A 72,089-nucleotide genomic window follows, 5' to 3' on the forward strand; every position below is an offset into this window, starting at 1 on the left:
ATAATGCAGATCAAGCCAGTGGACAAGTATAACTGCATCCCCCTCCACAAAATAGCCCATGTACATGAAGAGAAAGAGGATGATTGGGCGTGGTACCTACATAAGGAGATGGAGCAGTATCTCAAATCCCATCAGTCAAAGGTTTTCAACCCTTACCTCGTCACAAAGATTCTCAGCCACCCATGCAGGTGCCATTCTGATACCACAGGTGTCGCAAGAAAAAATTGTTAACCCACGAGCCCAGCAGGAGGAGGTGCCGGGACAAGCATAGCTGCAAGCTGAACTGCAAGAAGGGAAAGCGGTCCTAAAATACACCAAGGAGTTGATGAAGGGAGTGGCAAAAGGCGCATAGCAAGGGAAGAAAGACGACACATAGAAACATATGAGAGGTAGCATAAAACAGTTGGAAGTGGAAGCCATGCGCCTGGAGGAAGAAGGGGCAAAAGACATTGCATCATACCAAGCCACCCTAAAGGAACAAGAAACAATTAGATTATCAAAGTAGCTACCCTCCGAAACAGGGGCCCCAACATCTATAATCCAAACACCCCCTTCCAGCCTAGCAGCCTTGGTGTTCAAAAACCTATCACCCTTTAGTTAAAATGGGGGAGCAACAACAACAGGAGGAGTAGACACAACCAAAGGATGGTGAGGGTAAGGAAAGCGAAGACGCAACTTCAACACATCAAAAGCCGCATCAAGAAGAATAAGAGAAGGAAGCTGACAAGCGCAAAAAGGCAAAAAGAAAGTCCCAACCCCAGCAAGCGAAGGAGACTAGAGTTCGAAAGCATCTAGGGAGAAGGGTCATTCTTAGAACATTTAAACATGCCCAAGGATACAGGAACATTTCTCGAAGAGAGCATGGAAGGCATGGACCAACTACAATTTTAGGAAACAAACAGCACAGCACAGCTTCTACCAGCACAGATATATGGTCACAAGAACAACGAGTGTGGTGCTACCACCTCATGACCATGCATTTGCTAGATGACCAACATGCAGAATTGTGGAAGTAGGTCAAAGATAGAACAAACCAAGTGCAAGCTCTAAAAGCTCAGTTAGTTGTAGCGGAAGCCACCCACAAAGAAGTCATTATTACAAGTTTAAAGACTAATGAGGACCAAGAAGCAAGGCTAACAACATTGGAGGAGCATAACACGTTGCTAAGCAAGACAATAGTCAGAAAAACCAAGGAGAATGAGGATCTCAACACTCAAGTAGAATAAGCTAAGGAACAACTTTAGAAGGAGGTGGCGCACAACAAAGAGAAAGAAGAGCAACACACATGACAGCTAAGGGATGCACATGCCACATTCCAAGCCAAAGAAGAGGGGCACACCAATAAAATCAATGAGCTTAAAGAAGAAAAAGCTAGCTCTGAATAGAAGGTGGCTAGCCTCCAAACAGAACGTGAACAACTCAACAAAGCACACGTAAAAAAGTTAAGAAACCTCAATGAGGCTATCAGTGCTGCCTAGACAAAGGAAATGGGGCAGATGTTGGTAAGCCACCAACGAGTTCTCAAGCATGTTAACCAACAACTCAACAATAGCCAAACATTGACAAAGCACACACAGAAAAGCTAAGAAACCTAAATGAGGCTATCAATGCCCAGAGAAAGGAAATGGGGCAGATGTTGGTAAGCCACCAACAAGTTCTTGAGCATGTCAACCACCAGCAACCCAACATCAGCCAAACATTGGCACAGGATCCCCTACAGCAATTCGAGGAGACTCAAGCGCAAGCGACCACCCATAGGATTGCCAAAGAAGAAGCCGAAAGAAGATACATAGAACTAGCAGAGCTGCTTGGGAAATACGCGAAGCGACGACAATTTCCACATTACTCAACGAATAAAGATACTAGAATCCAGGAACTTGAGCAACAGCTAGCCCTCCAAGTACGCCCTCAAAGGAGTGAACAAACCAACGAGATACGTTAGCTAGCCCTCCAAGCACACCCTCAAAGGAGTGAACAAACCGACGAGATACGTCAACTCATCGAGCGATAGAGATAGGTTATTTGCCAGTGACTCCTCGGGCCCCTCCTCAAACACTTACCTTGTTTTTATCTACACTAACACTCTCTCTTCTTCAATATGAAATTAATCTAACAGAAGACCTCAGTTTAGGAGATTTAACCCTCATACATCAAAATACGGAGAGGGACGCTGATCCTACATTAGTAATGGGAATATTAAGGAGTGATGTAATTCTTACTAACCCAGCTGACATCTTCTTTTTCTAATTACACCCCATAGTAATGCGTAACTTTTAACAATTTAATACTTCAATGGACAATTAATGGATAGTAGCGTGATGCCTTAAGTAATCTTTCAAGTGGTCGCGTGATAGTGCGTAAAATTTCAAAATGTCCATTCTTAAAAAAGTACCAATTTACCCAATGCTTATCACATATATGCTTAATATATATTCTTTTCTATCTTTATCTTTGACATAAGAAAATTTTAAAAATTAAAAAAAGAAAAAAGAGCAAGAGAAATAAGGATTAAAAAATTTACCAACTCAACTATAATTGAGGTTTCTAACATAGAACCAAAGAAGCTATCAAATGATGAGGCATAACTCAATGTCAACTTCAAATTTCTTGAGCTAAGTGTGATAATCTAATTAGGTGGTAGTGATATTGCTAATGAAGCATTACTAAATAATCTTCATGATTTAATAACAAAAGAATATCTTGCTGGTAATTGCGTATTGGAAAGAGGAGGTACAGTTTTTTATCTTTCCTATCAAATGGTAATTAGAATTTAGGCAAAATCAATTATTGTAGTCAATAAACTCATCAAATGGTAATTAGAATTCAGGCAAAATCAATTATTGTAGTCAATAAGCTCATCAAATGGTAATTAGAATTCAAGCAAAATCAATTATTATAGTCAATAAACTCAAGTATCTTGGATGGAATAAGAAGAATCTTATTAGTCGAATTGTAATGTGTAGAGATTAGGCAAAAAAAAATACACATATTTCATGGTATGATAGGTTATTGTATGAAAGATCTAGATAAGCTTCATTATAAAAATGTGTCACATAATATTAGTGCAGAATATATTTCTAATTTACATATAATATGATGTGGATGATCTCAAGAACAAAGTTTGTCTCACTCCAACAAACATTTTTGATAGAGTATTGATGTTTTGGAAGTTCTATTTAAAGCATCCTTTAGACAATAATTTTTGCATAACCATTTATAAAATGATCAAGACATGAAAGTACTACCCATCTTCTAATTGGATAACACCATATCAAGGAAGAGAAATGAAGCTCCAAAAAGTTAACGCTCTATGGAGGACTAGTATATCTATCTAACACAATGATGAAAGATATCTCTGATATTTTTATTAACAAACAAAATTTCGATACTTCTCATCCAAGATAAGACTGGTTCATGAACAAATGAAAAAGTAATGAGAATGAAGTTGATGATTTGAGGTATGTCTTTAATATAGATGAAACAATAAAGAATGTATACAAGTCAAATAAGCAAATAATTAAAATAATGAAGAAAGAGCAAACACATGCCTGGTAAAGAGAGAGTGAAAGATAACAACATTACTATAGATAGTGAAGGTGATGATAGTGACAATGAAGAGTACATCCACAAGCTAGAATATATTTCTTTGTGCAAAAAAAAAACGCCTACTGGTATTGTAGTCATATGAAAGTGCAATAAATGACACTTCTAATATGTTTCTATGAATTTTGAATCCATGAAAATTTTTGTCAACACAAATTAAAAATATGTATGGTTTATTTTTTGTCTTCCTCTTTCTAAATTGAAAGAGATTCTTTTTTTTCAAAAAGGAGTCATTTAGGCTTTAATATAGGCAGAGCTAGGATCGTATGAAAATAAAATGCTCTCTATTAGGCTTAATATATAAGCACAGCTAGAATCATATGAGAATAAAGTGCTTGGACTCCATTGCAAGAATCGGCCATGTTGCAAGATGGCTGTTGCTTTGTGCCTTCTGCTTGCTAATCGCCTCCAACATAATTCCCAATCAATGGTTGAGAACAGCTACATAATCACTCACTGTCAAGTCATAGGAATCACAAGCATAATATTTATCCTTGTTGTAGGGCTATAGCGAGCTAGATGGAGGTTGACGCATAGCCCCTGTGTCTAAGGTGATCCACTCTTTTCAACAATTTCATTGGAATTTGCAGCATCACAGTTTTTCTCCTCTGGCATATTGTAGTCCACAACCATACATTATTCACTAATCATTCTTTCAATACAATTGCCACCAAGAGGCTTATCACCTGGTGGCCTACATCCAGAGGCAGCCTCATAGCCTTGCCTTCCTGCGCACAAGCCGGCTCACCTCCCCACATGTCTTTCTTTTGAGAATTCTTCACAAAAATCCTTAACCCATTGCAATGAGTAGAATTTTGAATCAAGACAATGTACAAGGAGGCCGTGATGGAGAGCGCGCATGTGCATCACATACCGATGACATCTCACCATCATCTACACATAAAACAGGAATTCATAGCTTGTACCTAGCTTTCACAATTGATTTCAGTTTAACAAAAAACTGCTAAAAACTCCCACCTACACACAAGTTCTTGTACATCACCTCCCCCCATGTCTTTCTTTTGAGAGTATTCATGTTCACAAAAAAACTTGGCCCATTGCAATGAGTAAAATTTTGAGTCGAGACAATGTTCAAGGAGACCATGATGGAGAGTGTGCATATACCAATGACATCTCACCATCATCTACACATAAAACAGGAATTCATAACTTGCACCTAGCTTTCACAATTAATTTCAGTTTACAAAATAGATGTTAAAAACTCCAACCTACACATGAAGTTCTTGTAGTTGAATATTTTGTCACAAAAACAGAGGGTGTTGTTTGCAAGTTACATGTACTCATAAGACTAATACATCTTCATGGAAGGCAAAGTTAGTTGTGCTTAAACTCTAGATGTGACATGAAAGAATAGACTCTTGTATCATTGTAGCGCTACCCTTTCCTTCACCTTTGTATCCACTTTTAGTATGGAAACTCTGAGTAAGCCGCAGATAATAGACATAATAGACACCTCAAATCTAAGCATTGCTCAACAGCAAAAAGGGTTTCAGGGAAAAATGTCTTAATAGGTGCATGAGGCTTTAGATTTGAGGGCTACTCTAGAATACACCAAGGCTTTAGGCTTAACCGTGTACATACTTCAAACATATACTCCCATGGAAATCGTTACTAAGAATCTTTTCTTTCATTTTATTTGAAAAAGAGCCCATATTCTGTCGTGTGGTAATGCAAGTCATTATAAGAACAATTTGCAACTTTGGATCAACTACAACATGCACACGCACTGTCACACGTGCTCAAACCTACCCAAGCACATGCTCACACACACGATCGGATGTATCCCAGTGCTATAAAATAATGCCTAGTCACATGTTTCCTAGGATGCAAACTTGTAATACCCACATACCCACCTTGGACCAAAGCAGCTCAGTTTGCAAAATTTGACTTCACAGCAGAAAATGAATGGAATCTTGCATTGGATGGTGATGTTTTACAAATGTTCCACATCCATGGAAGAACACGTTCCTGGATCTAAACCCGGGCCGAAAAGCTAACTCAGTTTTGATTGTTAGCTTATTCTTTCAAAAGACATACCTCCAATGGCAAGACTGCAGCACTGTATTCCAAAAAAGGCTTGATGATTTCCACAAACACATCTGGCATAAAAAATATGCTACATTTCACTCCAGTAAAATTCAGTGTTTCTACCCTTGTTTCTACCAGATTTGGAGGCACTTGTTGACGCACGTGTACCTCTGCGAGAGTAAGTGTCTCGCTGTGCCGCATCTGGCCCACTCTGCCAACGCTGATACTGAGAAGTGTACCCATTCCAGGGATCTCCATGATCACGCTGCCGCCGACCAGTTTTCTCACGTGGAGAGCATTGATCCTCTGTGGTGGCATTCTTTGCCCTTGACTTGTGGTGCTCCTCTACATCATAATTAAGCCGCTGGGGGAAGTTCAACAAACCACATTTTGAAATGTCACCACACAGACGAGCTAACATCAAAGCAGAAAACAACGGCCTTGAGCGCAGCCTTCCAAGACTTTTAGACATTTGATTCAATCAGATAAAACACTAACCTTGGTTGGATCTGACAGAATCCCATATGCTTCGCCTATCAATTTAAACAACCTTTCAGCATCCCTACGAACCTCATCACCAACTTCCTTCCATAAGCTTCCATCATCTCCATTCTCACCCCGCACTAAGAATTGACCCGCCTGGACAACAACTCAATGTAAGGCCACATAAAGAGAGAGAGAGAGAGAGAGTTATGAACATCTAGAAGACCACACCAAGGTCTGAGACAATGGTAGTCCATCATCATACATCCATCATGCACACTGGCATATAAACACCACGAGGGGGAAAGGAAAGGAAGGCATGCCTTGTCAGGGTGGTGCTTGAGAGCTGCCTTGCGATATGCCTTTTTGATATCATTGGCAGAGCATGAAACATCCAACCCCCTGCAAGACAACCAACAAAACCCAAGTCAAATTTAATATATATACTGCATTCTTAATCCTAACTTGGAAAAAAAACATTTTGGCATGGAGAAAGTAGTACAGCCATCATACATTAGCATGTAAACGGAATCCCAGATCTTATGCTCCTTATCACCGTCCATGTTGCTTTTGATATCAGCAAATGGGTAGTCTGATTACTAAGTTGACTTCAAATCCTGCTTATAATGCTACATGGGCCAATGGTAGGACTAGAGCCATAAATAAATATGAAAGAGGTCCTTTTGTGTGCTAAATGATGCTATCCTACACGAAAAAAGTAATAATTCAAATGGAGACCCTATTTTCCGAGCTGCCCAAACTGTTCCTTTGGCCTTGAACCAGAACCCAAGCAAAGCCAAGCCCACAGAAAGGATTTCTAGTTAGGGATAGGGTTTAACAAAAGAATCAGTTCACGTTGTGAGCCCTAGATCACAACATGGCAAAGAGGCTATGACAGTATGGCAGGATGACCAGAAAGGGCGACATCAAGAGCACAACCTTCTAGGACTGCGAAGGCGGAAACGAAAAGGCAAGGTTATGGAAGAACGTTACAATCTTTATCACAACTTGTATTCTCATCCTACATTAGCTAATTCATGAATGCAAAACCACATAATTTTCACCAAGTCACCTAAGAAAAAAAATGCAGTTTACATACTACCAATTTTACCCATTTGAGCACCTATGGTTATCCGAAACTTATGGAGCTCTCCAGATACTTCCATTGAGACACATTCCTTCAACACCACACCCCTCTCCCCAAAACACACACACACACACACACACATACACAAAAACACGTTCTCGTAGACCACGTTTATCCTAATGACAAAGTTGACGAGAGCTTACAAAATTAGATAATGATCCACCATATGGCCCTTCTTCACCTCAATGTTTGCTTGTTCTAGTCTATCGCGAGCTTGCCTTAGGTCTTGTACATTTCTAGATCCAACCCTTGTTGATTGAGGGTTTTTTGAATGTGATTCTTGACCTTCTAAAAGTGTAATGAGCCTTCTCAAATCATTGCCCGTTTGTCCATAGTCTCGAACCAATTCATGTAATGTGGCTCTCCGAGATATCGCCTGCATATTATGCAGATGAGCCTCTCTCTCTCTCTCTCTCTCTCTCATACACACACACACACACACATCGGGATTGAGGATAGCCACTTGAAACGCTCATGGCTTTGCAAAGACTTCCACATGGAAAGACATCATCTTCTACACAGAGATGCAAGAAAATACGACTTACACATTCACACAAACAACAAGATCTTCCACAAGACAAAGAATTTAATGCAAAACAATACTGAATTAATATTGCAAACTGAATTACAAACTGATGGCTTATGCCCACCTTTGCGCTCTGGCAAGGAGCTTTGATGGCGATCTAGGTAGACTTTGAAACAAAGGACGTCATGCACTAGCAAGGGCGCACAACGCAATGAAGATAGATCTGAACTAATGATCTCAATATGTGACATAGGAGGCTCCCAATCATTTCTACATATAATATATAGCACCTTGGGTTGGTCATATCTTAGGTCGGCGACCCTACGACCAGCTAGATGGACTGAACCAACCACATCACCTAAATCGAATAATATAAGACTAAACATATAACCATAGGTCTCGCTGCAGTTTCCAGGCCCATCCAAGGTTGTCTAAGTGCCTATTCAGACCCCACAGCCTGAGAACTAGGTGTCCCCCAGAAGATCTCCTTCTACCCTTGGATGCGCACTTAAATGCATCCTACTTGACATGGTGCCAAGTCTACGTAAGTTGTCTCCTAACCATCTGGCCATCTATGGCTAACCTTAGTGTCTAACCTAGGCATTGTCGGGCATCCGAGCATACTCAAAACACAACAGCTACTCCTCATAAAAAGGAGGGCTTACAAGATAGAGCAACCCGTTACCTGCATAGTAAAAATGACAGAGGATGGAGCATTGATTCCCCCCCCCCCCAAAAAAAAAAAAACTGTCCACTCGTAGGTAAACTACTTCATATCCGCACAATTCTCCATTGTTGAAGAATGGACCAGCTCAACCTCTCCATCCATGACCAGCTTGAGCACAAAGTGATAAATGTGCTAGTGCAAGCATGGAACACAGAGCAATTGCCATGATACTTTGGTTGGCACACAATAACTCTCTTGGCTGCTCATGTGCAACTTGTCAGAATGCGCAGCGGAAAAAAAACACACGTAGGAGATGCAACACCATCGAGCACCACGAACATCCCCAACGGGCATTGCAGCATCCCTCCACCGGGCTCCCATCTCCCGGTGAGCTACCTCCCAAAACACCGGTTGGAGGAGATGACTATGACAAGGTGCCACTCAAGCCTATATATGGCTCTTCAGCTTCATATGCTTCCACTTATGGGATAATCCAAGGCACCTTCTAGTCATAGATCACACTCTTGAAATCGCCAACCTTCCAACACCCTCCCTCGATTTGAGCTCCGCAAGCCACCGAGGCGCGAGGGGGTCGCCCAGGACCACACACGCCCGGGCTCTGATACCATGTCAGAATGCGCAACGGAAGACTAACGCATGTAGGAGACGCATCACCATCAAGCACCACGAACACCCCCAACGGGCACTGCAGCATCCCTCCACCGGGCTCCCATCTCCCGGTGAGCTACCTCCCAAAACACCGGCTGGAGAAGATGACTACGACAAGGTGCCACTCTAGCCTGTAAATGGCTCTTCAACTTCCCATGCTTCCACTTATGGGATAATCCAAGGCACCTTCTAGCCATAGATCACACGCTCAAAATCGCCAACCTTCCAACACCTAAATGTGCTAGTGTAAGCATGGAACACAGAGTTTTACACAATTGCCATGATACTTTGGTTGGCACACAATAACTCTCTTGACTGCTCATGTGCAACTTCCATGACCCCAAAATTCTCCTCAACCAAACAGCTTCACATGAAGCAAAGCAAGCTGCCTTGTATGTTAACTGTCATGTGCATCCGTTCATCCCAATGCTCATAGGCATGTATATTCTCATTAGCAAATATATGGGCACATTCAAGGGCAGATTTAGAGCAGATTTTGCAGCCCTACAGGCTCCCGGAAGTGCCCAAGACATAGCCCAATGGTTGGGACACCTTTTGGACATAGTTTGGACACAATATGACTTTTTGGACGATGTTAACAAAGCAAGAGCAATGGAGAGCTTGAATAGAAGTGGGAAGAGCAACACAGTTAACACACAGAGAGTCGGGTTGGCGGAAGGGCTTGTGAGAGAATAATACTAAACGAACTAAAAGAGCCCCTAATACAAAGGACTAATGGGGCCTAACAACCAAGTACCAAGTGTTCCTATAAACTATTTAAATGTGTGTGCTAATAAAACGTCTAATATCCTAGCACAATAACCCCTAACACCTACATACAATTCCACTACTAATGTGAATATCTCCTACAAATCCTCCCGGCGGAAACATATGTGTAGAGAGTAGATCAATCCCCAAAAGGAATCAAGCCCAAAGCTTTGCGACAAGCTTCGAACTTCACACAAGGAAGCGCTTTAGTAAAAAGATCTTCCAGGTTGTCCTATGATGGACAATACCTAATATCACCTGCATGAAGTTTCTCCTACACATAATGATAGTGTACCTCTTATATGCTTGGTCTCTGCGTGGAAATTTGGATTCCACGTAATAGCCATAGCGCTTTGACTAGCTGTAAGTAGGGGAGTAGCACCCTCCTGATGACATGCATACAGGTCATCAAGTAACCTCCTTAGCCATATAAACTCACTCATGGCTGTGAACACTGAAGACTCCTCTGTACTTAGCTTCACATGAAGAAGTGGCCGCTATAGGTGGCTTTTTGCTAAGCCATGTGATGGAAGAATTCCCCACAAAAAGCAAAAACCATTGGTCGATTGTCGCGTATCATAGTTGCTAGCCAAGTCTAAATCACTATAAGCACACAGCTAAAAATCAACCCCCCCCCCTCCCCCCCTAAGAACAATCCATAAGTCTATGTGCCTTGGAGGTATCTAAAAATACACTTGACAGCTTGCCAATGTTTTTCATGGGCTATGCATAAATTTGCTCAACAGGGAAACACCATAAGGTATATCTGTCGTGTTGAACACAAATATATAAGGCATCCCACAGCCTGGCTATACGTAGAACATCAAAAGGCTCATCTGCATCAAAGCTACTGATCTTTACACCTATCTCAACCAGTGTGGCAATAGGCTTGCAATCCTTGATGCAAAACCTTTTCAAAAGCCCCCGAACATACTTTGATTGAGACATAACAATGCCACCATCTTTCTGCATAAATTGTATGCCCAAATAGAAATGTAAACAACCAAAATCACACATCTCAAATGCCTTTTGCAATTCAGTTTTGAAAGCTGAAATTTTAAGTTCATAATATAATCTACATTGAGTTGTGCAATATCATCTCTCTAGAGCATTATTACATACTCTCTCTCTCTCTCGCCAGCCTGTGCTAACCCGAGGCCTGACACCTTCAGTTGGCATCAGAGTCTCAGCTGGTCATCTGCTGTTCCATGTGCTAGTGGTCTGCCCAGGACGATGTCAACTGCCCGCCTGTCAGCAACCAGCCGTCAACTGTTGTGCGATGCAAGCTGCAGCACCCAGCCGCTTTATGCACTTCTTCGAACCTCTGCGCCTCTGCTCCTGTTCGTGCTTCTGTGCGAACACCTGTACCTACATTTGCAATGCTCACGAACTGCCACTCATCATCGCCTTGTTTTGAAGCCCGCCAATGTGGCCTTATTAAGGCTTGAAGGCTTAAGCCTTTGATTTTAAGCCTTATTATTAAGGCTTATGTAATTCATCGCTGCCAGCCTTATTTTTGCGTCACCTGTTAAATCTCTGCCACCCTCTGCCTCTGTGCTACCATGCTCCGTCTGACACCTTCTGCACCCAACTCCACATCATCAGCCCACCTTCAACCCGAGCAATGACTGTACCTGCAATTTGAGGGTTTTCCTTTCAAATCAAGAAAAATCGTCAAATTGGAGTTCATGCAATCACAAAAATTGGGGGTTCTTCAAAAATCAGGTAAAATTCATTTAATTAAAGATCCTGCATAACCAAAAAATTGAGACTTTTCCAATTTTAAAGTAAAATCAGCCTTCAACATCGACATTCAAGGACCTGGTATGCCTAATTTTTGGGCCTTTTCAGAAATCGGCAAAATTAAAGCCTCTACAGTTGCAAACATTTGGGGCTTTCTTGTACTATGGGGAAAATCATCAAATTAAAGCCCATGAAGTCTCTAAAATTTGGGGCTTTTTCCCAAATTGGTAACCTGGAACAAGTTGGAGCTGTTGCATCGACAAAAGTTTGGGATTTTGTCTCTACTGCTCCCAATTTGTGCACTTGTAGGTCCTCTGCCTTGGCTCCTGAGACCTAAAAAGATAACCCGAGTGTCCATCGCTTGGAAACGCCGCCGAAAGAGGATCTTCACTCTAGTAAGAGGGGAAGTTTGTTGACTCCAAATATTCAATTTTCCCTGTTTTCCTTTGTGTGATTGTCAAGGGTCCTCTGCCCAGGATGTCCCCCAAGAAAGATTTGTAGTAAATGTCTATTAGTGTTCATGAGTTTTGTACCACTTAGTGATATAAAAGGCTCCGTATTTTTTCCACTTTATCCCAGTTAAGAGCCACGGGGTGATTAAGTGCTCGCCTCACTGCCTCGGTTTTACCCTTATAGGAGAGACTACCATGGCACAAGAGGTGGAGACAGGGAGTCTAGCTCTGAGGCAGGGTGGATGGGGTAGGTGGTAGCATCTCCTTTGCGTTAGGGTCTCACCACCTTGCTCTAAAGGGGGGTTTGTTGGGTATTTCGGAGCTCGCATCTGTGTCCATCTTCTATGTGTACCCGCTTGTGTTCGTGTGTGAACTACCCCAAAAGAACTATGTGTATGTGTGTGTGACCTTGTTCATATGTATGTGTATGTGAATACCTGCCTAGGTGTGGACACACCCTTATATCTGGATAAGATAAGTGTGCCATGTGGCATTAATCCATTGTAGCGTGTAATTTGATTAAGTCAAAAGATAAGGCTTGCAACCTATAAAAGCATGTACGTGGTGTACTTCAAATGAATATAATCTACATTGAGTTATGCAATATCATCTCTATAGAGCATTGTTACTCTCTCTCTCTCTCTCTCTCTCTCTCTCTCTCTCTCTCTCATCATCACAGAGAGGCACCCATGACGGGGCACGACCTATGAGACACACCTGAGATTTGCAGTGTGGAACTGCAATGGGGCGATGAGGACAGATGTGGGGATGTTTGAGGAGACTTTCAGAGGCAGAGACATTGTACTTTATACGGACACACCAGGCCTCGGGCACACACTTACCAGAGGTCAGAGGCTACATGTGGGAGTCCACTTGCCGCCCTCGGGCAAGGTCACGTGGAGGTACTAGAGGATCTGGAGGGGTTGCTGTCCTTTACAGGGAGGAGCTACAGCATGTAGTGCAGGTCACGAGGAGAGATGAGGAGGCCAGGTTCATTTGGATCCGCATACATACTGATCGGCCACGTGATATTTATGTTGCCATATGCTACTTCGCGTCCAAAGGCTCCACCTACGCCAACCATGTAGAGGGCGAGTCACCATACCTCCCACTTTATGAGGATGTCATGCACTATTCTAGCATTGGGGATGTACTTTTGGCAGGTGACTTCAACGCGCGTACGAAACAGCATCAGGTGCCCTTTTTTGAGAGTGATGAGCCCATGTACAGAGATCTAGCACCAGAGGAGTTGGGACTTGACAAGACTTCCCAGGACAAGGAGGATTCAGATTATGGAGATCATCTGCTGGAGCTAGGAGGAGCACACAGATTGGCCATACTCAATGGCCTCGTTCGATGGCCAGGTTCAAGAGCCTTAAGCATGCACACAGCAAGCGGCCGAGAGCACGCTCCACAACAGATAGACCCGGTGCGAGTACAATGGACTACTTGCTGGGACCATTATCTCTCATACTGGACATACAATCTTTTATAGTCTCACCTCGCCCCATTGCTGTAGCTGCCGATCATGCATACCTTTCCTTCAGCATTGCATGCCGCTTTGATCCGATGCCACCACCGAGCGGCCCCCATAGACACCCCCGATACCACTTCACCAGAGAGACGGCATCCGGCTACGCCGACCACTTGTACAGTGCTCTGCAGGACATGGACCCACATGTACCGCTGGAGGACTTCATGACACAGTTCACCTCGACACTCCACACGTCAGCTGCCATGTACTTCCCTCACACTCGGCCATTTGTCACACCTCCGAGCAAGAATGTCCCACAGAAAGGCTGGTATGATGATAAGTGCCAGGAAACCCGTGCTTGCCTCATCAGAGAGGAAGCACAAGGGATCTGTACACATCGCCAGGCACGTGTGATCTTTCGCCACCTCGTGCGGAGAAAGAAGCGAGCCTACATGGCGAAGTTGGAGCATGAGTTGTACCATCTTTTCTTGGGACAGGACACCAAGGAGGCGTGGCGAGTTTTCCAGACACCCAGAGCCCAGGCCCTAGACACCTATTACATCACCGGAGACATGGCATGCTTATGCTACCTCGCTCTACCAGATACCCGGACAGCCACCTCTCCCCCGACCACCAGAGAGCCGACTCAACTCCTCCACCTTCTTCTCTGTCGGCATGATCCCCGCGACACCATTAACCGGTTGCAGAATGGCCGAGCCCACCTGTTCAATCGGGCCCTTTGCGAAGCTTTCCCTGCCAGTTGGCCAGCGAATACTATAGTACCGATCCTGAAAGCGGGTGATCCTACGGTTCCGAGTAACTATAGGACCATCATGGTTGGCCACGTGCTAGCCAAGCTCTATGGATCGGTACTAGAGCATGAATTGAGCAAATGGGCAGAGACACATCAACATCGGGCACATGGACAAGCGGGGTTTAGGAGGGGATACTCTACCCTGGATCACATCTTCACGCTTCGGGCCATCATCGAGGAGGGCAGAGCTCATGGGAGGAGAGTATATTGTTGCTTTGTGGATTTCCACAAGGCCTTTGACACAGTACCACGAGGGAGGTCGATGCAGAGGCTACAGGACATGGGGGTGCCCGTTGAGATGAGATGGGGAGTCTTAGCATTGTATGAGTCAGTCAGAGGCCGGGTCTGGGCTCCGGGAGGGATGTCAAAGAAGATCACCAGTACTATTGAGGTGAAGCGGGGTTGCCTGCTATCACCCACACTCTTCGGGCTATACATTGATGAGATCTCCGACTACATTGTATATGAAGCTGCGCTTGGAAGACCATTCCAGTCGCTATTGACTAGAACCTCGTCTTCAGTACCTGAAGCAAACAGAATGACGAAGTCTTACCAGGAGATTTTGGAGTTAGTGAAAGACAAGTTGGCTAAAGCACAGGAGGCCTACACTCGACAAGCCAACAAAGACCGAAGGGATATGAAGTTCTCGGAAGGAGATTCGGTTTATCTTCGGATCATGAAACAAAGATTGAAACAAGTGGACAAGAGATGCCCAAAGCTATCATTCAGGAGCTTCGAACCTTTTCCCATCCAGAGAAAGATGTACGCGCTATGAGTCTCCCTCTAGAATGATGTCACGTGATCTGAGTATCTGGTCTGCGACCACGTGCCGGACATCTGTGTAGGCATGTAGGTTGCATGTAGACAAGGGAACAATTCCTTGGGCTACCTCAGAAAGGGAGTGAAGACTCCTTTTCTCTTGTATGGGGAGGTCTTTAAAGGCCACTCTATAGAGGGCTAGGAGGCCCAAGAATAGGCCAGCCTACTATCGGCCAGCCTCAAGGTGGCCAGGACTAGAGGCCTGGGCTGCCTGTCGGCCTTGGCCAGCCAATCGGCCAGGCCATGGTGGCTGCCTGCAGCAGCCAGAATAGTCCACAGGGGCGGCCAGTTCATTGCACACAGCCTGGACACCATCCAAGGTAATGAGCAGACCTTCATAGTGTGAAACAAGTGTTAAAAGCATATCTATTGCTCGAACAAGTCGTGGACAAGAAAATTTTGCTGGCCGACTCGATGCATTATGGGGTATAAATACCCAAGTCTGGTATCCAGTCATTCATCTGATTCTTCACAAAGGATTTCTGCCTTCAAAGGGCCAGGACAGCCAAGGGAAAGCTCCAGCCAAGGTGAACATTGAAGGTCGAGATTAAGATCTTTATTTTGCGAATTGGCATTATTCTAACAAAGTAAACACACCATTCGTGGTAGGGGCCCTACAGAGGGTATTCGGGACCCAATATTGTGTCCACTTCTCTCTCTCTCTCTCTCTCTCTCTCTCTCTCTCTCTCTCTCTCTCTTATGCACATCTACTTCAGTTTTGTGCGTTATGTTCGTCGTGAAAGATTGCTGAATTCTCAGCATTGAAGTTACCAATTCGACCCCGAAGCTTCCACATGTTACAGAAAGATAAGTAAGTTACGGCGGCCTCGGTTGGGGATGATGGAACGGCTGCCATAGAGTCCTCCTGAGGGTGAAGACCAGAAGCGGTCGAGAATTCTGAATGAAAATTGCCCAAGAATTGAAGACATTGCCAGATGAAGACGGAGAAGACAAAGAAGCCGGAGGAAGACGGGGTAAGCGGAGAGGCTTCGGAGGAGGAATGCGAGAAGGGAGAAAGGGCGGGGGGGGGGGGGGGGGCATTGCGAGGTGTGGGCACACGCGGATCAGGGAGGCACACGCGGGACAAGGGGGGCAACGGGGAAGGGTGCACAGAAGAGGATTGGCAATTGGGAGGGGGGCGCTGGCGAAGACGATGCGGGTAAGGGGGAGGAGGCACAAGCAACGCAAAACGGGGGGGGGGGGGGGGGGGGGGGGGGGGGGGGGGGCGCTCGCGTATCCAAGGCTCGACTCGAGCAACCATTTCCTTCTACAGAGCGTTTCTCTTAGAGCATGGGCTGGCCAGGAGATCTTCAGCAATGCTTGGGTTGTGATTTGATGTCTTCATTTCTCAAACACCTTTTGTGTTGGAGATTCACTTGTAATACTTTCTTGTACATAATACAGATCTGTAACTTAGGACTGGAGTGTGTTGTGCACGTGATTCCACTGCACTCTTCTTTCCATCCCTAAAACCCTAGCACATAGACACAAGTGTGCTACAATTGGTATCATAGCCTAGTGAACCTCAAAAAAAATTTCTTCTCTGCACCCGCATGCGTTGATTGCCTCGATACGGTAGACCTCCATTTTTTTCCACTTTTAATACACGGCCCTTCACTTGGGTAAAAAGCCCACCGACAAGACAAGCTAACTTTCAGAGGAAGGCAAGACATAAGATGTAACATGCGAAAGCTTCGGGGGAGATCGGTAACTTCAATGCTCAGAAAAACAGCACACTTGTTGAGACGAAATTAACGCACAAAACTGAATATAGATGTGCAGAAAAATAGAGAGAGAGGGAGAAGAGGACACAGTATTGGGTCCCGAATACCCTCTATAGGGCCCCCACCACGAATGGTGTATTTGCTTTTATTAGAATGATACAAAACTGAAATAAAAGACTGAACCTGAACCTTCTTGGCTGAGGAGAATCCTCTGCCCTTGACCTTCAACCCTTCACCCCCTTCTGCGTCAGCTTATCCTTGGCTGTCCTTGCCCTTTGATCAGCTTCAGCACTTGGTGAAATATGAGATGAATGGACTAAAACATGCAATGGGTATTTATACCCTTCAGGGATGCTAGTCGGCTAGATTAAAGCCAGTCGACTGTCTGAAAATTACCCCACGACCAGAATAATTAGCATTAAATGCTATAAAATCAGCGCATCACCCAAATGAGCCGCTGGCCATCAAGCGCTTCACATTCTAGCTGCTGGGCAACCTGTGTGGGCTGACCCACACCTGGCCTACAGCCCTCTAGGGCTGTGTACCCTGTCGGCTGCCTGTTCAGGAGCCCTAGGACTGTCCTACAACCCTTCCATGGCCATCCCATGGCTGGTGGGCACAGCCAAGGCCTTCCTGGGCCCTATGGGGGTGGTTCTACACCTCCCCCATGCCCATATTTGTCCTTGGGATAGCCCTATGGGCTGGCCCCCTTTCCTATATGCAAACCCTAACTGTCTACACAGTGATTTGGCATCTAGTATCATACCAGATACACAGAACCACTGACATCATTCCAGAAGGAGACTCACAACGCGAACTGGCACTATTTCATGGCAAGGACAATGCACACCTGACCTTGTGGACGCACGTGCAGGACAATGCACACCTGACCTCGGACGATTGGAATGGAACCCTAGCTGACTCGTCCCGGATCGGGCTCACATGGGACCAGTTTTCCATCCCAGGTCCTACACCTTCTGTACAGATATGTCTACGTGGCATCCAAGTGCGGGATGCACGTGACATAAGGTCTCCAAAATACAAGCTTTGAAAGGTGAAACTTGGCCATAGTAATAAACAAGCTATGGAGAGGTAGCAGTACACAAACCTTGGGATAATGTGAATCCAAAACCATTGCTCGGCTACAATCGGCAATAGCATCTGCAATGTGACCCAATGCTTGTGAAGCAGCAGCACGGTTGCAGAAGCACACTGCATTATAAGGGCGTGATTCTCCATTGCATGCCAAAGCAGCTGTGTAATGCTCAACTGCCTCAGCATGCTTACCAGCCTGAAAAGCTTCATTACCAGCAGCCTACAAAAACCACATGAAGAGCTTGCTTTTAATTAGACAAAGCAGCTTTATATGCATGTAGTGCAAATCATCATTGAAAATAGATTTTTAGAACTTCCGAAATCAGAGGTAAGGAAACAAACCTTGTGTTGCAGCAGATCACGAATACTAGACATAAGTGTTGCCATGGAATCTGTGCTTGCATCCCTGACAAACATCACCAAAGATAACCTGTCAGACAGAAACGATAACTTTGACTACATAAAGCACTAGAACCACAACCATCTAAATGCTACTCTGGTCTTCTCCAACAACTGCCAAGTGCAAACAAACCTTAACCCTCTAAACAACCTCAAGCTGTTGTTGTCGTTTACTGTTGTGAAGCTGAAAGCTCTAACAGCACTGTTCATTATTCTAAAACTTATTGTGCGTCTGCCATGGAAGGAGCACCCCCTTACTTTCTTTGAGCACTTTCCCTCTATGGAGGGTTTTACGTCTGCGGTGGGTTGTAGTCCCCATGGGTGGACATTTGTTTTAACTAATAGAAGGATCTTTTTCTGACAAAAAAAAACACCCTATTGTGGTTTAGCCAAGAGCCTCCTTAGCAGCATGTTCTAGAACATGGCGCAAGCATGTCAGTCAAGTGTACACATCCAACCACAGATCCCTAAAGCTTAGATGCCATCATATGCTGACCCTCGAGCTGTCGAAGTGGCATAACTCGTATCCAGGTCCATAGGTATGCCAAAACAACCAGAATGTCTTTCCACCTAGCTAACTAGGTACCACTAAATGATTTTTAATCAGACTTGCTAATCAAAGGGGATGAGACAAATTGGCAGATGCAAAGAGCAAGGTAGGTGTTTACTTATTAATTGGATTGGCTAAGGTTGCTTCCTCATGTTTCATAAGCAGATTTAGGGAATCTTCCAGCCTGCCCAGGTGAAATAAAGATTTTCCACACATGCGCCAACGCCAAACGTTGAGAATAGTGCTCTCTCTGCACACAGATGGCTCATGATGCTGCTCATTAGCATGATTCTCTTCTGCAGAAGGTAAACTTTGCTGGCACAGTTGCACAACGTCTTCAAATCTTCGAAGCTGCATATTAATTTTTATAACCATCAGTGCTGAAACATAATCAAACAAGTCGGCAGGCCCTTGCCTGCACCATTTTCTTCTGGTAGCACAAGTTCAAAAGAGGGAGAGGAGAGGGAGGGGGTGAGGGGGGGGGGGGGGGGGGGGGGGGGGATGAGGGAGGGGAGAGAGTTGTTTTCAAACAAAACCTTTAACCTTCGGGATATTCCCCGGCCAATTATATGCACGTATAGGAAGCATTAAAGACTTAATAGATGATAGTATCACTTACTAAGAACAAAACTTGTGCTTTCAACTCTAGAAGTGCCTCTGAGTAAGGGCTAATTGCCAATGCCTCATTAAGAAGACGTAAGGGAGCTGTTGAGTCTGAAGAATTTTCTCCCTGAGAAAGCTTTGATGCTCTCTCCAAATAAGTATCCAGTTGCTGCAATACAACAAAAACATGAAAAATTAGCACCAGTAGAAACTAAGAAAGTGACTCAGGTTATCAAATGTCACCTTCACGCATGCCATGAATAAATCAAGCTGTGTGCCAAACTACATCAACAAGACATTGTACCAGAGGCTTGTCAAGAGTCCCATTCAGACCAGGCATCAACCACTGTGTGAAAATGGTATTTATCCAACCCTAAAAAGGAAAATTTTCTAGAGTTTGTTGGCTTTATTTCATGTTTTTTGGCTCTTGTTGCTGGCCGACAACCCTGCTTGGCCGACCAGCAGCCCTGTCACGGATCTAATTTTCTAGGAAGATAGAATTTAAAAGAAACTTGCAAGAATTGATTTAATTCAAATAACTCATCAACTATCTCATGTTCAACACTTTTAAAAATTGAATACCAATTGAATAAAGTAAAGAAAAATTGAATTTGCACCAAGAGTTAGGGATAGAAAATACCACACAACACAAGACTCGGTGCAATCTCCCTCCCCATGCGCGTAGCTCCACTTCCAGGACATGAGTATTGAGAGAATTGTATTCATTAAAATAGTCCAAGGAGCTAATAATAGTTGTGCGTATAAATTGGGCTTGCTTTTTCCACTTTTGGGTATTTGCTTTACATATTGTTAACCATATGAAAGTTCCCAAAATTGTACATGTAAAAGCCTTTGCCCAAATATAAATGCTATTGGGTCTTTACACATGAAATAACTTTGTACATAACTTTGTGTATACTCGCACATATATAATAACCTTGTGCACATTCGCACATTCCATTAAGCCGATTCTTACACACATTAAATCAAGCGATTATTAATTCATCAAAAATATGATAAAATGTATACTTGTAACAGCCCCACATATTATATATAGTTTTGCCTCATCACCACATTATTATGTACCACTTCTTGACCATATCAGGTACCATCTGTTCCTGCTACTGCTGCCGGCGCATTCACCATACCAGCTTTATCATCATCGCTTGTCAGCCTCAACACATCAGCGTTCACTTCTACTGGCCACACCTTGGGACAGCAGCCCACTCTCTGCTCCAGGCCACACCGTGGGACTCTGCTACATTCAGTATTGTAACATGTGGAAGCTTCGGAGAAGATCGGTAACTTCAATGCTCAGAAATCAGCACTCTTTTCGCGACGGAATTAACGCACAAACTGAATGAAGATGTGCAGAAAATAGAGAGAGAGAGAGAGAGAGAGAGAGAGAGAGAGAAAGAAAGATATATTAACGTCTACGAGAGGCCAAAGTCGGCCTATGAGACAAAAAATAATACAACTGTGTTCTTCCGGTCATCGGAAGAAAAGAAACAAAAGAAAAAGTGTGCATGTGTCTGGATACTACTGTGAATCATCATGAATCGGTGGAGCCCATATACAAACAATCTGAGAGAGAGAGAGAGAGAGAGAGAGTGTGTGTGTGTCACCAATTGGCCGACCATTTGGTCCATCTCCAGTTTTTGTGTCTCGTTCACTTGAGGCCAGGCCGGTGTCTCATGTGAAGAGGCCAGTATTTTACTGACATGGACGGGAGCCAGACTGGTGCCACCCGTGTGTTAGCAGGATGGTGTCGTATTGACGGGAGCCAGACTGGTGCCACCCATGTATGACCTGGACTGTGTTCGACCCATGGGATTGTCACGCCATGGAAGAGCCCATATTTGTGCCGTGTCTTACCTATGGGATTGTCACTCCATAGGGAGGCTCGTGCCTGGAACTGTGTCTTACCTATGGGATTGTCACTCCATAGGAAGACCAGGTTTTTATGTTTTACGTCGTGCCATTTTTGTGCCGACAGATATTTTATACTTGTTTCATGAACGGGAGATATGTCCATGATACTATTTGCACATGCACTCATGTTCTGCATGTTTGAAACTGTTTTCGCATGACTTGTATTTTTGTGTTTGCCTGCTTGACGTGTTACTTACTGAGCAGGGATGCCTGCCAGTGAGTCGTGAAGTCTGCTCTGTCTTCTGACGAGTTTTGGTGCATGTGAACAGGTGGTAAGTATATTGCACATGTCAGTTTAATATTTCAAATTTTAACCCTAGGTCATTTGTTCACACTCACTTAAAAGTGGGCACCCCCTTTGGGCACCCACTTAGGGGCCAAGGTGGGGAGCCCCACTTAAGTGTGTGTGTGGGGGTGGGTGCATGGTCACCTACCCACACCCCCTTGGAACTGGCCACCCACATGCAAGCGTGGGGAGCCAGCCAACACTAAGGTTATACTCCACTCCAACCCTTACAAATAAAAGCCACCACTCCTAACGTGTTCTCTTACAAGGCGGCTGTCTACTTTGCACTACAGGCGGCTGTACTTGCAGCAGGCGGCTGCACTTGTTTTTCCCAGCAGGCTGCGTGATTCTCTGCAGGCGGCCAAAACAGGGAGCATCCAGGCGGCTGCTCCTACTCTGCAAGCGGCTGTCAACTAGTGCCACACCTCTGTCCAGCAGGTTGTGCTGATTCTCCAACAGCACGCCTTTTCACCTGTAGGCGACCTTGTAGGTGACTGTGTGCTGCATCTACAGCAAACAGCTGCGCCTACTCCACTTCCTCACCTGCAAGGGACTGTGCCATCTCACAGGCTCCTGCAGCCAGGTGTTACATCTTTCAACAAGGCGGCTGCTCCATCTTTTTTTTTGTAAGAGGTTGTTACACCTCCTATTCATAGACGGCTACCGGTGGTTCTGCACCTTCTCTAGGTGGTTACGCCTCTCACAGCAAGCTACCTTCCTCAACCTCCTCGACACGCTGCTGTGACTCGGTGTCTCACTCAAGTAACTGCACACAAATACCACGGGTATTGGTCCTCCATCTGCCAACCACAAGTAAGTAAATTTTCAGATTTGAGTAAAGTACTTTGTGATAAATCTGATAAGGGATTCCCGACTCCCTTTACGGCCAACACGCGTTTGGTGCCGGGTAGTCCAAGCTATTGGAGAACCTCGGTCCAAAGGTGCTGAGATCAGGAGAGCCAGGCGTTAGTACGGGAGCGCCTGTTTCTGCGTGGTCCTGGAACACCAGTTGAGCTGCCCAGCAGGCGCCTACAGCAGCCAGGCGAGTGTGGTAGCGGGACACCCAAGAGCACGCACGTTTTCTGAACGTGTAGCGAAGACACGGAGTGCAGCGGCGAAGGCTTTGGTCGTCTGCGCTAGGCGTCAATACAACACGTGGACACGTAACTGGCTGAACCAGGCGGACGTCAATATAACACGCGTCGAGCGTGGAGCGAGCGCTAGGCGAAGGCAGGCGGCATACACGTGAACGTTTCCGTGTAAGGTTTGCCACCGACATCACTGGCGCTGGAGGGAGGTTTTCATATTTCTATGCGCGAGCTCCTGCACTGGTGAGGCGGATAGACCTGCGCTGGTAAGGCGGAGGTTCATGCCAGTCTACCCCTTCTGCGACCCCATAGAGGCTCTGCCATCGTCTTAGGGTGACATCGCTGCTAGAATTAGCGAGCCTTCGATCAAGGTTGAGATGACAGCCAGGCTCGCGCAGTGGAAGATCGACAGCTTGGCTCCTTGCTCCTTCAGGCGCTCCGATGCATTCAAAGTGGGGCTTTGGAACTGAGCTCCTCAACTATTGCCCACCTGCACAGAACAGCAGCAGCATCATCAACCCCTTTTTCCTGCAACAACAAAATTCAGCCTGCAAATTGAAGAAAAATCAAAAATTACAAGGTATTTTCCTCAATTTTTTTTTGGGATTTGCAATTGAGCAAGTACAATCAACAATTGAGCAAGTACAGGTGCCAAATTGCTCAATTTTTGAGCAAAATTGGCAAAATTGGGTGACATTGGTCACAATCAGGATCAATTTGCAAGACATTGGTCACAATCAGGATCAATTTGCAGGAAATTATATGTCGAAATTTGGGGCTTTTGATGTAATTGTGCAATTAAGCACTCATACATGCTGTATGATGTGAGAAATCGCACATTTGGGCAAAATTACAGCAAAATTTGCAGCAAATTGCAGTGCAAATCAAGGGGCTTTTGTGCCGATTGGATCGATTTGCATGCAAGCAATCGCATTTGATGCTGTGGATAATGTGTTGATGCCTTACAAGCACTCAATGTGCCTGTAAATCAAGGGGCTTTCATGTATTGGATGTATATGTGGCCAGGGGGAAGCATCACGAAGACTCTGGATGCCTTCATGTGCGTTAATGTACCATGTATGATCAGAAATTGATCTTAAATCAAGGGGCTTTTCAAGATTTTATGCTTGTTGAGCTTGGCAAAGCAGCAGGCAAGATTTTTATGCCTTGAATCCTCAAAAATCAGCTTGCAGTCAAGGGGCTTTTGCCCAATTTCTGTTCGGAACTGTTGTATGCAGTGTTCGGGACTGTAAAAGTCTGATTTTCACTCATTTGGACAGCCAGGATAGCATTTATTGCTACTGTACCTGCTGGTATAGATTTGGTACAGTTTTGTACAAGTTTTGGCATGGTTGTACACTGATTTGAGTGAGGAAAAGGTTCAATTTCAGCTGCTGTACTTGCCGGTACAGGTTTGGTACATCATTGGTGAGCACTTGGTACTGCTGTACAGTACTTTGGAAGGGCAACAGAGCACATTTAAGGTGCTGTCCAAAATCTGCAGCAACCAAATTATGGTGATTTCATCACAAACAGTGGGAGAAAAGTTGCATTCTTGCTTCCGCAGTGGGAGATAACGCTTGGGAGAAAAACTGTGAGCACTTTGTGTGCTTTTGGTGCAGTGTTTGCACATTTTGCAGGGAGTCAGGCATTGACAGGTTGCATATTGCTATGGCAACCACAGGTGAGAGCTCTTCATTGCTTCACATCAAGAAGCTTGAAGGCTCGCATAATTATGATATTTGGCAAACCCGGTGCTATAATGTGTTGCTCCAGAAAAAGCAGCACATGCCTATCAAAGAAAGGGGTGTAATGCCCGCTTCTCTTACTGCTGAAGAGTGGGAAGATATGGATGAGCTGGCAAGATCTACTATCATGTTGTCTGTGTCAGAGACTCATTACTTTTCAGCAATCGTGAAGAGAAGACAGCTTGGGGAATGTGGCAGAGATTGCAGGACTTGTATGCCCAACAAAGTGCCTCAAGCAAAGTGTATTGGTTGAAGAAACTCATAGGCCTTCAGATGAAGGAAGGGGCGTCTACGACAGCCCATCTAAATGAGTTTAATGGTATTGTCAGCCAGGTCATTAATCAAAAGTTGGCAATGGACGATGAGTTCAAAGCCACTTTTCTGTTATGCACTTTGCCAGAGAGTTGGGACACATTCAGGACAGCCACTAGCAATTCGCATGCTATGCTGTCATATGCAGATGTTGAGGGTGCTCTTCTTCAAGAAGAGATGAACAGGAAAAACAACTCTGTTGGAAAGTCCAATGCAATGAATGCACGTGGGAGATCCCAACAAAGGGGAAAAAGCCAAGAACGGGGAAGGAGCAAGTCTCGCTCCAAAAAGGATTTGGAATGCCATTATTGTGGCAAGAAGGGACACATTAAAAAGCAATGCTACAAATGGAAAAATGATCAAAAGGAAAAGGGAAAAGGCAAAGACAAAGAGAAAGATGAAGCCAAAGATGTAAAGCCAAAGGGCAAAAGTGGAGTCAAGATTGAAGAAATCAATGTGTCACATGCAGGTGGCAGTGAGGATGAGGTCCTATTTACGTCTTCACTTGATGCCCATTCACTTCTTACAGGTGGTCATGGTATGCACTCATGGATCATTGATTCAGGTGCCTCCTTTCATGTCACAGGTTGCAGAGACTTGTTTGTCAGGTATACTGCTGGCAATGAAGGAGTGGTTTATTTGGGTGATAACCATGCATGCAAGATTCTTGGCAGAGGTGATGTGAGGCTTGTGTTTTCAGATGGCTCACAACTTATGCTCCATGATGTCAGGCATGTGCCTGAGATCAAGAAGAACCTGCTTTCTACTGGACAGCTTGATGATGCTGATTATGTTACCACATTTGGTCGTGGAAAGTGGAAGATTAGTAAGGGCTCACTGGTTGTTGCCAGAGGCTCTAAGGTGGACACTCTTTACTTTATGCATGCAGGTGTTTGTCACCATGCTAATGTAAATGCAACCGAGCTACCAGAAATCTCTATGTGGCATAGCCGGTTGGGACACATGAGTGTCAAAGGAATGGAGCAATTGTCTCGTTTGGGTTACTTGCCTTCTCTAAAGTTTTCAAGTTTTCAGTTTTGTGGGCATTGTATATATGGTAGGCAACTACAGTGCCCCCACAAGAAAGCTCTTGGACAGAAAGATGCTCAGTTAGAGCTTGTGCATACTGATGTATGTGAGATGCCTCAGCTTTCTTTGGGAGGGGCAAAATACTGTCTTTTATTGATGATGCCACACGCAAGGTGTGGGTTTATCCTCTTCGTTTGAAGAGTGATACATTCTCAGTGTTTCAGAAGTTTGTTGCTCATGTTGAGAATCAAACTGGCAAAACACTGAAGGCTTTGCGTTCCGACAATGGTGGAGAGTATATGTCCAAACAGTTTCAGGACTTTTGTGATGCTAAAGGCATCAAGAGGGAGCTCTCTACTCCTTATGATCCTCCACAAAACGGGACAGCAGAGAGGATGAACAAGACCATTCAGGAGAAGGTCCGTTCTATGTTGTCACATGCTGCATTACCTCATGGTTTTTGGGCTGAAGCTGTTATGACAGCCGTTCACCTTATAAACAGGTCACCTAACACGAGGCTTGGTGGGAAAGTGCCAGAAGAGGTATGGACAGAGAAGCCTCCGTCATACAAGCACTTGAGAGTGTTTGGTTGCGTTGCGTACGTGCACATACGCAGGGAAATGCGCACCAAACTTGATCCTAAGTCTCACAAATGCATATTCCTAGGATATGGTGACAGAGGTGAAATGGGGTATAGACTTTGGGATCCCGTGAATAGAAAGATCATACGCAGCAATGATGTCATTTTTGATGAAACATGCATGTATAAGGAGCCTGCAAGGCAACAAGAGCCTAGCAGAGTCATCTTTGATGATGATGGACATCATGGACAACAACCAAGGGCTGTAAATCAGCCATTACAGCAGCAAAACCAGCCCTTAAATGGTGCTGAAAATGGTCCAAATGGACAGCCAGAGATGGCAGAAGATATCCCTATGGATATACCACAGTTAGAGGAGATACCGGGCATGATTTTTCAGCCTTATGGCATGGAACAGGAGCCACCAATGGGTGATATGCAGGCTGGACAGCAACCTGCAAATGATGGTCATTGGGTACGGAGGTCCACTAGACCCTCCAGAGCCCCTGACAGGTTTGTTCCAGGGGTTGACTACTTGATGCTTACTGACTGTGGGGAGCCCTCATGTTACAAGGAGGCTTTACAGAGGGCAGACAAGGCTCTTTGGGAGCGTGCCATGAAGTCAAAGATGGATTCTCTGCATAAAAATGGAACTTGGAAGTTGGTGCATTTGCCTGCAAGCAAGAAGTTTTTGCCATGCAAGTGGGTATACAGGATCAAAGTTGCACCAGATGCAAAGCCAAGGTACAAAGCCAGGTTAGTGGCTAAGGGCTTCAAGCAGGAATATGGTGTGGACTTTGAGGAGATCTTCTCTCCAGTGGTCAAAATGACCACACTTAGAGCTGTGTTGGCTTTGGTTGCGCATGATGATCTGGACTTGATTCAGATGGATGTGAAGACTGCTTTTCTTCACGGTGATCTCCATGAGGAGATATATATGCAGCAGCCAGAGGGTTATGTAGTGAGTGGAAAGGAGAAGCTTGTATGCAAGCTGAAAAAGAGTCTTTATGGGCTCAAACAGGCACCAAGAGAATGGTATCATAAATTTGATACATTCATGAAATCTCAGAAATTCAGGAGAAGTGACATAGATCACTGCTTGTACACCAAGAAAGCTTTGGATGGCAGTCTATTGATCCTCATCTTGTATGTTGATGATATGTTGATTGCCGGGAAATCTCGTAAGGAGATGGATGCCTTGAAGCAGAGGCTGCATCAAACCTTTGATATGAAGGATTTGGGTGATGCAAATCACATTTTGGGTATGCGGATACTTCGGGACAGAAATCAGCATGTATTGTATTTGTCTCAAAAGGAATACATTGGCAAAGTTTTGCAGAGGTTCAATATGGACGGGGGGAAGAAGACTAGTACTCCTTTGCCTCCATATGTGAAACTCAGTGCTATGGACAGCCCACAGTCAGATAGTGGCAGGGCTGATATGGCCAAGATTCCGTATGCTTCAGCTTGTGGCAGTCTCATGTATGCCATGGTTGCTACTAGGCCGGACATTGCATTTGCAGTGGGAGTGGTTTCTAGATACATGGCCAACCCTGGCAAGAAGCATTGGGAAGCAGTGAAAGGTGTCATGAGATACCTGAAGGGCACACAGGATATGTGCATTTGCTTTGGCAAACAAGATGCATTAGTGCATGGTTACACGGATTCGGATTATGCCGGTCATCCAGATAACCGGAAGTCTACTACCGGTTATGTATTTACATTCACAGGAGGTGCTGTGTCATGGATATCCAGGATGCAGAAGTGCACAGCCTTATCTACTACAGAGGCCGAGTATATTGCAGCCACCACAGAGGCTTGCAAGGAGGCATTATGGCTATCTCGGTTAGTGGTTGATTTGGGTTATACAGGGGATATTCCATTGTTGCATTGTGACAGTCAGAGTGCCATCCAGTTGGCAAGAACCCTGTTTTTCATGCAAAGACGAAGCATGTGGATGTGAAGTATCACTTCATCAGAGAGGTGATAGAGAACAAGCAAATTCAGCTTGTTAAGATTCACACGGATGACAACCCGGCTGATCTTTTGACAAAGAGTTTGCCTCCGGAGCGGTTTGCTCATTGCAGACACTTGATGGGCATTGGATGAGGCCAGTTTCAGCCTTGATATGGCCTTGTATATTATCATGTACATGCTGATTTTTTCTTTTCCTTCATTTAAGGGCACTTTGCCTTTAAGTGGGAGGTTGTTGGGGTAAAGGCATAATGCCCACCCTTATAGTGTGTACAAGCCCATAAGTTATAGTACATAGTACACTTAGTACTTTTAATGTACTAAGTGCACTATGTGTACTAGTGCAATATACATGTGTGATAGGGGAGTCACACACTCATATCATGAGTTGACTTATCCCCACAACTCTCTCTCTCTCTCTCTCTCTCCCTTGTTCTCTCTGTATATGTCTCCCACATGAATTACTCTAACCCTAATTCTCCCATTCAACTCTCTCTCTCTCTCCCTTGTTCTCTCTGTATATGTCTCCCACATGAATTACTCTAACTCTAATTCTCCCATTCAATATTGAGGGGGGGGTCGGCCCGTTCCGGCCCCAGTGCTGGTGTCCATTTATTTCATTTCATTTCAATTTCAAGTTGTATTAAGTTGTCCATTTCAAATTGTGGTTTTAAAGTTGTGCTATTACGCGTGTGGGTGTCCAACGGAGTCTATTTCCACTTGAAGGGATCGGTTTCATTGGTATCAGAGCACAGTAGTGGGGAAACGAACCTGAGTACTGGACACCCCGCTTTTAGCACGCTTAAACACAATGGATAGCCAAGGCAACCCTTTGGAAGTGCCAAATTCGAGGGGTCCATCTAGTGCCTCGCGTGGTTATGATGCTCCGCGAGGAAGGCACAAGCCCCTTGAAAGGGTTAATGATAGTGAATCAAAGGGTCAACTGTCTACAGGAAAAACAGTCATGCTTGAACAAGAGCCTGATGCAATGAGGGCTGAAATGGAACATATGAGAAAACTTTTGCAGGCACAAGAGCAAGAGTTAAAAATTTTGCATGAAGATCCCCATGTGCAAAGCGCCATTGAAACTAGGAAAGCTGATGCAATGGTAGATGTAACTTTTGAGTCCATGGCACGGGAAGTGGGCAAAAAGCCAAGGGAGTTGGCACTTGCCTACCTCCTCCGCAAAGGTAATATCAAAGAGGGGGACGACGGAGAGCTGAAATTCAGAAATCCACTCCACTTGAAGCATGGAGATCCCGCATCTCAAAGGCTGAAGTCTTTTATGCAAAAGGAAGAGGTGACAGTCACCTCTCATCATGCATCTTCTCCACAAGGCACAAAACCTGACAGATATATGTATGCTAGTGCTCACTGAGGGCATGAAAGTCACATGCATTCAAGACATGTATCCCATGGTAAGGGTGACAAGTTTGCTTCTAGAAGAATTTTGCCTTCTGAGTTGTCTCATGGAGAGACAATGCCTTACGCAAAAAAGTCACATGCATCTGAGTTCCAAGTTCGTGGAGCACATGCCACCGTGCCTCGTGAAACTTCTATGACGGCCCATGGAGCCCATGCAGATAGGGTTGCCCCGTTGGATAAGGGGAAAAGAAAAAGAGAAGACCATGAGCCTCATGCCAGAAGGCTCAAGGAATTCAAAGCAGGTGACAAATCTGTCTCAAAAGTACGCTAGCTAGCATGTTTTTGAAAGGGACCGCTGCTCATTGGTGGATCACTGAAAATATCACCAAGGATCCCATTTGCACCTGGAAGGAATTTAAAGATAGATTCGATGCTTAGTTTTTGCCACCGAATGCAAAGCAAACTCTCACTCAAAAGTGGGACAGGCTGGAGCAAAGAGATAATGAAAGCGTGCAACAGTATGTTAACAAGTTCTGGAAAGTATTATTGGAAGTAACTCCCTTTATGCAAATCACTGAGGATAAAAGAAAGAGGAAGTTTCGCTCTGGACTGCAACCAGCATATCGTTCAGGCATTGAATTGCACCCGAAACATACTTTGCAACAGCTCACAGCTTCTGCTCTTGCTACGGAGCAATTGGTGCTCAAAATTAAGCAGGATCAAGGCGGTTCTAAGGGGAAAGACAAGGCTATCCCAAATCTGCAAAAGGGTGGACAGCCACCTAAAAAGAACTTCCGGGAGACCCACAAGGGTGGTAAAGCTAAAAATACCACATCTAAAGATCAGGGCCCAAGGAAAAACAAATTCGGCTTAACCCTGGAGCAAAGAGAGCAATATGCCAAGGATGGAAAATGCTTTTCTTGTGGTAGCAAAGACCACATGTTTCGACAATGCCCAGACCGCAAACCTAAGCACGAGGACAAGCAGACCAAGGCTAATGTACATGCAGTTCCTGATGTGCAAGGAAATACAAGTCATGATGCAAAAGAGCAGATGGTATGCAAGGCTTGGGAGCAAATCAAGAATCAGCCTGCCCTATTCATGTTTGATGACTGTGCAACCGATAACTTCATCTCTATGCAAACAGCAGCTGCATTGGGTATTGAGGTTGAGAACATGGGACCTCAGATTGAAGCCGAAGCTGCATTTATTGGTAAAGAGGTGCAGGTTACCCCATTGATAGGGAAGTTGCGCATCCATATCCAGGGCTACCTTGATAATTAGTTGTTCCACTAAATGGATGTGATGTATTGTTGGGCAAGCCGTGGCACCATAGGCTTGAGCCCCGCAAAGACTACAAGTCCAATATGATTTCTTTTATGCATAAAGGCCGCATGCATTTTATTGATGCTGGCAAAGAAGGGGATTCCATCCCACTTGTATCACACATCCAAATTAATAAAGCAATCAAAAAGAGTCTTTCTGCGTACTTGGTTTTTGTTCGTGATAGCCTTGTGCCAAATCATCAAAATGTGGATGCTATGTCTAATGATAGGCTCAATTTTCTTCATGCATTCAATGACTGTTTTGCTGATACTTTGCCAGGTGAATTACCTCCCCCAAAGGCCCGAAGATCATCGCATAGATCTTGTGCCAGGTAGTTCTCCACCCAACAAACCCACATATCGAGTGAGTGCCGCACAACAAGAAGAGATCATGAAGCAGGTAAATGAGCTTTTAGAGAAAGGTTTGGTTCAACCCAGTTCCTCACCTTATTGCTCCCCTGTGCTTCTTGTTCAAAAGAAGGACGGATCATTCCGTATGTGTGTGGACTACAGAGCTTTGAACAAGCTTACCATCAAGAATAGATTCCCAATTCCGCGTATTGATGATATTTTGGATAAGCTTGATGGCTCGACTTGTTTCAGCTGACTTGACCTGAAGAGTGGTTATCACCAGATACGAGTGGTGCCACAAGATGTCCATAAAACTGCATTCAGGACAGCCTTCGGATTATATGAATTTTTGGTAATGCCTTTTGGTCTCACCAATGCTCCTGCTACGTTTAATCGTATGATGGATGGGATATTCCGACCCCATCGCAAATTTACAGGAGTATTCTTTGACGACATCTTGGTTTTCTCCAAGAATGAGCAGGAACACAGAACTCATTTGGTCACAGTATTCGAAGAATTGCGGAAGCATAAACTTTTCATTAATGCCAAGAAAAGTGAGTTCTTCCTTTCAGAGATTCATTATCTGGGTCATATTGTATCCAAGGATGGAGTTACAATGGATCCTGCAGAGATAGAGACCATTCGGAATTGGCCCAAATTGCAAAACGTACATCAAGTACGTAGTTTTCTAGGATTATGTTCGTACTATAGGCGTTTCATAAGGCATTTTGCTATGATAGCCACTCCTCTACATGATCTCACAAAGAAGAAAATCACTTTCAAATAGACTTCAAAAGAACAGCATGCTTTCTTGCAGCTCAAGCATACTATCATATGTGGTCCAGTTTTGATTGTTCCTGACTTGCACAAGTCATTCGTAGTTGAATGTGATGCTTGTGGTGATTGCATAGGAGCTGTCCTAAATCAAGAAGGACATGCAATTGCATACGAGAGCCGCCGTTTGCATGATGTTGAGCTTCATATAGATATCTATGAGAAAGAGCTCTTGGCTGTAATTCATGCTTTAAAGATATGGAAACATTATCTTCTTGGGGCTGAATTTGTAGTCAAGACAGATCATCAAAGCTTGAGATACTTTCTATCTCAGACAAAGCTTTCAGAGAAGCAGATGAGAATGGCAAATTTTCTTTCCATGTTTCATTTTCAGATTGTGCATACTCCAGGAAAGAAAAATGTGGTGGCCGATGCATTATCCAGGAGGCCTTATGTAGCTGCAGTCTCAGTGGCCTCTCATGGAGACTTATCTGCTATGCAAGATTTGTATCATTTGGATGCTAAATTTTGCCATATATGGACTGATTTGATGGCTGGTCATTCACATGCCTCTTATGTTATCAACGAGGGTTATCTTATGAAGGATAATTGCCTATGTGTGGTGAAGGATTTGCGTCCAAAGGTTATGGACGAATGTCACGCTCCACCATATGCTGGTCATAGAGGTATCATGCCTACTACTCGCATGATTCAGAGATATTTCTTTTGGCCAAGCATGCGTAAAGACATTGAGGCTTATGTACGTGCATGTATCACTTGCCAAAAGGTGAAATTTGACAGGCAAAAACCTCCACGGTTGCTTCAACCATTGCCTATTCCCTCGCAACCTTGGGAAAGTATTACTATGGATTTTATTATGAATTTGCCTAGATCCCAGCATGGGAATGATGCTATTTGGACCATTGTGGACAGGTTTAGCAAGCAAGCTCATTTCTTGCCCGTCAAGAAAACCATTAAAGCTGATCATATGGTAAAGCTTTTTCTTGCTAATATTTTCAAGCATCATGGTATGCCTAAATCCATTGTTGGGGATAGAGATCCCAGGACTACAAGCCTCTTTTGGAGGGCTTAATTTGATAATATGGGTACTAAACTTGAGTTTTCATCAGCTTATCATCCCCAAACGGATGGCCAAAGTAAAGCTGCAAATTCAGCCGTGTTGGATTTATTGAAGTGTTATGTGGCCAGGACGAGAAAGATCGTATCCTAAGCTTTCTCCTCGCTATTATGGACCCTTCAAGGTGATTCAGAAGATCAATGAAGTGTCCTACAGGCTTGCTTTACCTAGTCATTGGAAGATTCACAATGCTTTTCATGTGAGTCTATTTTGGAAATATGTGGGGCCAGATCCTGATGAGCCTGTCTCACAGAAGAAACGCCAGAGATTGAAGAGCTTGAGGAGATCCTCCAGCCAGAACAAATTGTTTTTCACAAGGAGCGAAAGCTACCTGCAGGAAAGCTTTCCAGGAGATACCTTGTGAAGTTTAAAAATTATTTACCTATTGATGCAAAATGGGTAAATGAGGACTATTTTGTTGATTACCCACAGTTATTGCAGGCATATCTTGAGGCTTTTCAATTGAGGACAACTCTTTAGAAGCCCGGGGACCAATTGGCCGACCATTTGGTCCATCTCCAGTTTTTGTCTCTCGTTCACTTGAGGCCAGGCCGGTGTCTCATGTGAAGAGGCCAGTATTTTGCTGACATGGACGGGAGCCAGATTGGTGCCACCCGTGTGTTAGCAGGATGGTGTCGTATTGACGGGAGCCAAACTGGTGCCACCCGTGTATGACCTGGACTGTGTTCGACCCATGGGATTGTCACGCCATGGAAGAGCCAGTATTTGTGCCGTGTCTTACCTATGGGACTGTCACTCCATAGGGAGGCTCGTGCCTTGAACTGTGTCTTACCTATTGTTGTTTCAACCTTTGTTTCATAATCCGAAGATAAACCCAATTCCCTTCCAAAAACTTCATATCCCTTCGGTCTTTATTGGCCTGTCGAGTGTAGACCTACCAGCAGGGCCAATCTACTGGCTGCCCTCCAGACGCTATAAAAGGACCACTCCTACCCCCATTTCTCAAAACAAATCTAGCTTAATCTCGAAAGTTGAAAGGTCTTCCAGCAGCAATACCTGAGTCTTTCTTATTCCTTCCATAGCTTCTTCTGCAATTTTCGGGTCAGAACTGCTATTTTCCTTGGCATACTTCAAGCACTCTTTGAACAAACTTGCAGCAGCAATGTTTTCTCCAAGTGCTAGATGACAACTGCAACAGACAACTTCAAGTTTTTTATTTTCTTCAAGAAAACACTGCAACTCCAACCAGCCTTTCTAGCTGGACTTTTAGCAACTCGAATACCAAAGATGAACTCACCTAGCAGCACGTAACCTTACACGAGGGAAATGGAAATCCACAACCATTGCTCGCCTACAATCTGCAAGAGCCTCCCTCATTCTACCCATAGCCATTCGTGTGGCTGCACGATTACTATAGCACAACATAGAGGCTCTTATGCAGCTCTGTGAGGTTTCGTCTGGAGAAACACTGCCTGCACCACGTGAATAACAGTCTTCAGCTTTCTGGAAATCTCCATTTGCATATGCCTGGTTTCCCCTGTTCAGATGATATGAAAGCAGACATAGCAAGTCCTAGCATCAGCATCAGAGTCGCTAAACCAGAAACATTGCAAAGTACACACACAGCTTTTCTCTATCCCTTACAAAACTATCTATGCCTTCAAAATTTGAGTAGGACAAAGAATCTTAACTGACCTTAATCGCCATCCCTCGCACACTTGCTCAACTGCAGCACTCTTCGTTGCAGTTGGACTCATTGGAAACCTAAAATGAAAACGCTCTCCGGGTATAGCAGCTGCCTTCGAGGCGGTATATTCTTCAGCCGTCTTACTACAGGTAAACGATTGATTAGTTTTCTTAACGGCCGGCTTTTGTACACTGGTCCCTCCTTTCTCATTAACCAAGAATGTAGAACCTTGACTAGAGGCAGTCCATGTAGACACATCCTGCTCTTTTTTGTAAGCTCTCTTCCATTTTCCCTTCCTCTGATGTGAGATATGAGGATCAGTCTGCTCATTTGAGCGTTCAAACAATCCAGATTCTTGATGGTCACCCTTTCTGTTTAAATCCCTTTGCTCCTTTCCAATACTTAAATTGGCAGCTGCAGCTCTGAGTCCTTCAATACTTGGACTCTCAACATCATCCAATTTTGGCCCAGCAGACTGTCCTACAGGGGTTTGCTGAGCCTCATCTGAGCCAGTTTTCAGTAAAGATGGCACAACCTCATCTACACACGGCAAAGAGTCCATCGGACTGCCTGACTTCTCTCTGGTTGAAGTGGGGTGAATTTTCCCATGGGAAACTGAACTTTTCTTTGGTCTGGTTGCACTGCGACTTCCATGCCTCCGCATGTTCGAGAATGCTTCAGCAGTTTTCTTCCTCGTGGACAAGCCAGAACGCATCCCTTTCATGCTCCCCTGAAACTCAAAAGAGTGACTCTGATGAGATGATCGATCTGCAGCATCACCTCTTGTAGGTGAGCTCTCAGAAGATTCTGCTGAGGAGACAGGACCAGAAAACTCTCCAATTGGAGCTTCATTGTGAACCTCTGTGAAGGGAGAAGACAGTCCTGCATTTATCGTAGGAAAAGAACATGATAATGGTGCTCCAACAAAGGAATTATTTCCATCCAAATTTGGATAAGAATATGTAGAGAACGGCCCTGTCTGAACAGAGTTGCCAAAGCCAACTCCTCTGCTGTTGCCAGCATAGGCAGCTGATGAAAAAACACCTGAATCCTCACTTTCCTTAGATGCGTTAGCCATCGGCTTACAGAATTTAGAAGCAGAAAAAACAAAATCTTCTTGAACCTCCTTTCTGTCAAATTTTGATGCTGGTTCCTGACCCCCTTCCTGTGTGTTTGTTTTCTCATCCCGTTTTCCCAGTTTTGAAATTTGTTCAGAAAGCTTCTCGACAGAATGCTCAGAAACATCATTTTTCTTGATTTCACTGGCAGAATATGTGGCTTTACTTGCATTATCATGATTCCGTTTGTTCATTTCATTATCATATTTGCCCAGTTTTGCAATTTGCTCACGAAGCTGCTCAACTGAATGCTCAATAACATTGCGATCCTGAGATCCTCTGGTAGAACATTCGGTTTGATTTGCCTTATCATTCTGTCTGTTCACTGCCTCATCAAATCTGCCCAGTTTTGCAAGTTGCTCACCAAGCTCCTTGACTGAATGCTTGAACGCAATACTTTCCTCTGTTCTTCTGGCAGAACATTGAGTTTTACTTGCATTCTCTTCAATTTGTCTGTTCACTTCCTCATCAGATCTACCCAGATTTGCAACTTGCTCACAAAGCTCCTCAATCGAATGCTTGAAAGCATTACCTCCCTTAGTTCCACCAGCAGAGCTTTGGGTTTTATTTGCATCATCACTCTGTCTGTTCAAATCCTCATGAGATCTCCCCAGTTTTGCCATTTTCACACCAAGCTCCTCAACTAAATGCTCAAGAACTTTACTTTCTTTACTTCCTCTGCAAGTAAACTCAGTTTTACTAACATTATGAGCATTCTTCACGCTACTTGGTGGATTCTTCGACCTAGAAGCACAAAAGACATAAGGTTTCAGGATGTTCTGGCTGCCAAATATGAAGTTTGGTTCCTGATTCTCTTTCTGTATGTTCATCTCATCGACACATCTCCCCAATTTAGCACTTCTCTCCCGAAGTTCCTCAACAGGTGGCTTGCTAGGGGAATTTAAATTGAATTCCGCCAATTTTGAACCTTCAACAGCTTTTCTGTTCGGGACTGGAAAAGTTTTAGCAAGCTCCTCAGCAGGAAATGCTGCTTCGGAACCTGCCATCCATTTCTCCTTTGGTTCATCAACCACTTTTGATCTTGAAAAAATCCCTTTAATTGATGAGTTACAAGCATGTTCGCTTCTCTTCATAAAGCACCCCTCCATGTTCTGAGAAAAAGGATGCCAAGTACCAAAATCCTCACCAAAACTTTGCATCTGTTCATTCCTTTGGGACACAGAACATCTTTCACTGAAGTTCTGGACCGACTGTGTATCAGCACTGGTCGTACTAGCTGGACCCTCAAAATGCCAAGGGGACCGTGCACTTGCTCTGTTAGCTCCAAAGCTTGAGCTGACCTTTGCCTCTGACACATAAGAAGAATGCAAAGACACACCTTGTCCAGATTTTGAGTCTCTACTATCCATAATCTTGGTGCCAACATTTGAATGTCGTGAAAAATCAGCATCACTCACACAAGAAGCCTCCATGGTAAAATTGAGGCCAGCGTTGTTAAAACAAGAAGCATCTGTGCTAGATTTAGAAGCCATTGGACAAAAAGCACTGCTCCCAGGTGCAGCTGAGCTTTTCCCGTTGATGAGATTGCTACGCTTCTTGACCTTCATATTACCTGCAGCCAAGGAGTGAATGATCTTCTGGCGTGAGAGCCCAGCTCTTGAACTGGTTCCAGATGTGGGAAATGAACCAAAAACAAAAATATCAGAGCCTTCCTTTTGGCTAGATTGCGATGACACCCCATTCCAACTCGCAGGTACAGAACCCACACTTGCATTGCCAATGACCTGAGATGTAGACTGCTGTTTAAACAGAGGAGCCGTATTCACTGCAACAGAAGCACCATGACTGTTTTCTACTGGCCGTCCAGTGCTTTTTGAAGGTACTGAACCCCTCACAGACGCAACAAATGTGGATGAGTAATAAGAAGATGCTGAAGGGTGAGAAGGACTAGAGCCCCCACTCTGCAACTGCAGCATCGATTCCCAACGTTTGCTTAGCTCTTCTACCAAGTATGACCTTTCGGAAGTAGAACATTGATTGAAACCCTTGCCAGAGATTGTCGACCTTCCATTGATGGGGCTTTTCTGCTTATTCAAATCAGCATTTTCCCCTGCAAAATGAAACTGCAAAGAACTTGAACCATTCAGAAATTCTGGATCATGAGTAGAGGATGAAGATGGGGGTGGGAAACCAAAGCTAAAAGGAGATGTTGATGCTTCTTGAGGCCTGGCTTGGCCAGAAGTATAGTCTTGTGCTGTCCTTGAGATTTCTGCCTCTTGCTTATCTGACTGCTTAATCCGAGACTCATCCAACATTTGCTGTGTGTGTTTTTCAGGAAGGCGACACTGCCAGTGGCTCTGCTGTGGCTGTTGCTCTGTTCTGAAACCATTAGTAAATGTTGAGGATAAAGAGGAAGAGAAAGCCAATGGTTGCCCACATGATGAGGAACATGAAGGGTTGAGTGATGGTGTTTCCCGCCAAAGAGGTGGAGTGGGGGGGTTGCCCCAGATACTAGATGAAGGATTGCCATTGTAGAAAGAACCAGGCTGCTGGGTAATGCCCTCACGAATAGGTTGCCCTTCATTCTCAAAATTTGAGCCCCAACCGCCCACCAGAATGGACATGATGCGATCTTTGAATGGATTATGCTGCTGATACAACAAGTCAGTGCTTCATTACTACAACTTAACCTAAAACCAACCTTCATTTTTCATATAGTTTGTGTAACACCAAGCAGATTACAGCAAACTGGCTTGCACTTTGATTGCATTCACTGCAATTTTACGCTAGACAAGTAAACATAGAATGATCTGCAACTGAAATAATCATATGCCACAGTTTGTTGAGAAGACGGTACATGCTCTTAGAACTTGTTGAGACAACACTATGTGCTTAGACATTATATGCTAAGGTTCGTTGAGAAGACAATGAATAAGAGGGTTTGTTGAAAAGACAGCAAATATAAGGGTTTTGTTGAGAAGACAGAGTATGCTAGGGTTTGTTTGTTAAGACTGCACAGACATTATATGCTAGGGTTTTTTTGAGCTTACCTTGTAAACACATGTGATCTGGCCACATGATCGTTTGCGGCATCAGAGACGAGAGCTTGCATTCGTAGACCTTTCGACCTTCTTCGCCATAACCACGCCTCGCTTTCGCAGAGGCGGGCTCGCTTGCGAAGAAGCTTGTTGTGACGGGAACCTCCACCGCCTCGCCCAGTCACTGCCTCGCTCAGTTCTCTCCGATCTCAACCGGCTAAGCCCATCTCACACCCAATCGCACCGGCTATTCCAGTGGCCCCTCGTTACTTAAATAATCTAAAAACGCGCCATGCATCAAATCCCTCTTTAGGGCACAGAACGCTTCTTTTCTTCTCATTAATAATTAAAGTCTAGACTAGAAGCTTGATTTAATTAACCTAAGGTCTTTTCTGCCAAGTGAATCTATTAAAATATTTATGAAAATGGCAAGAACAAGTGATTTGCAATCTCATTTTGCATGCAAACAGATAGCTCTCTCTCCACGTAGTGATCACATAGCTCTCTCTCCCCACGTAGTGATCAGAGCTCTCTCTTCTTCTTCTCTCAATCGTGCTTACCAAAATTATTTGCCTATTTCTATTGGGACTCTCTCTCTCTCTCTCTCTCTCTCTCTCTCTCTCTCTCTCTCTCTCTCTCTCTCTCTCTCTCTCTCTCTCTCGTTCATTTGAAAATCTCTATTTTTCTATGTTTGTTGCACAACAAACAAGGAGGGGCTATAGCAAAAAGGCCTCTCTATGTTTGTTACACAACAAAAAAGGAGAGGCTGGTAGCAAAAAAAGCCTCTCTCTATGTAGGCACTGCATGTAGGGAGGGGCATACGATAGAAATACCTCTGTCGGTCTCTCTAATTGATGCAATGAGCTAGGGGTGAGGGTGGTCTCTCTCTCTCTCTCTCTCTCTCTCTCTCTCTCTCTCTCTCTCTCTCTCTCTCTCTCTCTCTCTCTCTCTCTCTCTCTCTCTCTCTCTCTGGTAGGGAGGGGCATACGATAGAAATACCTCTCTCGATCTCTCTAATTGATGCAATGAGCTAGGGGCAAGGGTGAGCCCTCTCTCTCTCTCTCTCTCTGTCTCTCTCTCTCTCTCTATGGGATTTAATATTCTTGCATTGCTCATTATTTAAGAATTCTCCTAGACAGGTTTAGATTGGGACGTCTTTCTAAATCCAAGTGACTTGTTTTATACATATGCAAGTGATTCCATACATGCGTGAGAGTACACATTGTATCGTCTTGATTTATTGAGTTTCTTATGGTTATTTATAATTTTAATCAATCAATTTATTAATTGATTGGCATAGTCGATATAAGTGCAAATCCTTGGATTGGATAATGGAGGCGAGCTAGTGGTGTGGTCAAGACGCTCGACTTTGGGTGTCGATAGAATATTATTTGATTTTGTGTAACGTGCGCCATTTATTCCATTTTGGGCAATGTCCATATTTACTATCATTAAATATATTTACTAGGACATGTGAAGGCTCCCTTATGCATATTTAATTTATAAAAGATGTACACACTTATATGGTTTGAGGTTTATATCTATTTTGAGTAGTTTGGCTTGCACGTTCAATAAAGCGAGCTTTTTTTGTTGAAGTCGGCATCTTTGTAAAAGTGGAAGTTTTTTTTTTGCCCCACAGTTATTTGAAGCAATATGATTAAAATACACCAAGAGGAAGCGTGGGCTCACTCTTGTGTGGGGCAAATTGGACCCAATCTTGTGTCATGTGCAAGTTTTACAATATGTCTTGTTAATTATTATTTTATAATTTATCTTACAGGTCATTTTTCTCCAACAACAATATTAGAGCTAGGTTAATAACAAATATTAAAGCCGGTGATTGAAGAACCAAAAGGCAAAGGAGAGATGGAAGCCAAGGCAAGGTTTTTCATTTGTTGCAAATTAAGGAAAAAGCCTCAGGTTCAAGGAAAGGCTTGTTTTTATCCATTGGACAACCAAATTCCATAATTCTTTTGTCCACAAGGCAAAGCAAGGTGGAAAATCACTCTCCAAAACCACGCAAAAGCAAAAAATGGTTTCCCAAATTTTTCACCTCTGCCCAATCAGAGTCTACATATGTGTTTCTCTCAACCCATAGGTTATAATTCCACCATTTTTATGTTTTGTGATTGAATTTCATCTCCCTCTCTCTCGCTCTCAATGGTGCACAACACATCTCCTTTCCTAAATTACTTGTTAATTTGGCACGCGCAAACAACTGGTGGCTTATTATCTTACAAGCTTTAAAAGCTTAAAGCTTTATAAATCTTAACTGTAACATTCCTCCCCAGCCCTCAAGATGTCCAGTTTCTTACCCTGTAATCAATCCCCTTTTCATAATAATAAAATATCTTGTTTCTACCTGTTTTGGCCTAGAGAGAGAAAATGTTCTAGAGAGAGGTAACTCAGTTTTTAGATATCTTTGGATGGAAAAATATCCTTTCTTATTAAACTAAATTCTCCCGAAACAGAAGTTTAAAAAGAATTTCCTAAGGTACATTAGAAATAAATTATAATCTACTCAAAAGGCCTTAGGCCTAAGGGTCCAGATTTTTTGAAAATTTTGGATTAAGGTTCTGAGGTACCAATTAGATTAATCCAAATGTAAGGAGGAGATAAATTGAAGAAATAAAGAAAAATCTCCCAAAAATGAGTAAATACTCACATAAGATGAAGAGTGGACTAAGAACCAAGGAAAATAGTTAAAAAACTGATTTTTGACACCTCAAAATGGGGATTCCCCCTCATGAAGGAGGCGTCTTTTTTTCTCATCATTGCTTTCCATTTTAAATCAATAAAATGAGATATTTCATCTCTCCTCTCTCCTAATTCAAGTCTAGTTCCAAAAAGTAAGCTGAACTGACCAAAAAATAGTCAAAAAGTGACCAAACTGGAAAATTCTAGAATCAGTTTGCTTGGTTTGAGGCTCTCTTTTTCCTATAAATAGAGGCCTCCCCAAGCTCTCCTCCCCCCAGAGCCAAAAACATTGAATTCACTTGATAATTCACTTGTTTTTTACTAATTCCTCTACAAAGAATTGGTGGCCACTCTTGATCCAAACAAGAGTAGAACCCTCAATCCCTCAAGCCAAAGGAAAGCTGACAAAACTCCATGTAAGTTATTAATTCTACTTTTTTTTTAAATTCTAATCTATGGTTTTCTGAATTCTTTGCTTTTTAATGTGATTATGGATTCTAAGCCTTGATGAAAAGGCTTCCCCCTTCTCTTCATTAAGAATTTCAACCTTTCTTTATCCTAAAATGAGTAACAAATAAATTGAGTTAAACTTTTCCTATTGATTACTCTTTAGAAGTGAAAAATTGATTAGATTAGAGTGCTTTATTTCATCTTGGGATAAATTTAGAATGTAAAAATTAAAAAATGGTCAGCCATACAAAGGAGGTTATGGCAAAATTTTCTGAAATTTTGTGGAAATAAGTTTTTATCTTTATGTTATTCAAAAAGAATAATCCCCATCATTTGTGCATTCTAAAAGAAATTCTTTTTATTTCAAAAGTGTTATTTTCATTAGATTCAATTTCTATGCATAGAAAGATGCATATTGGATATTTTTTTATTATAAAAATGTCATTTTCATCAGATTCAATTTCTATGCATAGAAAGATGCATATTGGAAATCTTTTTATTTTAAAAGTATTATTCCTATTAAATTGATTTTATGCATAAATAGATGCATAAAGAATTTTTATATCAAAATTAGATTCTCTTTAATTTTATGTTTAATTTCCATGAATATTTGATAAATGAATAAGTAAATACTCTGAGAGGGAAAATTCTATCGTTTCATATTCACTTGGTTTGTAAAGAGAAAATTCAAGAAATCTATCGAAGTTGAAATATTCGGATAAATGATTAATTTATTCCTCATTGAAATTCGTGATTAATTTAAAAATCAATTAAGTGAATATTCAATGAATGAAATTCAGTAAATTAGTAATTGAAATATCACCCCCTTTTCGAGAAAGATAATTCAGGAAGAAAAAGAGATGTGAGGTAAATAGAAGTGATGAGATGTGAGGTAAACAGATGTGAAGAGATGTGTGATGAAAATCAGATAGATGTGAATGAAGGAATGAATAGATGTGATGTGAATAGAGGTGATGAGATGTGAGGTAAACAGATGTGAAGAGATGTGTGATGAGAATCAGATAGATGTGAATGAAGGGATGAATAGATGTGATGTGAATAGAGGTGATGAGATGTGAGGTAAATAGATGTGATGAGATGTGTGATGTGAATCAGATAGATGTGAATGAAGGGATGGATAGATGTGATGAGATGTGAGGTGAATAGATGTGATGAGATGTGAGGTGATGAGATGTGAGGTGAATAGATGTGAATGAAGGAATGGATAGATGTGATGAGATGTGAGGTGAATAGATGTGATGAGATGTGTGATGTGAATCAGATAGATGTGCATAAATGGATGGATGGATGTGATGTGAATAGGGGTGAAGAGATGTGAGGTGAATAGATGTGATGAGATGTGATGTTATGTGAATCAGGATGTAAATGAATGATATGGGATGTGAGTGGATGTATGTGAAAGAATGGATTTGAATGTATGTAAAAGAATGTGATGTGATGAAAAATGATGTGATGTGACATGAATATATGTGGATGTGAAGTGATAGATATGAATGTATGAATATATGTGGGTAGTCGTACAGGTGAACGATTGGATGGATGTGTATGAATGAGATATGGTGTGGACAGAAGTGATGAGATATAATGTGGATAGAATGTATGTGATGGGATGGTTATGAGAATGTATGTGGTGGTATGAATGAACGAATGTGATGGATATGAATGAATGAGATATGATGGATGTAAATGAATGTGATGTAATTGAATGAGATATGATGGGTGTAATTGAATATGATGGACGAGAATTGATGTGGTGTCGTGTGAATTGTGATGTGAATGATTATGATGTGATGAGAAAGGGAATACAAATGAAATAAATGAGGAATGATGTGGAACAATGTGGAAAGACGAGAGTTCGCTATAGAAACTGTAGTTATGACCTGTTTTTTAAAAATAACTATTTTATGTCAAGAATGATGGGGAAGCATTTTGACCCTCTTGTGAATGAGGTCGTGGAGACCTAATCTGATAAAGTTGCAACAGAGCTGACGGAGAGTCAATGGACGACGTCTCGCATGTAGCAAGGTCGGCCGACCAGCCTCGGTTCGATTAAAATGGTGAGCTTCCGGTATGGTGGATGAGGGACCAAGGAAGCGGCCTATGAGTGAAGCGCTAGGTGACCTGCGAAGGATCCTAGAGGGTGCAGACCATACGGTGCTCGGGCTCTAGGTCGCCGAAGATACCCACACGTGCGTCGTGGAAGATATTGGAACAAGGAGTAAGAGTTATTTTCTGAATTCGGGCATGGATCTGGTTGATTGGCCTTGCTGGTCCTCAACGGATGAGTCCATGGCTCTTTTATATGGATCCGTTGGTTGATCTTGCTGATCTTTAACAGAGATTCCATTTTTGATATGTGAATATATTGCTGGTTACTATGAGCTAGGAACTATCGAAAAGGCCCCTGAGTGGACAGGTGGTGAGCGTTCTGGTTGCCAATGATGCCATAGATATACCGATGAAGGAATGATTGGAAATAAAGATTCAATCGGAGATTTTGAGGATTATACCAGTGATACTATGGTTTCATTAAATGATTGTTTTAAAGACAGCTAATTCTGTGAAAAAGGCAATTTCATATTGGGTGTGTAAGTGGTGTGACTAGTTTTAAGTTTGCATGAATATCCAGTTAAGGGGCCTCGAAACTCTTTTCCCTAGTACCCGGGACAAAACTTAACCAAATTCTTAATTGGATCCCATCACTACAGTGGTTGGGCGGTTGGCTAACCCATGGGACTTGATGGGGTTAGGCTGGACTGATGGATCCCTAAATTGAGACTCAATTCTATTTTGGTACGATAGATGAAGTAAATCCCGTACAAAAATTGTTCTATGGAAAAGAATCAACGGCTGTGCCTCTCAATGAGGAAAAAAGCGTTGGTCTCTATGATCCAAATGCAATCTTTCCCTGATCTGACTATGGGACTTATTACGGGTTCGGTTAGATCAGTTTAGTTAATTAAGACTTTTTGACTACGTTAGAGAAAATTTATACTGGAGGAATCGCCCGTGCTTTCTGGGCAATGGGAAGTTTTTTCGAGTTTGGTTTTGAAAGAACCGATGGATTAGTCTCTTGTCCGGATATCCGTGGGCGAGGCCCCAAGTGAGGAACCCTGGCTTGCGCAAGAAGTGCTACTTTCGCTGCTAGCGGCCCTGAATTCATTGCGCGGTGGGGACAAGGACCATACAGCTGGTATTAGAGCAAATTTGGCTAAAGTGGATTAACTGAGAAGCCAAAAATGTCAAAAATTGATGAAGTAGCAGTAAAACTTTGAAATTGTGTGATAAATTCATACAAATTGTTATTCAGATTGAAATTCATAAATTGGTAATTGGGTCTTCAGATGGAAGTACCGCAACTATATGGAATCCATGACTTGCTTAAGGCCTAGACATGATGGTATTTACCTTATAATTCCAAGGACCGTGACTACCCGTATATACTGAGGGTATAACTACAGCTCTTTACTGGAAGTATATACAAGTAAATCTAAGATCTTGAAATTATAAGCAAAATGGCTATCCAGATGATGAATTCGAATGTGGTTGAGAATTCTGGTTGAGAACTGATGATGAATTCGAATGTGGTTGATATGATTTTAAAATTCTGGTTGAGAACTGATGAGTTGATTTGGATTCTGATTGAAAAATGATGATTCCTGAATTTTGGTTGAAATGTAATAAGCTGAACAAAACCACAATGAGGATGAATGGGACGAGTCCTTGTGATAATGTTCATAACTGGAATGATGATAATGACTTCAGCAAATCACTATGAGATTAGTGGATTGTGCTGACAAATTGCTACTTTTAACACTTGACCCAGTGGATCAAGTTAAGGGATGACAAATAAAAAAAATCTGTATAATTGAAATCCCCATGGAGGACTGTTCAGATGGAAATTTCGGTCTAATGGACCATTATTGTGTTAAAGATATGAATGAGATGTTCTGAATGAATTGTTATCCGATAATGAGTTCTATATGAATATCTTTATCCCATGATTCTATGAGGAACTAACCAATCTAAAGAACCCCAGAATCAGTTGAATCTAAAATCGGATTTGAATCATAAATAAAGGGACTTAACAAGAATTTTTGTATTGATAGGAGCATGGATCGAGGTCGTCGTGGTAGAAATGATAACCTCCAACTTGACGAGGAAGAGCTTGACTTGGATGTTCGTAAAACTCTTCATAGATCGCAGCCTGGACCTTTCAAGGGTGAAGGGAAAAACTTGGGTGAGGCTGTGGAAAAGTGGATCGAAGGAATGGAAGAGTACTTCGATGTCATCGGGTACAATGAGAAGAGCAAAATGGCTCTTGCAAGACTGAAGATAGTAGAAACAGCCAGAGTGGCATGGCGAAACCACTACGAGACAAACTGTCTGGATCAGAATACCCACACATGGAATGATCTCAAAAATTACATAAGGACGAGGTTCTGTCCTCCTCCCGGCTTTTTGGAAACAAGGACGAATGAATTCTTAGAATTAACCCAGGGGAGCAGAACTATTGAATAATATCACCAAGTGTTCGCTCTTCTCCTCAAATTCTCGCCACCGCTGGATGAAGAGCTGATGGCCAGGTTCATTCGGGGACTGAACGAACCTTTGGTGAAGAATGCCAAGCCAGTTTCCATGGCTGAAGCAGTGTGGATGGCGAAGGATTTCACCAAGGCCTTTGATGTCAAAGTCTCGCCGAAGCCAGCACCATCACCATCACCTTTCAAAAGGTTTTTAATTCCAGAAGGTGATTCCAACCTTCCGCCGCCTAAAAGATATCAGGGTCAAGCCTAGGATATGGGAAGTTCTAGAATGGAAGAAATGTCCTTTTTCCGAAACTCAATCCCCTAAAATTCAACTTTAGAAGTTCCACCCTTGAACAAGGGAGTGAAATGCTATAACTGTCAAGGATTTGGACATCACGGTTTGGATTGCCCAACACCTTTTGGATCAAGGTTTTCGGGGCAGGGAAATCAGGGATCAAGATTCCAGACTCCAACTCCTTCCTTCCAGAGTAATCAGGTTTCTTTCCGCCAAAATCAAGAAAATCCCAGAGAGGTAGACCCTCTAACCAACCTGTAGTCTCAATCCAAAGTAATGCAAGACCTCCGCCTCAGAATAGGGGAAGGCAAAGAGAGATATTTCCAAATCGGCCGTCCACTTCCAAGGCAGTAATGCTAGAAGTAATTGAAGAAGAAGGAGAAGAAGAAGAAGAAGAAGAAGATCATACTTCACCTGCGAGATGAGGACATCTCACGTTTTTCAAGTGGGAGAGAATGTAAGATTCCTCCCCAGCCCTCAAGATGTCCAGTTTCTTCCCCTGTAATCAATCCCCTTTTCAGAATAATAAAAGATCTTGTTTCTACTTGTTTTGGCCTAGAGAGAGAAAATGTTTTAGAGAGAGATAACTCAATTTTTAGATATCTTTGGATGGAAAAATATCCTTTCTTATTAAACTAAATTCTCCCAAAACAGAAGTTTAAAAAGAATTTCCTAAGGTGCATTAGAAATAAATTATAATCTGCTCAAAAGGCCTTAGCCTAAGGGTCCAGATTTTCTGAAAATTTTGGATTAAGGTTATGAGGGATCAATTAGATTAATCCAAATGTAGGGAGGAGATAAATTGAAGAAATAAAGAAAACCCCCCCAAAAATGAGTAAATACTCACATAAGATGAAGAGTGGACTAAGGACCAAGGAAAATAGTTAAAAATTTGATTTTTGACACCTCAAAATGGGGATTCCCCCTCATGAAGGAGGCACCTTTTTCTCATCATTGCTTTCTATTTTGAATCAATAAAATGAGATATTTCATCTCTCCTCTCTCCAAATTCAAGTCTAGTTCCAAAAGGATCTACTCATTTGGTGACCTTTTACAATCATAGGCTAAGGTGGTGAGGCTTGTTGATGTAGCTTTAGTTTTTAGAAGAGATCCTCATCGAGGGTCTTCTCTTTGCTTGATGAAGACTCCACGTAGTTGGCTTCCTGGCGCTCGTCAATTTGCATTTCTCTTCTTTATGCCTGAGTTTGTTGCAATATCCACATTTGGGTTTTAAGTCTACACTCACTTTTGAAGTGTCCTTTCCTTCTGTAGTGGTATCATTCTTTTGTGCCCTTGTTGGTGTAGAGTGCTTGTTCCCTTGTGGTACCTTGTGTTTCATTCTTTAGCCGCTTCTCTTCTTCAAGTAGGGATGAAATACAACCCTACTTACCCAACATTTGATTTCTAATCGTACATTAAATAGGCATCATTCATTCAAAGTTTTCATCCTCTCATTCAGTATTACCATGGTATAGAAAATATTGTAGCTGACGCATTGAGTAGACGTCCTTCCATTGCAAATATTTCAGCTCTTGGTATGCATTTCTTTGATGTTACGTGTGATATATATGAGAATAATACTGATTTTCATGATGCATGGTTGAAGGTACACTCTACTCAGTTAATAATTATTCCTATAATGATGGATTTCTTTCTGTAGATCCCTGTCCCCACCGCGCAACGAATTCAGGGGTGCTAGCAGCGAAAGTAGCACTTCTTGCACGGGGCAGGGTCCCACACTCGGGGCCTCACCCACGGATATCCGGACAGAGACCAATCCATCGGTTCTTCTAAAACCGAACCCGGTAAAACTTCCCTTCCCCGGAAAGCACGAGCGATTCCTCCAAGATAACTTTTCTCTAACGTAGTCAAAAGCACGAGCGATTCCTCCAGAGGATAACTTTTCTCTAACGTAGTCAAAAGCCTTAACTACTAGAACTGATCTGACCGAACCCATAAGTCTCATAGTCAGATCAGGGAAAAGATTGCACTTGGATCATAGAGACCAACGCTTTTTTCCTCATTAAGAAGGCACAGCCGTTGATTCTTTTCCATAGAACAATTTTTATCCGAGATTTACTTCATCTATTGTACCATAACAGAATTGAGTCTCAATTTAGGGATCCATCAGTCCAGCCTAACCCCATCCAGTCCCATGGGTTAGCCAACCGCCCAACCACTGTAGTGATGGGATCCAATTAGGAATTTGGTTAGGTTTTGCCCCGGGTACCAGGGAAAAGAGTTCCCAGGCCCCCTAACTGAATATTCATGCAAACTTAAAACCAGTTACACCACTTGCACACCCAATATGAAATTGCCTTTTTCACAGAATCACCTATATTTAAAAACAATCATTTAATGAAACCATTGAGTCACTGATTCATAATCCTCAAAATCTCCGGTTAAATCCTTATTTCCAATCATTCCTTCATCCGTGTACCTATGGCATCATTGGCAACCAGAACGCTCACCACCTATCCACTCAGGGGCCTTTTCGATAGTTCCTAGCTCATTTTAACCGGCAATATATTCACATATCGAAATGGAAACTCCGTTGAAGATCAGCAAGATCAACCAACGGATCCATATAAAAGGGCCATGGACTCATCCGTTTGAGGACCAGCAAGGTCAATCAACTAGATCCATACCTTAATTCAGAAAACAACTCTTACTCCTTGTTCCAATATCTTCCACGACGTAGGTGTGGGTATCATCGGCGACCCAGAGCCCGAGCACCGTATGGTCAGCACCCTCTAGGATCCTTCGCAGGTGACCTAGTGCTTCACTCATAGGCCGCTTCCTTGGTCCCTCATCCACCGTACCAGAAGCTCACCAATTTAATCGAACCGAGGTTGGTCAAGACCTCGACCGACCTTGCTACGCAAGACGTCCTCCATTGACTCTCCGTCAGCTCTTACAACTTAATTGATTAGGTCTCCACACGACCTCATTCACAAGACGGTCAAAATGCTTCCCCAGCATTCTTGACATAAAACATTCATTTAAAAACAAGTCATAAATATAGTTTCTATAACGAACTCTCGTCTTTCCACATTGTTCCACATCAACCACATTATTTAATTCCACAACCATTTCACAAGTATTCCTATTCTCATCCAATCACATCATTTTCATCTCATCACATCTTTCCTCAATTTATCCTCATCAGATCTCATCCACTGGCATCTACCCATATCCACATCTCATCACATCACATTCATTCACATCTCATCCATTCAGACCACATCACATTTACTCACAAACTCATCCATTCATTTTACCTCACTTCTCATTCATTCACATCTATCCCAATTCACATCCCATCACATCGCATTCATTCATATCCATCACATTCACATTCATTCATATCCATCACATTCATTCTCATCACCATTATATCTATTTATGCATAAAGTCAACTTCAGTGGGAATAACACTTTTAACAAAATCCTTTTATACATCTATTTATGCATAAATTTAATTTTTAAGGAAAATAACACTTTTAAAATAAAAATAAATCCTTTATGCATCTTTCTATGCATAAAATCAATTTTAATGAAATTAACACTTTTGGAATAAAAATAAATCCTTTATGCATCTTTCTATGCATAAAATCAATTTTAATGGGAATAACACTTTTGAAATAAAAATAAATTTCTTTATGTATCTTTCTATGCATTAAATCAAAATTAATGAGAATAAATCTTTTGAAATAAAAATAAATTCCTTTATGCATCTTTCTATGCATAAAATCAAAATTAACGAGATAATCTCTTTTAAAATAAAAATAAATTCCTTTATGCATCTTTCTATGCATAAAATCAAAATTAATGAGAATAACTCTTTTGAAATAAAAATAAATTCCTTTCTGCTTGTTTCTTTGCATAAAATTAAAATTAATGAGAATAACTCTTTTGTAATAAAAAATATATATCTTTTATGCATCTTTCTATGCATAAATTTAATTTTAATGGGAATAACACTTTTGAAATAAAAATAAATCTTTTAGAATGCACAAACGAAAGGAATTACTCTTTTAGAATAACCTAATGTGATAAACTTTAGTTTCACAAAATTTAAGAAAATTTTGCCATAACCTCCTTTGTATGGTTGACCATTTCTCAATTTTAACATTCAATTTATGACTTGAATTAGTCCAATTTGAATTCTAATATCTCTAATCTACTCCATTTTCGAAAAATTAAGAGAGTAAACAATGAAAAGAGTTTAATCAATCATTTAATTAAGCTTTCTAGGATTAAGAAGGGCTAAATTGTAACGAAGATAAGGGGGTTGCCTTTCCATCAAGGCATAACTTCAGATTATAATTCAAACATTTTCAAAGCATAAAATTTAAGAAAACCATAGATTTAAAATTCACAATAAGTAAGAATTAAGCTTACATGGAGTTTGTAAGCTTACATGGAGTTTGTAAGCTTTCATTTGGCTTGAGGGATTGAGGGTTTTACTCTTGTTTGCAACAAGAGTGGCCACCAGTTCTTTTGGAGAGGATTTAGTCAAAAATAATTGAATTATCAAGTGAATTCAATGTATTTGACTCTGGGGAGGAGTAGAGTAACAGTGCATAAACACTATTAACCTTTTACAAGGGGGGAGGCTTCTATTTATAGGAAAAAGTGAGCCTCTAACCATGCAAACTGATTCTAGAATTTTGCAGATCAGTTTGGTCACTTTTTGACCATTTTTAGGTCAGTTTAGCTTACTTTTTGGATCTAGTTGAAATAGGAGAGATGAAAATATCTCATTATTTGTGAGTTTAAAACTTATCTACACATGTGAAATAGGCGCCTCCTTCATGAGGGGAATTCCCCACACTGAGGTGTCAAAAATGCATCATTTTTTCTAAATATCTCTTCTTTTTTAACTAATAAACCTTGTCCTTAGTCAACTCTTTATCTTATGTGAGTATTTACTTATTTTTGGGAGATTTTTCTTTTATTCTTCAATTTATCTCCTCCCTACATTTGGATTAATCTTATTGGTCCATAGAAACCTTAATCCAAAATTTTTAAAAAATCTGGACCCTCAGGGTAAGGTCCTTTTTTACCTATTTTCAATTTATTCCAATTGTACACTGAAAAGTTCTTTTTGAATTTTTGTTTGAGGAGGAAAATTATTTTAATAAGAAGGGATATTTTTCTATCCAAAGATATCTAGAAATTGAATTATCTCTCTCTAGAATATTTTCTCTCTCTAGGCTAAAACAGAGAAAAACAAGATCTGTTACAGAAGAAAAGGGGATTGATTACAGGGAGAAAACTAGACATCTTGAGGGGCTGGGGGAGGAATCTTACATTTTACCCCACTTAAAAACGTGAGATGTCCTCATCTCGCCCAGGTGGAGTATGATCTCTTTCATTTTCTTCTTCTTCTTCAATCACTTCCAGCGTTACTACCTTGGAAGTGGACGGCTGATTTGCGAACAACTCTCTTTGACTTCCCCTATTCTAAGGCAAAGTTCTTGCATTACTTTGGTTTGAAACTGCTGGTTGGTTAGAGGGTCTATCTCTGGGATTTTCATGATTTTGGCGGATAGAAACCTGATTACTCTGGAAGGAAGGAGCTGGAGCTTGGAATCTTGATCCTGATTTCTCTGCCCTGAAAACCTTGATCCAAAAGGAGTTGGACAATCCATACTACGATGGCCAAATCCTTGACAGTTATAGCATTTCACTCCCTTGTTCAAGGGTGGAACTTCTGAAATTGAATTCCAGGGGATTGAGTTTCGGGAAAAGGACATTTCTTCCATTTTGAAACTTCCCATATCTTAGGCTTGGACCCTGATATCTCTTAGGCGGTGGAAGGTCGGAATCACCTTCAGGAACTAAAAACCTTTTGAAAGGTGATGGTGCTGGCTTTGGTGGGACCTTGACATCAAAGGCCTTGGAGAAATCCTTCGCCATCCGCACTGCTTCGGCCATGGAAACTGGCTTGGCGTTCTTCACCAAAAATATTCAAAGGTTCGTTCAGTCCCCGAATGATTCTGGTCCAGCCGTTCTTTATTCAGCGGTGGTGAGTATTTGAGGAGGAGAGCGAACGCTTGGTGATATACTTCAATAGTCCTGCTCCCCTGGGTTAGATCTAAGAATTCATTCATCTTTGTTTCCAAAAAGCCGGGAAGTCAGAACCTCATCTTTAGGTAAATTTTGAGATTATTCCATGTCTGGGTATTCTGATCCAGACGGTTTATCTCGCAGTGGTTTCTCCATGCCACTTTGGCTGTTTCTACTATCTTCAGCCTTGCAAGAGCCATTTTGCTCTTCTTATTGCACCCGATGACATCAAAGTACTCTTCCATTGCTTCGATCCACTTCTCCCCAGCCTCGCCCAAGTTTTCCCCTTCACCCTTGAAAGGCCCAGGCTGCAAACTATGAAGAGTTTTACGAATATCCAAGTCGATCTCTTCCTCATCAAGTTGGGGGTTATCATTTCTACCACGTTGACCTCGATCCATGTTCCTATCAATACGAAAAATCTTGTTAAGTGCCTTTATTTATGATTCAAATCCAATTTTTGATTCATTTGATTCTGGGGTTCTTTAGATAGGTCGGCTCCCCACAAAATCATGGGATAAAAATACTCATATTATTAGATAACAATTCATTCAGAACATATCATTCATATCTTTAACACAATAATGGTCTGTTAGACCGAAATTTTCATCTGAACAGTACTCCATGGGGGATTTCAATTTTTTAGATTTTTAATTAGTCATCCCTTAACTTGATCCACTGGGTCAAGAGTTAACAGTAGCAATCTGTCAGCACAATCCACTAATCTCATAGTGATTTGCTGAAGTCATTATCATCATTCTAGTTATTACGAACATCAACACAGGGACTCGTCCCATTCATCCTCATTGTGGTTTCGCTCAGTTTATCACTTTTCAACCAAAAATTCAGGAATCATCATTTTTATATCAGAATTCAATTCAGCTTATCAGTTCTCAATCAGAACTTTAAAATCATATCAACCACATTCGAGTTCATCATTTGGATAGCATTTTAGCTTATAATTTCAAGATCTTAGATTTACTCGTATATACTGCCAGTAAAGAGTTATAGTTATACCCTCGGTATATACGGGTAGTCACGGTCCTTGGAACTATAAGGTAAATACCATCATGTCTAGGCCTCAAGCAAGTCAGAGATTCCATATAATTACAGTACTTCCATGTGAAGATCCAATTATCAATTTATGAATTTCAGTGTGAATAACAATTTGTATAAATTTTATCACACAATTACAACCTTTTACTACTTCTTCATAAATTTTTGACATTTTTGGCTTCTTGGTTGATCTATATTAGCTAAATTTGCTCTGATACCAGCTATGAGATCCCCGTCCCACTGCGCAACGAATTCAGGGGTGCTAGTAGCGGAAGTAGCACTTCTTGCGCGGGGTAGGGTCCCACACTCGGGGCCTTGCCCACGGATATCCGGACAGAGACTAATCCATCGGTTCTTCCAAAACCGAACCCGGAGAAACTTCCCTTGCCCGGAAAGCACGGGCGATTCCTCCAGGATAACTTTTCTCTAACGTAGTCAAAAGCCTTAACTAACAGAACTGATCTGACCGAACCTGTAAGTCCCATAGTTAGATCAGGGAAAAGATTGCACTTGGATCATAGAGACCAATGCTTTTGTCCTCATTAAGAGGCACAGCTGTTGATTCTTTTCCATAGAACAATTTTTATCTGGGATTTACTTCATCTATCGTACCGTAATAGAATTGAGTCTCAATTTAGGGATCCATCAGTCCAGCCTACAGTCCCATGGGTTAGCCAACTGCCCAGCTGTAGTGATGGGATCCAATTAGGAATTTGGTTAGGTTTTATCATGGGTACCATGGAAAAGAGTTCCTAGGCCCCCTAATCGGATATTCATGCAAGCTTAAAACCAGTCACACCACTTACACACCCAATATGAAATTGCCTTTTTCACAGAATCAGCTATCTTTAAAAACAATCATTTAATGAAATCATTGAGTCATTGATCATAATCCTCAAAATCTCAGGTTAAATCCTTATTTCCAATCATTCCTTCATCGGTGTACCTATGGCATCATTGGCAACCAGAATGCTCACCACCCCACTCAGGGGCCTTTCCGATAGTTCCTAGCTCATAGTAGTAACCGGCAATAAATTCACATATCAAAATGGAAACTGCGTTGAAGATCAGCAAGATCAACCAACGGATGCATATAAAAGGGCCATGGACTCATCCGTTGAGGACCAGCAAGGTCAATCAACCAGATCCATACCCGAATTCAGAAAACAACTCTTACTCCTTGTTCCACATATATTCATGTCACATCACATCACATTCTTTCACATACACATCTATATCTGTTCTTTCACATACATCCACATCCATTCTTTCACATACTCATTCACATCCATTCTTCACATACACATTCACATCCATTCTTCTCATATACATCCTTATCCATTCTTTCATATACTCATTCACATCCATTCCTCACATACACATTCACATTCATTATCATCACATACATTCACTCACATCCCATATCATTCATTTATATTCTGATTCACATGACATCACATCTCATCCATTCGTTCACATTTATCTGATTCACATCGCATCTCATCACATCTATCCACCTCACATTCTCATCACCTCTATTCACATCACATCACATCCATCCATCCATCCATCCATCCATCCATTCGCATCTATCTGATTCACATCACATCTATCCACATCACATTCTCATCACTTCTATTCATATCACATCCATCCATCCATTCATTCACATCAATCTAATTCTCATCACATCTCATCACATCTATTCTCATCACATCTATTCACATCACATCTCATCACATCACATCTATCCACATCACATCTATCCACATCACATTCTCATCACTTCTATTCATATCACATCCATCCATCCATTAATTCACATCAATCTGATTCTCATCACATCTCATCACATCTATTCTCATCACATTCGTTTAAGCATAGAATTTTGATATAAAGATTCTTTACGCATCTATTTATGCATAAAATCAACTTCAGTGGGAATAACACTTTTAACAAAATTCTTTTATACTTTTTATGAATAAAATGAAAATTAATGAGAATAACTCTTTTGTAATAAAAAAAATCTTTTATGCATCTTTCTATGCATAAATTCAATTTTAATGGGAATAACACTTTTGAAATAAAAAAAATTCTTTTAGAATGCACAAACAGAAGCATTTACTCTTTTAGAATAACCTAATGATAAACTTTTGTTCCACAAAATTTAAGAAAATTTTGCCATAACCTCCTTTGTATGGCTGACCATTTCTCAATTTTAACATTCAATTTATGACTTGAATTAATCTAATTTGAATTCTAATATCTCTAATCTACTCCATTTTTTAGAAATTAAGAGAGTAAACAATGAAAAGAGTTTAATCAATCATTTAATTAAACTTTCTAGGATTAAGAAGGGCTGAATTGTAAAGAAGAGAAGGGGGGTTTCCATCAAGGCATAGCATCAGATTCTAATTAAAACATTTTCAAAGCATAAAATTTAAGAAAACCATAGATTTAAAATTCACAATAAGTAAGAATTAAGTTTACATGGAGTTCGTAAGCTTTCCTTTGGCTTAAGGGATTGAGGGTTCTACTCTTGTTTGCAACAAGAGTGGCCACCAGTTCTTTTGGAGAGGATTTAGTCAAAAACAAAAGAATTATCAAGTGAATTCAATGTATTTGATTCTGGGGAGGAGTAGAGTAACAGTGCATAAACACCATTAACCTTTTACAAGGGGGGAGGATTCTATTTATAGGAAAAAGTGAGCCTCTAACCAAGCAAATTGATTCTAGAATTTTCCAGATCAGTTTGGTCACTTTTTGACCATTTTTAGGTCAAAAAGTGACCTAAAAATGGTCAATTTAGCTTACTTTTTGGATCTAGTTGAAACAGGAGAGAGGAGAGATAAAAATATCTCATTATTTGTGAGTTTAAAACTCATCCACATGTGAAATAGGCGCCTCCTTCATGAGGGGAATTCCCCACACCACTGAGGTGTCAAAAATGCATCATTTTCTCTAAATATCTCTTCTTTTTTAACTAATAAACCTTGTCCTTAGTCAACTCTTCATCTTATGTGAGTATTTACTCATTTTTGGGAGATTTTTCTTTTATTCTTCAATTTATCTCCCCCCTACATTTGGATTAATCTTATTGGTCATAGGAACCTTAATCCAAAATTTTCAAAAAACTGGACCCTCAGGCTAAGGTCCTTTTTACCTACTTTCAATTTATTCCAATTGCACACTGGAAAGTTCTTTTTGAATTTCTGTTTCAGGGAAAATCATTTTAATAAGAAGGGATATTTTTCCATCCAAAAATATCTAGAAACTGAATTACCTCTCTCTAGAATATTTTCTCTCTCTAGGCCAAAAAAAGAAAAACAAGATATGTTATTATTTTGAAAAGGGGATTGATTACAGGGAGAGAAACTGGACATCTTGAGGGGCTGGGGGAGGAATCTTACATCCTACCCCACTTAAAAAATGCGAGATGTCCTCATCTCATAGGTGGAGTATGATCTCTTTCATCATCATCTTCTTCTTCTTCTTCTTCTTTAATCACTTCAGCGTTACAGCCTTGGAAGTGGACGGCCGATTTGGGAACAACTCTCTTTGACTTCCCTTATTCTGAGGCAGAGGTCTTGCATTACTTTGGTTTGAAACTGTGGGTTGGTTAGAGGGTCTATCTTTGGGATTTCTGTGATTTTGGAAAATAGAAACCTGATTACTCTCGAAGGAAGGAGATGGAGTCTGGATCTTGATCCGTGATTTCTCTGCCCTGAAAACCTGGATCCAACAGGAGTTGGACAATCCATACTGCGATGTCCAAATCCTTGACAGTTATAGCATTTCACTCCCTTGTTCAAGGGTGGAACTTCTGAAGTTGAATTCCAGGGGATTGAGTTTTGGGAAAAGGACATTTCTTCCATTTTGAAACTTCCCATATCCTGGGCTTGACCCTGATATCTCTTAGGCGGTGGAAGGTTGGAATCACCTTTTTGAAAGGTGATGGTGCTGGGATGTTGACATCAAAGGCCTTGGAGAAATCCTTCGCTATCCGCACTGCTTCGGCCATGGAAACTGGCTTGGCGTTCTTCACCAAAATATTCAAAGGTTCGTTCAGTCCTCGAATGAGCCTGGTCATCAGCTGTTCTTCATTCAGCGGTGGTGAGTATTTGAGGAGGAGAGCAAACGCTTGGTGATATACTTCAATAGTTATGCTCCCCAGGGTTAGCTCTAAGATTTCGTTCATCTTTGTTTCCAAAAAGCTGGAAGGACAGAGCCTCGTCCTTAGGTAAATTTTGAGATCATTCCATGTCTGGGTATTCCGATCCAGACGGTTTGTCTCATAGTGGTTTCTCGATGCCACTCTAGTTGTTTCTACTATCTTCAGGCTTGCAAGAGCCATTTTGCTCTTCTCATTGCACCCGGTGACATCAAATTACTCTTCCATTGCTTCGATCCACTTCTCCCCAACCTCGCCCAAGTTTTTCCCTGAAAGGCCCAGGCTGCTCTGCGAACTATAAAGAGTTTTACGAACATCCAAGTCGAGCTCTTCCTCATCGAGTTGGGGGTTATTATTTCTACCACGACGACCTTGATCCATGTTCCTATCAATATGAAAAATCTTGTTAAGTCTCTTTATTTATGATTCAAATTCGATTTTTGATTCTTCTGATTCTGGGGTTCTTTAGATAGGTTGGCTCCCCACAGAATCGTGGTATAAAAATACTCGCATTATCAGATAACAATTCATTCAGAACATATCATTCATATCTTTAACACAATAATGGTCTATTACCACGACGACCTTGATCCATGTTCCTATCAATATGAAAAATCTTGTTAAGTCTCTTTATTTATGATTCAAATTCGATTTTTGATTCTTCTGATTCTGGGGTTCTTTAGATAGGTTGGCTCCCCACAGAATCGTGGTATAAAAATACTCGCATTATCAGATAACAATTCATTCAGAACATATCATTCATATCTTTAACACAATAATGGTCTATTAGACCGAAATTTCCATCTGAACAGTACTCCATGGGAGACTTCAATTTTATAGATTTTTAATTTGTCATCCCTTAACTTGATCCACTGGGTCAAGAGTTAACAGTAGCAATCTGTCAGCACAATCCACTAATCTCATAGTGATTTGCTGAAGTCATTATCACCATTCTAGTTATGAACATCAACACAGGGACTTGTCCCATTCATCCTCATTGTGGTTTTGCTCAGTTTATCGCTTTTCAACCAAAAATTCAGGAATCATCATTTTTATATCAGAATTTAATTCAACTCATCAATTCTCAATCAGAACTTTAAAATCATATCAACCACATTCGAATTCATCATCTGGATAGCATTTTAGCTTATAATTTTAAGATCTTAGATTTACTCGTATATACTGCCAGTAAAGAGCTGCAGTTATACCCTCGGTATAGATGGGTAGTCACGGTCCTTGGAACTATAAGGTAAATACCATCATGTCTAGGCCTCAAGCAAGTCAGGGATTCCATATAATTACAGTACTTCCATCTGAAGACCCAATTATCAATTTATGAATTTCAGTATGAATAACAATTTGTATGAATTTTATCACACATTTATAATCTTTTACTGCTTTTTCATAAATTTTTGACATTTTTAGCTTCTTGGTTGATCCTTATTAGCCAAATTTGCTCTGATATAGCTGTGAGATCCCTCTTTCCACCGCGCAACAAATTCAGGGGTGCTAGCAGCGGAAGTAGCACTTCTTGCGCTCGCAAGGCAGGGTCCCAACTCCGGGCCTCGCCCCCACGGATATCCGGACAGAGACTAATCCATCGGTTCTTCCAAAACCGAACCCAAAAAAACTTCCCTTGCTCGAAAAGCATGGGCGAGTCCTCCAGGATAACTTTTCTCTAACGTAGTCAAAAGCCTTAACTAACAGAGCTGATCTGACCGAACCCGTAAGTCTCATAGTTAGATCAGAGAAAAGATTGCACTTGGAACATAGAGACCAATGCTTTTTTCCTCATTAAGAGGTGCAGCCGTTGATTCTTTTCCATAGAATAATTTTTATCTGGGATTTACTTCATCTATCGTACTATAACAGAATTGAGTCTCAATTTAGGGATCCATCAGTACAACCTCAGTCCCATGGGTTAGTGATGGGATCCAATTAGGAATTTGGTTAGGTTTTATCCCGGGTACTAGGGAAAAGAGTTCCCAAGCCCCCTAACCGGATATTCATGCAAACTTAAAACCAGTCACACCACTTACACACCCAATATGAAATTGCCTTTTTCACAGAATTAGCTATCTTTAAAAACAATCATTTAATGAAACCACTGAGTCACTGATCATAATCCTCAAAATCTCTGGTTAAATCCTTATTTCCAATCATTCATTCATCGGTGTACCTATGGCATCATTGGCAACCAGAACGCTCACTACCTGTCCACTTAGGGGCCTTTTCGATAGTTCCTAGCAATATACTCACATATACAAATGGAAACTCCGTTGAAGATCAGCAAGATCAACAAACGGATCCATATAAAAGGGCCATGGACTCATCCGTTGAGGACCAGCAAGGTCAATCAACCAGATCCATACCCGAATTCAAAAAACAACTCTTACTCCTTGTTCCAATATCTTTCACGACGCACGTGTGGGTATCATCGGTGACCCAGAGCCCGAGCACCGTATGGTTAACACCCTCTAAGATCCTTTTCGCAGGTGACCTAGCGCTTCACTCATAGGTCGCTTCCTTGGTCCCTCATCCACCGTACCGGAAGCTCACCAATTTAATCGAACCGAGGCTGGTCAAGACCTCGGCCCCGACGACCTTCCTACGTGACACGTCCTCCATTGACTCTCCGTCAACAATTGCTGCAACTTATTTGTTTAGGTCTCCACGACCTCATTCACAAGACGGTCAAAATGCTTCCCCAACATTCTTGACATAAAACATTCATTTAAAAACAGGTCATAAATACAGTTTCTATAACAAACTCTTGTCTTTCCACATTGTTCCACATCAACCACATTATTTAATTCCACAACCATTTCATAAGTATTCCTATTCTCATCCAATCACATCATTTTCATCTCATCACATCTTTCCTCAATTTATCCTCATCAGATCTCATCCACTCGCATCTACCCATATCCACATCTCATCACATCACATTCATTCACATCTCATCCATTCAGACCACATCACATTTACTCACAACTCATCCATTCATTTTACCTCACTTCTCATTCATTCACATCTATCCCAATTCACATCCCATCACATCACATTCATTCATATCTATCACATTCACATTCATTCATATCCATCACACTCATTCTCATCACCATTATATCACATCACTTCTATCCACATCATGTCTCATTCATACACATCTCATCTCATTCATCCACATCCATCCAATCCTTCACATGTATGACTACTCACATCACTTCTATCCACATCACATTCATTCATATCTATCACATTCACATTCATTCATATCCATCACACTCATTTTCATCACCATTATATCACATCACTTCTATCCACATCATATCTCATTCATACACATCTCATCTCAATCATCCACATCCATCCAATCCTTTACATGTACGACTACTCATATCTATCCATACATTCATATCTATATCCGTTCTTTCACATACATCCACATCCATTCTTTCACATACTCATTCACATCCATTCTTCACATACACATTCACATCCATTCTTCACATACACATTCACATCCATTCTTCTCATATGTAAGATTCCTCCCCAGCCTCTCAGGATGTCCAGTATCTTCCCCTGTAGTCAAATCCCTCTTCAGAAATATAAAAGATCTTGTTTCTACCAGTTTTGGCCTAGAGAGAGAAAATCTTCTAGAGAGTGATAATTCAGTTTTTAAATATTTTTGGATGGAAAAATATATCTTCTTATTAAAATAAGTTCCCCCAAAACAAAAGTTCAAGAAGATTTTCAGAAGGTGCATTAGAAATCAAGTATAATCTGTTCAAGAGGCCTTATCCTGAGGGTTAAGATTTTTTCAAAATTTTAAATTAAGGTTCCTATGGGCGAATAAGATTCATCCAAATGTATGGAGGAGACAAATGGAAGAAATAAAGAAAATCCCCCCAAAAATGAGTAAATACTCACATAAGATGAAGAGTTGACTGACACGATTATTAGTTAAAAAAGAGAGATATTTAGAAGAAATGATGCATTTTTGACACCTCAGTACAGGGAATTTTCCTCATGAAGGAGGCACCTATTTCACATGTGGGGGAGAGTTTTAAACTCCCAAATAATGAGATATTTTTATCTCTCCTCTCTCCTGTTTCAACTAGATCCAAAAAGTGAGCTAAACTGACCTAAAAATGGTCAAAAATTGACCAAACTGATCTGGAAAATTCTAGAATCAGTTTGCTTGGTTAGAGGCTCACTTTTTCCTATAAATAGAAGCCTCCCCCTTTGTTGAAGCTTAATAGTGTTTTTTGCACTATTACCCTGCTTCTCCCAAGAGCCAAAAACTGTGAATTTACTCATAATTCATTAGTTTTTGACCTCCCCTCTTCTAAAGATTAGTGGCCACTCTTGTTTCAAACAAGAGTAGATCCCTCAAACCATCAAGCCAAAGGAAAGCTCTCAAATTCTCCTTGTAAGTTGGAGATTCTTCTCTTTTCTAATTCATTTTATGGTTTTTATGATTTTTGTCTTCTCTAAAATGATTATGATGTTATGCCTATTGAAAAAAGGCATTCCCCTCTCTTCTTTAGTAAATCCAACCATTCTTTATCCTAGATGAATGATTAATGGATAAAATCAAGTTTTTCATAATGTTTCGCTTTGATAAGTAGAAAATGTTTACATTAGAATGATTTAAATACTCTTGGTGAACTTCCAATTAATTTAAGAGAATTGAAAATTGAAAAATGGTCAGCCATACAAAGGAGGTTATGGTGAAATTTTCTAAAATTATGAAAAATAAGTTTTAATTTTATTAATTCAAAAAGAGTAATTCCCATCGTATATGTATTCTTAAAGTGTTAATTGTCATCCTAGGTATAAGAAAATGCATACTAAAAATATTTTATTAAAAAAGTGTTACTTTCTTTAGAATTAAATTCCATGCATAGAAGGAAGTATATTGAAATTGTTATTTTGATTATAAAAGTGTGATTTTCATCATAAATGATTTTTATGCATAAATAGATGCATAAAAGAAATTCTTTTATATTAAAAGAGTGATTTTCATCATAAATGATTTGTATGCATAAACATATGCATAAAAGATATTTTTATGTATTAAAAGTGTGATTTTCATCATAAATGATTTTTATGCATAAATAGATGCATAAAAGAATTTCTTTTATATTAAAAGAGTGATTTTTATCATAAATGAAAATCATAAATGTGATTTTATATTAAAAGTGTGATTTTCATCATAAATAATTTTTATGCATAAAAGATATTTTTTTATATTAAAAGTGTGATTTTCATCATAAATGAATTTTATGCATAAATTAGATGCATAAGAGAAATTCTTTTATTCTAAAAGTGTAATTCCTACTAAATTGGATTTATGCATGGAAAGATGCATAATGAATTTATTCTAATCCAAAAGTGTTATTATCATCAATTTTGATTTTATGCATAAATAGATCCATAAAGAATTTTATTTTTAATTCAAAAGAGTTATTCTCATCAATTTTGATTTTATGCATAAATAGATGCATAAAGAATTCTATTTTTAATTCAAAAGAGTTATTCTCATCAATTTTGATTTTATGCATAAATAGATGCATAAAGAATTTTATTTTTAATTCAAAAGAGTTATTCTTATCAATATTGATTTTATGCATAGAAAGATGCATAAAAGATTTATTTTTATTTTGAAAGTATTATTTTCATTGAAATTAAATTTATGCATAAAAGATTTATTTTTATTTTGAAAGTGTTATTCTTATTAAAATGGAATTTATGCATAGTAAAATACATAAAAGGTTTATTTTTAATTCGAAAGTGTTATTTTCCTTAAAATTGAACGTATACCTAAATAGATGCATAAAAGGATTCTAATAAAAGTGTTATTCCTACTAAAGTTGTCTTTATGCCGAATTAGATGCGTAAAGAATCTTTATATCAAAAAATTAGAATTCTCCTACATTCTATAAATAGATGTGATAGGAATCGGATAGATGTAAATGGATGTGGGTATGGATGTGGATGTATGGATGTAGATGTGGAATGTGGATATGGATGTATGGATGTGGATGTGGATGTATGAATGTAGATGTGGATGTGGATGTATGAATGTGAATGTGGATATGGATGTATGAATGTGGAATGTGGAAATGGATGTATGCATGTGAATGTGGATGTGGATATGGATGTATGAATGTAGATGTGGATGTGGATGTATGAATGTGAATGTGGATATGGATGTATGAATGTGGAATGTGGATATGGATGTGAATATGGATGTGGATGTGGATGTATGGATGTAGATGCGGATGTGGATGTATGTATGAGGATGTGGATGTATGAATGTGGATGTGAAAATGGATGTATGGACATAGATGTGGATGTGGATGTATGGATATGGATGTGGATGTATGGATGTGGATGTATGGAAGTATGTATGTGGATGTGGATGTATGAATGAGGATGTGAAAATGGATGTATGAATAAGAATGTGGATGTATGAATGTGGAATGTGGATATGGATGTATGAATGTGGAATGTGGATATGGATGTATAGATGTGGGTATGGATGTGGATGTATAGATGTAGCTATGGAATGTGGATGTGGATGTGAAAATGGATGTATGCATGTGGATGTGGATGTGGATATGGATGTGTATGTATGAATGCGGATGTGGAATTGGATGTATGATGTGGATGTACGAATGTGGATGTGTATGTAGAATAATGAATGTGAATGTGTATGTGTGTCGTCGATATGAGTGAATGGATGAGATGTGATGACATGTGAATTGGGATGTGAATATATGATATGTGATGTGAATGAATCTGAGGTGATGAGATGGAAAATGATGTGATTGGATGAGAATGAGTACACATATGAATGGAATGTGGAATAAGTAATGTGGATTGATGAGGGATAATGTGAAAGACGAGAGTTCAATATAGAAACTGTATTTGTGACCTGTTTGTAAATGATTGTTTTATGTCAAGAATGCTAGGGAAGCATTTTGACCGTCTTGTGATTAAGGTCGTGGAGACCTAACTGATAAAGTTACAACTGCTGAACGGAGAGTCAAAGGAGGACATCTCGCGTAGCAAGGTCAGCCGAGGTCTTGACCAGCCTCGGTCCGATTCAAATGGTGAGCTTTCGGTACGGTGGATGAGGGACCAAGGAAGCGGCCTATGAGTGAAGCGCTAGGTGAGCTGCGAAGGATCCTAGAGGGTGCTGACCATATGGTGCTCGGGCTCTGGGTCGCCGAAGATACCCACACGTGCGTCGTGGAAGATATTGGAACAAGGAGTAAGAGTTGTTTTCTGAAACCGAGTATGGATCTGGTTGATTGACCTTGCTGGTCCTCAACTGATGAGTCCATAGCTCTCTTATATGGATTTGTTGGTTGATCTTGCTGATCTTCAACGAGGATTCCATCTTGATTTTTATAAGTGATTATCTGCCGGGTACTATGAGCTAGGAACTATAGAAAAGGCCCCTCACAGTGAACAGGTGGTGAGCGTTCTGGTTGCCAATTATGCCATAGATACTCCGATGAAGGAATGATTGGAAATTAAGATTCAACCGGATACGTGGAAGTTTATGATCAGTAACACTATGATTTCATTAAATGACTGAATTAAATACATTTAAATCTAGGAAAAAGGTAATTTCATATTGGGTGTGTAAGTGGTGTGACTGGAGTTAAATTTGCTTGAAAATCTGGCTAGGGGGCCTGGGAACTCTTTTCCCTAGTACCCGGGACAAAACCTAACCAAATTCTTAATTGGATCCTATCACTACAGTGGTTGGGCGGTTGGCTAACACATGGGACTGGATGGGGTTAGGCTGGACTGATGGATCCGTAAATCGAGACTCAATTTCTGTATAGTTCGATAGATGAAAGTAAATCCCGGACAAAAATTGTTCTATGGAAAAGAATCAACGGTTGTGCCTCTCAATGAGGAAAAAAGCTTTGGTCTCTATGATCCAAGTACAGTCTTTTTCCCTGATCTGACTATGGGACTTACGGGTTCAGTCAGATGAGCTCAGTTAGTTAAGGCTTTTGACTACATTAGGGAAAAGTTATCCTGGTGGAATCGCCCGTGCTTTCCGGGCAAAGGAAGTTTTTTCGGGTTCGGTTTTGAAAAAACCGATGGATTAGTCTCTTGTCCGGATATCCGTGTGGGCGAGGCCCCGAGTGTGGGACCCTGCCCCGCTCAAGAAGTGCTACTTCCGCTACTAGCACCCCTGAAATTGTTGCACGGTGGAGACACGGATCTTATAGTTGGTATCAGAGCGAATTGACTAATGAGGATCAACCAAAAAGCCAAAAATGTCAAAAATTTATGAAGTAGCAGTATAAGATCAGAATTGTGTAATGAAATTCATACAAATTGTTATTTGAACTGAAATTCATAAATTAGTAATTGGGTCTTCAGATGGAAGTACTACAATTGTATGGAATCCCTGACTTGCTTGAGGCCTAGACATGATGGTCTTTACCTTATAATTCCAAGGACCATGACTACCCGTATATACCAAGGGTATAACTGCAACTCTTTACTGGCAGTATATACGAGTAAATCTAAGACTTGAAATTATAAGCATTAATGCTATCCAGATGATGAATTCGAATGTGGTTGATATGATTTTTAAATTCTTGTTGTGAACTCATGAATTGATTTGGATTCTGATTGAAAAATGATGATTCCTGAAATTTGGCTGAAATGTAATAAGCCGAGCAAAACCACAATGAGGACGAATGGGACGAGTCCCTGTGATAATGTTCGTAGCTAGAATGACGTTAATGACTTCAGCAAATCACTATGAGATTAGTGGATTGTGCTGGCAGATTACTACTGTTAACTTTTGATCAGTGGATCAAGTTAAGGGTTGATAAATTAAAAATCTGTAAATTTGAAATCCCCATGGAGGATTGTTTAGATAGAAAAATTCAGTCTGATGGACCATTATTGTGTTGAAGATATGAAAGAGATAATTCTGAATGAATTGTTAATTGATAATGCGTTCTATATGAGTATCTTTATCCCTTGACTCTGTGGGGAGCCGACCTATTTAGAGAACCCCGAAATCAGTTGAATCAAAAATCGGATTGAATCATAAATAAAGAGACTTGACAAGAATTTTCGTATTGATAGGAACATTGATCGAGGTCGTCGTGGTAGAAATGTTAACCCCCAACTCGATGAAGAAGAGCTCGACGTGGATGTTCGTAAAACTCTTCATAGTTCTTAGCCTGGACCTTTCAAGGGAGAAGGGGAAAACTTGGGTGAGGCTGTGGAGAAGTGGATTGAATCAATGGAAGAATACTTCGATGTCACCGGGTACAATGAGAAGAGAAAAATGGCTCTTGCAAGGCTAAAGATAGTGGAGTCAGCTAGAGTGGCATGGAGAAACCACTGCGAGACAAACCGTCTCGACCAAAATACCCAAACCTGGACTGATCTCAAAATACCCAAACCTGGACTGATCTCAAAATTTATCTAAGGACGAGGTTCTATTCTCCCGACTTTTTAGAAACAAAGATGTGCGCTTTTGCCGCACAGGTCGTAGCTGGGGACTTGCCGGACACCGTAATGGCTGCAAGCATACAACCAGGGAAGGAAGCTCAAAACAGAATGCAAAAAGGTGTGTCACTCACCGCTTAACTGCCGCCTTGAAGGATTCCCGCGTCGCAGCCGTGAAGGAGGAGCCGCCGTCACCGCTCTACCGCCTCTCTGCCGTCGTGTCGCCACACAGTGCTCGATCGCTCTCTCACTCTCTCTCTCTCTCTCTCACACACGCAGGAGAAGGAAACCAAAGAGATAAGGCAAGAGCACTCTTGTATTCACAACACATGAGAATGAGGATTTTAGGGTTACATTTGACTCTTATAGGTGACTTGGCCGTTCACACTTGGGCGCCCATACATGGCCGACCGACCCTAACCCTTATCCTACTGATATTCAAGGTGTGCCTCTCATCGGCGATCACCCAATCCCTTCATCCTTAACATATGGTGCCGACAAGCCCGGCCCATGACTCAGAATATTTAAATTAATGACGTAAAACATAGTACGTCTCAATGTCCGTCATAGGTTAACATGTCCCCCTTCCTGATGTAGATTCCGTCCTCGGAAGCTATGGTATGGTAAGCTCGAGAGGGTTGTTGTGGTAGACCGTCTGCAAAACAGGGAAGTAGAGTGAAGGTATGCTGGAATTCAAAAGATATAAAGTGTATAAATTCAAGCATGTTAGACCACAATGGATGTTGCTATGAGAACTTAGTTTAAGGGTCACATGAATGAGCTAGTGTAGCAAATTAACAGGAGTTTAAAATTATTGAAAGTAAATCAAAAGTAAGCAAGGTGTCAAAGGTTAATCAAGGTTTATAACTGGCCTAAGTCAAGGAAAATAACCAAGCTTAATAAATAAACACATGACCACACTGTGTCTACTCTAAGAACAAGTTAATACCACAAGCCTAGGGAAACAAGAAACATCAGAGTTACAGGAGCTTTTTGCCTTTATTTTTTTTTGTTTAATGCACGTGACAATTTTTACACACAATGGCGACCTTCCTAAGGCAAAACTAACATCGATCCTGGTACCATGTTTAACACAAGGTATCATCCAGGAATCTATTAGCTCACTTTAGGCAAGGCTACCCCCTATCAACCAAGGCATCGGTGTGGAGTAGAATACTCCTCGCCTACCAAGTATCAATAAGGCGATAGGCCAATATTAAAGCACATCATAGACTTGTATTGCCATTTATTATAGGCTTTTTTTTAAAATAATTTCTTTTGATCTTCGCTCCTGAACTATAATTTATCTTGCATCCTTTCGACAAGGGGTAAAAGCTATGTCCTAGAGGTCAACACACACATGGCCAGGTGTCAAACATTAAGATGGTTTGACTCTAGACCTAAGACAATCGTATTCCAAGGTTAACTAAAGACGTCATGCTGCCTAGGAATATTTCCAATAAAGTTAAGCTCATTAAAGATTTACATTAGCATGCAAGCAACTTCAAAAACTAAGTAGCACATTGACAATTTCCATGTGGTCATGCATTATAGTTTATGCAATTAATTGAACAGTAAAAACGAAAGAGAGTGGGTATGGAAGAATTACACCTGTAATTGGAGATCTCCTTGATTCGATGAGACAGCTTGCAATTTGATGTAGATATATTTTGATGAACGTTGCGGCAGTCTCAGGACTTGAAAGCGAACCCACCTCAAACTTTTTTAACCTGTACAATCAACTAACAAGCACTATACCTCGAGAGGCACATCAGTGTGAAAATTTCAAGACTTGTTTAAGGAATCTAAACTAGAAAAAACTTGAAAACACTAACCTACCTACCAGTCACCACACTACTACTGAGGATACGGTAAGAGGATGTTGTAGAGTCCTGGCTCTAGCCCTAAGGCTAAGCCTCTATCCGCATCATCCAAATAAATAAAGTCAACCTCAGTAGTGCCATGAGTTTCATCCGTCCATTCATCATTGTCAGATATTTCCGTTTCGTTTACCCATCCATATAAACTCATCAAAAATGTAACCATGCGAGGATAGTCATCTTGTGGAAAAGGAAAGCATTGGGCTATCGGGGATATGTCCTCTACGGAGTAGGGGTCAGTCATGGTCAATAGGCGAATTAGCCATTCTAATTCCTCAATATTTTCCTCTCTGGCTAGTATATCTATATGATCCCATTCAGTTTCAATTACAGGATAGCACATGTGGAATATCTGAGAAAGGTACAGATGATACCTCTCACCAAAGGTAGGAGTGGATGAAGTGTATGATGATCGGGCATCTGCCATATCTGCAAACACAGATATAGCATCAGTAGGTTTATGACAGGACAATCTAGTTCTTGATTGTATACGGATATTTCTTTGTTTTTGTGCTCTTGCTCTTTTTACTATTTTTGTTTTTCTCTTTTCTTTTCTATGTATGAAGCTATATATATACATCCCCTTGAATTTAGCAATTACATGGTCAGGGGAGAAGGTTAAGGAGGAAGCAATAGAATTTCGAGCGTGAGTACATGCTCCCCCTTTCCTTGGGTAGATCATATTATTTGCAATGATGTTGCAGCCTCTTGGAACCAATTTGTCCAGCGGGTCATAGGTTGTGATGTGGGCAGATAGCTTTTTATGACCCTTGTGGCCACATCCAATTGTAGAGATGGTAGTGTACGCTCCCATTGACGAATGGAGGAAATGGTTTCCGACGATACTATTACAAGGGGAGACGTAGACTCATCGGTTTTTTGTTGGGTGTTGACAAGAGTAGGTGTAGAGCATGTAGAAACTTCTATATGAGTGTGTGTTTGGCATGAGGAGCTAGAAGCTTCATGTGGCTCCCCCCTTCCTGAGCTAGGTGGTAATGATCGATATCGTTTGGGAATCCAAACTAACTCTGGAAGAAGTGGTGTGGAGCACTCTGTTACCTTTCCCTTACCACGGTCTTGAATTGTCATCATTGGGGTGGCAACAATTGGTTTGCAAGGTTTTACAGGTGATGTAGAGGGATTCAGCTTATGTTTAGGGACCCAAATCTGGTCATTCCCCTCGTAGTACCCTTGGGCTACTAATAATTTTTTAGGGATCCATCGCGATGTTACATTGCCCTTTCTCGGGTGGTTAGCTGCTTTCCTTTTACGAGGCTTCTTGGTGGCTGAACGAGATTGAGCAGGGGAAGTAGCTATTAATGAAGCTTTTGGGACCCATTTGTATGTATTTTTTGGCATAGGAAGCGGAGCCTTAGAGAGCACCTTGCCTGTTTCCACTTTTGGCGTTGAAGCGTTAGAGGGGTGGCCAACAATCGAAGATGGTTTTGCCACTGGACTTTGTGATTTTTCGTTATCTAATATTTGAGTGGATGACTTAGGTGCGGGATTTTGAGCGGTCAGACCTAGTGTTGGTTCTTGCGTTGTGACTTGTCTGGTTGCCCAATCGATATTGCACTTGGTGGCCATCATCCATTTGCGCCCTAAGATTACAGTCCCTTCCATGGTACCAGTAGGCATAACCAAAAAGCTTTGAATTATGGTTCCCTTGTCATAAGCAACCGGAGTGTGCAGAATTCCTGAGACAGGGGTTTTCTTCTTGTTGATTCCTTGAACTTGGATAGAGCTCTTGGATAAAGGTGGTTTTCCCAGTTGACACCACACGCCATATGATAGCAAATTGTGTTGAGCTCCTGTATCCAATAATGCATTATACAGCACCTCCCCGTAAGGACTCTGTAACTCAATTGGGTATCTTAGAGGTGGGTCAGATTCCAGTGCATCCTCCTCTGCTTCCTCGAAAAATACTTGCGTAATTTCCAAGTTGGCTTCTCGTTGTCTCCTAGCATGCTGTTGACGTTCTTTAGCTTCGACTCTTGCTTGTATCTTTTTAAGCTCAGCCTGTTCTTTAGCTGCCTTCTTTTGATGGATTGCATGTAACTCCTCTTGGCTCAGGGGGTCATAGTATCGTTTGAATTTACTCCCATTAAGGAATCCAATGGTTTCAACTCCGTCGAGAGTCTCCACTCTGATGGTACC

The 72,089-nt window shown here is 41.5% G+C and overlaps 1 protein-coding gene across 2 annotated transcripts; it reads right to left on the reverse strand.

Moving 5' to 3' along the window:
* Positions 1 to 5,512: 5,512 nt before the first annotated feature.
* LOC147612992 (uncharacterized) lies at positions 5,513 to 39,568 on the reverse strand. 2 transcript variants are annotated; one of them, XM_086782299.1, is made up of 12 exons: positions 39,265 to 39,568; positions 35,144 to 38,865; positions 34,746 to 34,985; positions 34,505 to 34,637; positions 19,602 to 19,754; positions 19,101 to 19,333; positions 18,376 to 18,439; positions 18,047 to 18,253; positions 7,426 to 7,658; positions 6,459 to 6,537; positions 6,151 to 6,291; positions 5,513 to 6,016 (listed from the first exon to the last, which is right to left on the reverse strand). In XM_086782299.1, the coding sequence occupies exons 2-12, from the start codon at positions 38,836 to 38,838 to the stop codon at positions 5,741 to 5,743; spliced, it is 5,454 nt and encodes a 1,817-aa protein (XP_086638425.1). In that variant the 5' UTR covers positions 38,839 to 38,865; positions 39,265 to 39,568; the 3' UTR covers positions 5,513 to 5,740. The 2 variants fall into 2 exon arrangements, with proteins under 2 accessions (XP_086638425.1, XP_086638424.1); XM_086782298.1 differs by having other exon boundaries at positions 35,144 to 38,862; positions 39,265 to 39,554.
* Between the last annotated feature and the right edge of the window lie 32,521 nt (positions 39,569 to 72,089).

This window comes from Cibotium barometz, chromosome 44 (assembly GCF_041138505.1).
Source record: "Cibotium barometz isolate CiBa-2024 chromosome 44, ASM4113850v1, whole genome shotgun sequence".
Classification (NCBI taxonomy): domain Eukaryota; kingdom Viridiplantae; phylum Streptophyta; class Polypodiopsida; order Cyatheales; family Cibotiaceae; genus Cibotium; species Cibotium barometz.

Coding starts and splice junctions, on each gene's coding strand:
- LOC147612992 (XM_086782299.1), bottom strand. CDS start 38,838: ATGTCCATTCTGGTGGGCGGTTGGGGCTCAAATTTTGAGAATGAAGGG. Junction 18,254..18,375: donor GTGATCTGCTGCAACACAAG/GTTTGTTTCCTT, acceptor TGGTTTTTGTAG/GCTGCTGGTAATGAAGCTTT. Junction 6,538..7,425: donor GTGGATCATTATCTAATTTT/GTAAGCTCTCGT, acceptor GTTGTCTTGCAG/GGGGTTGGATGTTTCATGCT.